General features: G+C 47.2%; 6 protein-coding genes across 8 annotated transcripts; 2 read left to right on the forward strand and 4 right to left on the reverse strand.

Moving 5' to 3' along the window:
• Positions 1-10,302: 10,302 nt before the first annotated feature.
• Positions 10,303-11,371, reverse strand: LOC120658190. Its single transcript, XM_039936431.1, has one exon. It carries the CDS (start codon positions 11,083-11,085, stop codon positions 10,510-10,512), a length of 576 nt encoding a protein of 191 aa, XP_039792365.1. The 5' UTR covers positions 11,086-11,371; the 3' UTR covers positions 10,303-10,509.
• A 3,456-nt stretch (positions 11,372-14,827) lies between these two features.
• On the reverse strand, positions 14,828-17,781 carry LOC120658191 (acyl carrier protein 2, chloroplastic-like). Its single transcript, XM_039936432.1, has 4 exons — positions 17,629-17,781; positions 16,145-16,243; positions 15,571-15,693; positions 14,828-15,135 (listed from the first exon to the last, which is right to left on the reverse strand). Exons 1-4 carry the CDS (start codon positions 17,674-17,676, stop codon positions 15,007-15,009), a joined length of 399 nt encoding a protein of 132 aa, XP_039792366.1. The 5' UTR covers positions 17,677-17,781; the 3' UTR covers positions 14,828-15,006.
• Positions 17,782-23,026: 5,245 nt separating this feature from the next.
• Positions 23,027-25,026, reverse strand: LOC120658195 (GDSL esterase/lipase EXL3-like). Of its 2 annotated transcripts, none has more exons than XM_039936436.1 (5): positions 24,530-25,026; positions 24,282-24,412; positions 23,935-24,168; positions 23,470-23,803; positions 23,027-23,350 (listed from the first exon to the last, which is right to left on the reverse strand). In XM_039936436.1, the coding sequence occupies exons 1-5, from the start codon at positions 24,807-24,809 to the stop codon at positions 23,157-23,159; spliced, it is 1,173 nt and encodes a 390-aa protein (XP_039792370.1). In that variant the 5' UTR covers positions 24,810-25,026; the 3' UTR covers positions 23,027-23,156. The 2 variants fall into 2 exon arrangements, with proteins under 2 accessions (XP_039792370.1, XP_039792371.1); XM_039936437.1 differs by having other exon boundaries at positions 23,470-23,725; positions 24,530-25,006.
• A 1,412-nt stretch (positions 25,027-26,438) lies between these two features.
• On the reverse strand, positions 26,439-29,170 carry LOC120658194 (mediator of RNA polymerase II transcription subunit 4-like). 2 transcript variants are annotated; one of them, XM_039936434.1, is made up of 2 exons: positions 27,884-29,170; positions 26,439-26,948 (listed from the first exon to the last, which is right to left on the reverse strand). In XM_039936434.1, exon 1 carries the CDS (start codon positions 29,096-29,098, stop codon positions 27,890-27,892), a length of 1,209 nt encoding a protein of 402 aa, XP_039792368.1. In that variant the 5' UTR covers positions 29,099-29,170; the 3' UTR covers positions 26,439-26,948; positions 27,884-27,889. The 2 variants fall into 2 exon arrangements, with proteins under 2 accessions (XP_039792368.1, XP_039792369.1); XM_039936435.1 differs by having other exon boundaries at positions 26,439-26,951.
• A 109-nt stretch (positions 29,171-29,279) lies between these two features.
• On the forward strand, positions 29,280-33,333 carry LOC120658193 (WD-40 repeat-containing protein MSI3-like). Its single transcript, XM_039936433.1, has 5 exons — positions 29,280-30,015; positions 30,714-30,857; positions 31,549-31,673; positions 32,382-32,477; positions 32,908-33,333. The coding sequence occupies exons 1-5, from the start codon at positions 29,380-29,382 to the stop codon at positions 33,116-33,118; spliced, it is 1,212 nt and encodes a 403-aa protein (XP_039792367.1). The 5' UTR covers positions 29,280-29,379; the 3' UTR covers positions 33,119-33,333.
• Positions 33,334-56,089: 22,756 nt separating this feature from the next.
• On the forward strand, positions 56,090-57,364 carry LOC120658196 (bZIP transcription factor TRAB1-like). The gene is made up of 2 exons (XM_039936438.1): positions 56,090-56,727; positions 56,814-57,364. The coding sequence occupies exons 1-2, from the start codon at positions 56,185-56,187 to the stop codon at positions 56,883-56,885; spliced, it is 615 nt and encodes a 204-aa protein (XP_039792372.1). The 5' UTR covers positions 56,090-56,184; the 3' UTR covers positions 56,886-57,364.
• Positions 57,365-69,949: the final 12,585 nt, after the last annotated feature.

Genomic DNA, 69,949 nt, shown 5'->3' on the forward strand with positions numbered 1-69,949 from the left:
AGTTGCTTGATTTGAAGTCCAAGAAAGAAACTCAATTCACCAATCATGGACATCTCAAATTCCCTAGACATCATTTCACCAAATTCCTCACAAAAGCTTGGGTTAGTTGAACCAAAGATAATATCATCAACATAAATTTGACAAACAAACAAATCTTTACCAATATCTTTAGTGAACAAAGTAGTATCAACCTTACCAATTTTGAAGCCCTTAGAAATAAGAAAATCCCTCAATCTTTCATACCAAGCTCGTGGAGCTTGCTTAAGACCATAAAGAGCTTTAGAGAGCTTGTATACATGATTTGGCTTCTTGGGATCTTCAAAACCGGGAGGTTGCTCAACAAAAACAAGTTCACTAATCTTGCCATTCAAGAAAGCACTTTTCACATCCATTTGAAAAAGTTTAATGTTGTGAGAGCAAGCATAAGCTAATAAAATTCTAATAGCTTCTAATCTAGCAACGGGAGCAAAAGTTTCACCGAAATCCAAACCTTCGACTTGAGTGAAGCCTTGAGCTACCAATCTTGCCTTGTTTCTCACAACCATTCCATCTTCATTTTGCTTGTTTCTAAAAACCCATTTTGTGCCAATAACATTATAATTCTTGGGCCTCTCTACTAAATCCCAAACTTGATTCCGGGTGAAATTATTTAATTCTTCATGCATAGCATTCACCCAATCCGGATCTCTCAATGCTTCATCTACACGGTTAGGTTCAAGAAAAGATACAAAAGAATAATGTTCACAAAATGAAGCAATGCGAGATCGAGTTTGGACACCCTTACTAATATCACCCATGATTTGATCCACCGGATGATCCTTTGCAAGAACATGATGAATTCTTTGAGGAACAATGGGTTCTTGAGTTGATGAAGAAGGTGCACTAGATGAACCAATTTGATCTTGTACTTGAGAATCATTATTATTTGAATCTTGTACAATTTGTTGTGCTTGATCATTTGAGATAGAAGTTGAAGGATTAACTCTAATAGAGATAGAAGGACCATCTTCATCTTCATCTTCTTCTCTTGGTCTAACATCACCAATTGACATATTTTTCATTGCATTTCTCAAACCATCACTTCTCACATCATCAAGATTTTCTTGTTCATTATGAGAACCATTGGTTTCATCAAACTCAACATCATATGCTTCTTCAACAATGCCATGAGTTTTGTTGTAGACCCGATAAGCCTTGCTATTAGATGAATATCCAAGAAGGAAACCCTCATCACATTTGCTTTGAAACTTTGATAACCGAGTTCTCTTTTTGAGAATATAGCATTTGCAACCAAACACTCTAAAATATGATATATTTGGCTTCCTTCCAATGAGCAACTCATATGGGGTCTTGTTATGAAATCTATGGCAATACAATCTATTAGAGGCATGACAAGCCGTGTTGATTGCTTCGGCCCAAAAGCTATCCGAAACATTATACTCGGAGAGCATTGATCTTGCCATATCAATCAAGGTTCTATTTTTCCTCTCAACAAGACCATTTTGTTCCGGAGTGTACTTGGTTGAGAATTCATACTTGATTCCTTTCTCATCACACCATTCCTCAACTCTTGTGTTTCTAAACTCACTTCCATTGTCACTCCCCACTTTCTTCACCTTGAGCTCAAATTCATTTTCGGCCCTTGTAAAGAATTTCTTGAATGTGTCATATGTATCTGCCTTGTCATGAAGAAAGAAAACCCATGTATATCTTGAGTAATCATCCACTACCACAAGACAATAGCAATTTCCACCAATACTTCTATATGTTGTAGGACCAAATAAATCCATATGCAATAATTCCAATGGTCTCTCGGTTGACATGACGCTCTTAGTGGGATGAGTATTTGCAACTTGCTTTCCGGCTTGACATGCACTACAAAGCTTATCTTTATCAAACTTCACATTCTTCAAGCCAACTACTAAATCATGCTTCAAAAGTCGGTTGAGTTGCTTCATGCCAACATGACCAAGCCTTCTATGTCATAACCAACCCAAAGATGATTGAGTGAATAAGTAAGTGGACAAATTTGCCTCTTTAGTAGCAAAATCCACAAGATATACATCCTCATGTCTAAATCCCGTAAAGATGTGATCTTTTCCATCCAAGCTAGTCACCACAACATCATCTTTAGTGAAACTACACTTATATCCAAAATCACAAAGTTGAGTGACCGCTAAGAGATTAAACTTGAGAGAATCAACCAACAAAATATTTGAAAGAGAATGATTGCTTGAGATAGGAATTGTACCAACTCCTTTGACTTTGCCCCGGCTATTGTCACCAAAGATGATGTCACTATAGCCACCCACATTCTCATCTAGAGAGGAAAACATCATTTGATCTCCGGTCATGTGTTGAGTGCATCCACTATCAAGCACTCAATGTCTTCCTCCGGACTTGTAATTCACCTACAAAGAGGAAGTAACTCTTTTAGGTACCCAAACTTTCTTGGGTCCTTGAATGTTAGTGACCACATTAGTGACCAAGACTTTTGGCACCCAAATGGCATTCTTTTTAGCACCATTTATAGGTATCCCAACAAATTTTGCACTAACATTGCCATTTGAATTTTTCATAAGTATGTAACTTGAATCAAAGGATATGACTTTCTTGTTGGTGCAATTCTTCTCAACATGGCCAACCTTCTTGCATTTTTCACAATATGGCTTGCCACTACTCTTCACAAAGGTAGTTTTGGTTTGCACAAAAGCCTTCTTCCCTTTCTTAGGAATATATCCAAACCCTTGCTTGTTCAAGGTGAACTTTTGGCTTGCCCAACAATGATTAAACTTTGCTCTACTATCATAGCATTTTCTCAAATCATTAGTCAAGCAAGTAACCTCTTTCTTTAACAAATCATTTTCCATAATGAGAGATTCATTGCAAGATGAGTTATCAATTTTGGTGCACAAAGAACTAGTAGAGCTAGAGCCACAAGATTTATCATTAATTAAATCACAACTAACACCAATGCTCAATGTTGCTTTTCTTTCATGACTAAGCAAGGTATTGTGAGCTTCCTCAAGCTTCTCATGAGTTTCTTTGAGATTCTCATGAGAAGTCTTTAGCTCCTCATAGGAATCTTGAAGAGAAGTAAACTTCAACTTCAAGTCCCTCAACTTAGCATTTTCCTTTGTCATGAATTCATCGGCATCATTAAGCATTTCAACAAGATCATCATATGAAAGTTCATCAAGTTCACCATCTTGTTGTACCTTTGCACCACCCTTTGCCATAAGACAATGTGGTGTAGAGAAGAGTGATGGAGCCTCCTTGATGGCGATCCCGGCAACTCCCTTGGATGGCTTGTCATCACCATCATCATCATCATCGGAGCTTGCATCGGAATCCCATTCAACAAAATATGCTTGGCCATTCTTTTTCTTCTTGATGAACTTCTTCTTCTTCTTTTCATCATTTTTCTTGTCCTTTTTCTTGTTTGGACAATTTACAATGATATGACCTACTTCACCACAATTGAAGCAAGTCTTGTCCACAAAAGGATTTTTTCTTGATGATTGACTTCTCTTGCCAAAGTTCTTCTTGCTCATCATTCTATTGAATCTCTTGACAAAGAGAGCCATCTCCTCATCCGATTCTTCTTCTTGGCACCCACTTTCTTCTTCATTTTTACTATCTTGAGCTTTGAATGCCACACTTTTCTTTTTTCACATCAATTTCTCCACCATGAGCTTCATCTTGAGATTTCTTGAACATGTCATGGGTGAGAATTTCTCCCAATATTTGTGTGGGAGTTGCGGTCTTCACATTTGACCTTACAAGTAAGGTCACAATTGTGTCATATCTTTCCAGAAGACATCTAAGAAACTTGTGGTTGAAATCCCCACCCGGTACCTCAAATCCAAGTCCCTTGAGGTCATTCACAATGTCATTTAGCCGGTTGAACATCTTGGCTATACTCTCATCCTTCTTCATGGTGAATTCACTAAAATTCCCTTTGAGCAAATATAACTTGGCCTCCTTCACAGTTGATGTGCCCTCATGAATTTCCATGAGCTTCTTCCATATGTCATTTGCATTTGTGAGGCTCTTGACTCTATTAAATTCATTCACATCAAGAGCACTAAAGAGCACATTAACCCCTTGATCATTTAGTGTCTCATTTTCCTCATCTAGGGGTGTCAAACTCTTTGGGTCCAAAATGACATATCCATCACTTACTACTCTCCATAGCTTTCTACTCATGGCTTTGAGATGAGCCGACATCCTAGTCTTCCAATAATCATAATTGTTCCCATCAAAGAACGGTGGCTTCCCAACATGAATCCCATGATCACTAGTCATTGTTCTACTCCAAGATGGTTAAATCCGCAATTAATGGAGTACTTAGCTCTGGTACCACTTGTAGGATCAAGAACACCGACTAGAGGGGGGTGAATAGGCGGTTTAAAATCTAAAGCCAACAGCACTAGAGAAATTTAATTAGTAACAAAGGAAAAGCCCTATGTCATGCTATTACTATCTCTAGATGGGTTTGCAACCTAGGATGACAAGAGACAAGTCAAGCTCTAGTAAAGTAAATTGCTCAAAGTAAAAGCAAGTATTAAAGAGCAAGAGAAGTAACCAAGCTTGACACAAGAAATTATCCCGTGGTGTCGATGACTTGCCGGTCACCCCTAATCCACGTTGAGGTGGATTCCAAGAATCAACCGCTCCTCTATCAAGAACCTCTTGATCTTGAGCCGGCTAGAATCAAGGAACCGCTCCACACCTCGATTCCACTAGAGTTACTCTTCACCACTCCGGTGAGGTGAGCACAAAACCTCTCACAACCGAAATCGGGGCTCCTCAACAATCTCCTTGGAGGAGCTCCACGAAATCCACTTCTCCAAGCCGTCTAGGGAGCGGCAACTCCCAAGAGTAACAAGTTGATGATGCTTGCTTGAAGTTTCCCTAATGCCACAAAGCTCAAACTCTTGATGCAATGCACTAGGAAGCTCTCACACTCTCAAGAATGTAATCTCTAAGCAAGTGTGTGTGAGAGAGGGATGTCTTAGCTCTAATGTGTCAAGAATGCTATCCAAATGGCCAAGAAGACCTCCCAATGGCCGGGCATTGGGTATATATAGACACCCCTCAAAAAACTAGCCGTTACACTCTTTTCTGCGAAGTGGCGGACCGTCCGCGTTTCAAAAACCGGACTGTCCGCCGTTATAAACCAGTGAGTCAGAGTGCAATAAATGCATGTCAGAACTAGCCGTTAAGCCCTAGCGGACCGTCCGCGCCCCAGTGGCGGACCGTCCGCAGTTAAGAGTTCCAACCCACCAGAGACTAACATCGTCTCTGGAACAATTTTGAGATTAGCCTGCGGACCGTCCGCTCATCAGGAGCGGACCGTCCGCAGTTTAACTTTTGAGCCCAAACCAGAGAAACATCCTCTCTGGTACAAACCTAAGATTAGCCGGTGGACCGTCCACGCCCCATGGGCGGACTGTCCGCCGTTCAACTTTGAAGCTCACACCAGACAGACACCCTTTCTGGTACACATTTGAAAAATAGTGGCAGACCGTCCGCCCACCTGGGCCGGACCGTCCGCGAGCCCACCAGAGACTCTGCAAGCTCTCTGGAACGGTCGCGGACTGTCCGCCCCACTGATGCGGACTGTCCGCCGTTACTCAGTCAGCTTTCAAACTTAGTCTTTTTCAAATCTTTTCAATACACCGTTAGCCCTCATGCATGCAACTAGTCATTTTGAGCAAAATGGCACTAAAGACCCGTCAAGCATGAGTACACAACCCCTCTTGATAGTACGGCTATCTATCCAACAAATCCGGTCACTTTTCATCCACTAAACGCCTTGTGACCGGTAAAATACAAAAGCCCTATTTTATACCTTTGCCTTGAGCCCGAGCTTTGCTCATCATCTCCAAAACTCCATACGTTCACAACCAAATCTCTTTCATCCGTGGATCAACCTATACTCATTGTCTCAACTGAAATCGTTAATCCACAAACTGTTGTCATTAATTACCAAAACTCGAATTAGGGGCCTAGATGCTTTCACGAGGTTTAACCGGGGCATAAGTCACCACGACCTTATCCCTTCTCCTTGGTCACCCGTTGCTCTCAGCTCTCCTGATGGCTATCAGACTAACTAGTGAGGTTTATGCTAAGCCGTTGCCACATACAACGGTCGAGTGGTTTGCACGATAGTTGAATTAGACAAGATGACACATCAACTCGGTCCTTAATTGTGACGAGATGGATATCTCCCAACCTTCTTGCTCTACGACAACGGTACGAGCCTCCAATACGACAATTCACACAGAAATGCCATTCGTCCATCTCATCTTAACATTCTATGCTTCTATAACCCAACTTCCCTTTTCTCAATACTCACGCATTTTCCCTTTTATAAAGCATGTTGTAACCATTTTTGAGTGTAATAAAATGAGTACCGGGTCCTAAGCGGCGCTCTAGCAGCGATCAACATCCAAATAGAATAAATCACATTTAGACATTAATCTATGTGGTCAAGGAATGGTTATAACAAATCAAGGGGTGGCTATCCAACCATGTTTCAGTAGTAAAAACATATGCAATTTATAAAATATTCCAATAGATTGTGTTTATAAAACTGGGTCAAAATATGCAATCAAAGGATGAGATTGAACTTGCCGTCTTCAAAGCCTTCCGGGAGGTCCTGATCGATGTACTGTTCTTCGGGTTTGGGGTTGCGGTACTGATCCTCGCACACCTGCTCGCGATACTGCTTGTCTACGGGTTCTTCCTCGATCACTCCGTGATCTACGGCGCACACAACAAACACACAATAAAGAAAAAGAAATAAAAGTTTTACCGTCGAGCTCGAATCGGAAGAAATTAAGATATGGAGATGGGAGTAATATTTTTGGGTGGTTTTCTAATGGCATGGCTGGAATTATGTTAGAAATGGCGTGGTAAAGTTTCGGGGCAAACAGAGGATTTTTGGTGCATGAAATGATAGGCCGAAGAGGGGTTTATGGGCTAAATAAGGATCCAGGGGCCTATTTGTAACTATTTCTGGGAGTGACAGGACTTGAATAGAATTTTGGAGAATGTTCGTTCTATTCTTGAAATTAGGTAGGGACCTACTCATAAATATTTTATATAGTGGAGGGGTTTATTCATTAAAAGAAATAAGAGAGGGTTTCTTTGTAATTATTTTTGGGATGGCAAGGACTTGATTGGAATTTTAGAAAATATTTGTGTTACTCCGGAAAGGGGCAAGGGTTTATCTGGAATTACTTTCATATGGTGGAGGGGTTACTTCATGAAAAGGAATAACAGGAAGGCCTATTTTGCAAAAGGGTTAGAAAGGGGGGCTCTTAAATGAAAAGGAGAGAAGGGAGGGGGTTTTGGGCAAAACCGCCCTCTTCTCCTACCTCTCGACTGACAGGACAGAGGAGGGGCAAGGCGCCGGCAGCGGCCTTGGGGCCGGCGGCGTGGGGCTTCGAGCGCGGCCAAGGGGCGGGACAAAAGCACGAGGGCAGCGAGGGTATCCTATTCCCGTGCTCACCCGGGGCTGGGGCGGCGCGTAGGGGTGGCGCGACGGCGGCTAGCAGGGGCGGGCAGCTATGGCCGTGGTGGCAGTGCTGGAGGGTCGGGGGAGGGGGCTAGCGGCGGCGGTGGAGGTTGTGGTGGTGGGGAGCGGTGCGGAGGAGCCCTTTTATAGGCGGAACGAGGCGTGGAGGAGGGGGCGCGGCGGTGGTCGGTGGCCGACAAGCTCTGCCGAGCTTTAATGGCAGCGGGGCCGGCTCGGCCACTTGACGGGCGTCCCCTAGTGCGGCACTGTGGCGCGGAGGTGATGGCGAGAGGACGGGCAGGCAGAGGGCGGCGCAAGTGGGTGGGGGCGGCGGCCAATGGCGGGGTGCCGCGTGTGGCCGGCCCTACTCGCGGCTCGTCCTTGCCGCTGCTGTTCGGGCGAGCGCGAGCGACGAGGTGGGCAAGGGGGCACGACGCGCGCAGGGGGATGGGACGGGGCGAGCCGAGGGCGGTACGGCTGCGAGCGGGGAAGGCGGCGTCCAGGGGAGCTCGGCGCGCAGAGAACGCTGGCGTGCGGCGCGTGCGTGCGCGATGCGAGCTCCGCCGGGGCTCGTCGTGTGCGAGCGTCGAGGTGAGCAGGAGGGGCCGTGGCGCGTAGCGGCGGTGAAGCGACGACGCAGGCAGAGGGGGCCGCTGGTGGGGGCGACGGCCGGCGCCGAGCTGCTCTGCTCGTGCCGCGCGTGGGAGGAAGGAGGAGAAGGAAGAAAGGCAAGGAGGGAGAAAAAGAAAAGAGAAAAGGAAAAAAAGGAAAAGGGAAAGGGAAAAAGAAAAATAGAGAGAGAGAGAGAAAGAGATAGAGCTATCGGCGGGATTCGCGGCGGCGGTCGACGCACGCGTATGGCGGCTTCAGTCGGAAGCAACTCGCATGCGGAACGAGGAAAAGTGGAACACAAGGACGGGGATTGAATTCGGGTGTCGGATCTGCGGATCATCGGAAAAAGGTTTCGGAGAATTAGGAGCTCGGACGAAAAAAGATTTTGAAATGATTTGAGCTCAACGACAAAAAAGATTTTGAAAATGATTTTTGGCGAGTGATTTGTTTCGGTAAATTTTTGGGATGTTACACTCAAGTTAGTGTAGCCTGCAGGCGATATGGGCGAAGTAGAAGTAGATCTTGTCTTAGCAACGAAGCCCCCCCGGAGTCGAAGTATATGATGGAAACAAAGCCAGTGCCATTGTCAATGATGGAGTCCCTTAGCAACTTTTCTCGAGTCAACTAGTTTTCTTTAAGCTGGCAAATAGGCTTTAAATATCTTTGTTCTACCAAGGCTAACTGTTCTTTGGACAAGTGGTCCTGTATTTCTCGAGTCAACTAGTTTTCTTTGAGCTGGGAAATAGGCTTTAAATATCTTTGTTCTACCCAGGCTAATTGTCCTTTGGACAAGTGTTCCTGTTTAAGAGCAACATCTTAGTGCACAGATAATGTAAATGCAAAGAGTAAAAAAACTGCAAGTAATTGTATCTTTTGGTTGATTTTGGCTTGTGGAAAAGCCGACTGAATTTGTCTGATTTCGGCTGATTCCGTAGTGTTATATGAGAGATAATAAGCCAGAATAAGCCGAAAGCAGACAAGCCGAACAGGGTAGTCTGCATAAGTGTCTTCAAAAGAAATGGAGGGCTATTAATTTTTGAGTAAAGTACACCAGCGATCCGTAAACATGTTCGGGTTTGTCATCTAGATCCCTAGACTCCTAAAATACATTTTCAGATCCCTAAACTTGTTCCGAATTCCTAATCTCTCAAAATGTATTTTTAGGTCCATAAACTTGTCCCACGGTATCATGCAGGTCCTAGAACTCTCAAGATGCTGTTTTTAATTTAATTTAAAAGTTGTTTTACTACTTTAAGTTAATAAAACTCTTTTGCTACTTTAAATTTAATAAAATTGGTATTTTGATTTTTATTGAGAAGGGGAACAAATTATTTTAATAAATTTATACATGCAAAATATAAATAGTTAGTAGGAAATATTTAGAATCAGCACTGATATCTCCATGTGAAATGAGAAAATTATAATATGCACCATTGATATTAAAATCTAGATTAACTCATGATGCATGATTAATAAGAAGCTAATTCAGAATTAAAATGGTTTTAGTGGTAAGATTTCTAAATCAATTGGCTAAAAAATAGTTTAATAAATAATCTATTTTGAATATAATTAATTAATGTTAATTTTAGAAAAAAAAATCACCTTGAGAGTCTAGGGATCGAAGTGACACATTGAGATAAGTTTTGGGACCTGAAGATGCATCTTGAGAGTTTAGGGACCTGAATGACACCTCTAGATAAGTTTAGGGATCTAAAAATTTATTTTGAGAGTTTAGGGACCTAGATGACACTTCTCTTATTTTTTATAATACTATCTAAAATTTTAAGCCAATTATATTGGTAAAAGAATGAGATATCTAAATATTAGAATGCATCTTAAAAAGAAATGGAGGGGCTACTAGAGAAAAACCTAGGGCCTGTTCGGCTGGTATGATGAATAGTGCTCGGCTAGTAGAATGATTAGTATTATGTGAGAGGGAATAAGCCGTAATATGCCAGCGAGCACTGTTCAATATGTCAGCCGAACATGCCCCTATTTGGTGTGTCTAGACCGGCCCATCACATTTTAGCCTTCAAGGAGTGTTCCATACGGCCCGCAAAGTTTCATGGGCCATTGGAGCAGGCCATCGCATTTGACCGAAATCCTTCCTCGAAAAAAGAAAAAATTATGACCGACATCTTTGTGATTTGATACAAGCTTGATAAAGATGGAAGTCTTGTGCATTTCAGCATTTTCTGCAGTCCGCTGAGGAAACCCAGTGAGCTAATTCCGAATAAACTGACGTCAAGAAGGTAACTGCAGCTCAAATGAAAAACAAATCCTGACAAAATGTTCTTGGAAACGGTGAATCGGTGATAGAAACATAAGTTTGCAAGTTCGCGACACAAAATGCACGCAATGCATTCTGGTCAAAAGCATGGTGCCGTTCTAGCGTTGCTTCGCCGGGATCCGGAGAAGGAATCGACCCTGAGGTGGTGCCGGAACGCCGAGATGAACTCCTCCGCCCGCTTGTTCACCTCGTCTGCGTTGCCGGCCGCCTCCTCATCCGCCGCCACCTCCTCTGTCACCACCGTCTCCCCCGTCTCTACCGGCCCGTCCGTGGCCACCAGCGCCATGCAGCGGCCGTCCGCAACGTCGGCCTCGGCCGCCGTCCGCTTCCTGCTCCTCCTCCTCTTCACCCTCTTCGGGCCGTCTCCCGGCTGAGCCGCCGACGCCTCCTGGACGCCGCCCGCCGGCGCCGACGCTCTGCCTCGCCTCGGCTGTACGGATGCCACGACGATGGACGCGATGACGACGTTGAGGAGCAGGAACAGCGCGGGGGGCGGCAACGAGAGCGGCGCGGGCCACCACCACGGCGCGGCGAGCGCGGCCGCCGGCGCCACGAGCCTCTTCACGCCCGACACGAGCAGCGCCGCCGCTGCCGCCGCCAGCGCGGCCTCCACGAGCTCCTCCTCCCTCGGCCTCGCCTTCTTCCCCTCCGCCATCCGACGCCCCGTCTCTCTCTCGCCAATTCAAGCCTCCGGCTCTCACTCAGCTCTGCTCCCTCTCCTTTCTAGCGGTTTCTTTATCCTCTTCTAGCTCCCTCCTGGGATGGCTCCTGCTCGGCTTTGCTGTGGATCTAGGCAGAGCTAGCCATATGTATAGCTGCTTTTCTACTGCGCTTGCAACTGGTTCTTCTTGTTCGGGCGCGAAAAGGTCCCAGGCTAATCGATCCATGGGCGCAGGGGGGTGTCGCGCCTGCGCCTGCCGAGCCGACATCCATGCAGCCCGTGGTCGTGGTGATGGCTGTCGGGGAATTCGCTCCGACCATGCATGGCAGAATATTTTCGTTCCTTCAGACGACGCCACGGCAATGGACGGCTCCAGCATCCACCAGTACTGCAGTGCCGGACCACTCGTCGTGGCTGTAACTTTTAATGTTGTACGGCTACCCATGCGTAAAGCTAGCTAGGAAAGCACGCCTGAGGCTCGTGCGTTTTCGTTTGTCCCGTGCGCGTGCTTCACCACCTGCAGCCAGAATGATGGCCTTTCCCTCGGTTTGCTGGCGCGCAATGAGCAAACTAATCATGCCCTCAAAAAGCAGAGTATGAGCCTACGGAAAAACTCGGGTTACGAGAAGTATAGTAAGGGCAGTCCCAACCCTCTACATAGGATAGTTTCTATATCATTAATTATAGTGTCATCTAGGATATTTTGATGATGTGACGCTATATTAAACAAGAGAGAATGAAAATGTGAAAAAACTAGGTCTCATGCAAGAAATGGTGTCTAGGTGACATCCAATGCACTAGAGACCACCAATTTTACATTGGAGGATAGTGTTGTCTATATGTGATAGGTGTTGAAGGAAAGATGATTGGTTGTTTGAGAGAGAAGATTTAGTGGCTAATGAATTGTGTGAACATAGATAGAAACTATACATTGGGGACAATAGTTTTTATGGTAGTGTCTATATGATATGGCATGGTATAGAAACCACTTCATGGTTTCTGGGTTGGGATTGCCCTAAGAGGCGGGGAGCCGGCGTAGAATCCTACGTGGAGAGAGAAAGTAGGAGCGAGCGACTCACGAAACGGCGACTCTGAGTGAGCGGATACACATTTGAGCAGTTTTTATTGGTGGCCACTTGTTGCTAGACATTAAAAATCAGTGGGGCCCGCCACCACCTCGCCCACCTTGTACCCGGCAGTCGGCGCACTTATTAGCCCTGCTTTGAATGCCCCGCCAACGACCTTTCAGTCCTGTTTGGTTTAATAGCACAAACTACTATAGATAACTTTGACTATTAATTAAGAATATTAAATAAATGTAGTTTACGAAACTAGCTCCACAACCCCTGCGCTATTTCGCGAGACGAATTTAATGAGGTCTTTGACCGCATGATTAGAGAATGGTTACTGTATCGTTACTGTAGCCAATCATAGTGGGACTTGACTCATTAGATTCTTTTTTTCTCGAATAAATTTCGTCTCAAAAAGTTACACTCATTATGAAAAAGTTTTGCAAATAAATTTCATTTAGTACTCCATATATATATAATTCTTTTTGTAGCGCAAATTGCGCTAGTGAACCAAACGGGGCTTTGGTATTCGGTTTGGTGCAGCTAGACCTGGGCATCCTCCGAGCCGGGTCGGGTTCGGGTCGGGCCAAAAAAAGCCCGGTGTTTTTTCTAGCGGCCCGTGCCCGACCCGACCTGGTGGCCGGGCCGTAAAATTGAGCCCGCACCCGACCCAACAGCCAGTCGGGTCGGGTCGGGTTCGGGTCGGGTCGGGCCGGGCCTATGTAAAATGTCGGTTCCTTCGGGTTTTTCGGGTTTCGGGTCAAAATTTTTAGCCCGTGCCCGGCCCGTCAGTCATACCGGGTCAAAAATTTTGACCCGAGCCCGCCCATCAAACTCTTCGGGTCGGGTCGGGTCGGGTCGGGCTATTTTCGGGCGAGTTGGGTCGGGTCCGTCGGGTCGGGCAGCCCATGCCCAGGTCTAGGTGCAGCTTCCGCCAGTGGCGAAGCTAGAGCTCAGACAACTTTGGTGCACTACTAGTATTTTACTTTAAGCACAGGCGAATTCTAGCATGGATAGTAGAACAAGGCCGTGTTTAGTTCCACGCGCAAAATTTTTTGCGTTGGAATCTTGTTAATTTGAAGTACTAAATGAAGTTTATTTATAAAAAATTTTATACAGATTGGTTGTAAATCGCGAGACGAATCTAATGATGCTAATTAATTCATTATTAATCAATAATTAGTGGATGGTTACGGTAGCATCACTGTTGTAAATCATGGGTTAAGTAGACTCATTAGATTCGTCTCGCGATTTACAGCCCATCCATGCAAAAAATTTTATAAATAGACTTCATTTAGTACTCCATGCATATATCGAAACATTCGATGTGATACTTTTTGCGGAGTTTATGAGGTGTGATCTAAACAGAGCCCAATTCGTTTGTAGCCTGGTGCCAGTGCACCGGGCACCATAAACATAGCTTCGCCTCTGGCTTCGACCAGCTCAGTCTCTTGTACTGTAGCATCGCATCGCATCGCATCGCAGGAGCCGGTGCCGGAGTAGCCACAATTTCCGGCTCCACTAGCTTTACCTCCTTTCCCCGATTAGACCCCGTTTGGTGCGGCTGTGCCCGGCTCCACTAGCGTGCAAGAGTTGGGGAGCAAGAGGAGCCACAAAGCGGCAGCCGGCTGGACGTGGGAAATTTCTATCTCCATCGGCTTGTCCTCTTTTCTAATTTATTTTGGGCTGGAAAGAGAAAAGGAGTTTCTAACTACAGAGTGCATGTGTCAGGAGGAGCTGAAGCCTGAAGCTTGTGAAACCACGGCCCCGTTTGGGAGGGCTTCACCGACGGCTTCACGAGCGGCTTCAGGTGAAGCCCTCCCAAACGTTTGTTTCAGGACCGGCTTCACGTGTGAAGCCGGTTCTGAAGCCGTCGGCGGCTTACACAGGCAAGGTGAAGCCATGAAATCGTGGCTTCACGTGGCTTACACATCAATCTAACAAGTGAAGCTGTTTTGCCAAATATTTTTTAAAACGGCTCCAACTCCACCAGAAAAACCGCTCCATCTGAGAAGCCAGAGCCGGAGCTGTTTTTGGAAGAGCCGAAGCCCTACCAAACGGAGCCCACACCAAACCGGCTCTCACAAGAGAGAGAAAAACAGCTTTGGTGAACAGTAGCACCAAAGTAGCAAGCCTCACAGAAGCCCCCAGAGCTGCACCAAACAGGCTCTTAATGTTTTACCTTACGAACTTCAAAGTGATGTCCTAAATACAAAAAGAGTATATGAACTTAAACCGGGCAGAGCTGCACCAAACGGACTCTTAATGTTTTACCTTACGTAACTTCAAAGTGATGTCCTTAAATACAAATAGAGCATATGAATTTCAACTCTACCAATACATTAGTTTTAAGGATCGAGCCTAGTTCGCACCATCGACTGAAATGTTTCAGACGTTCACCTTGCACCTCGCTCGGATCAAACCACTAGACGGTTAGCACCAAAACAATGAAGAGCAAGAAACACAAGCATACTTGTTAATGCAACAAGGCACGATCCATCAGGCATGAGCTTCCAGTTATCAGAGCATTCGGTCTAGACGCTTGGTATCTTAACCACAAAATTGTTAAGCTGAATGGCCACGTCTCTAGCAGGACTAAATGGAACTCCCAAAGGAAGATCCCAGTACCCAGGACCCTTACCGCGACCCTCCAATCGCTTCAAATATATAGTCGCAACAAAACTTTCCTTGAACAAGCACAAAAGCTTCAATGTAATAATATTGCAGGATCCACAATGACAGTAATAACAAAGAAATGGCTCTCCAGGGTAAAATCTAGCAGGGAAGGAGCATGGGACAAGAGATGCCTTGGTTCAGGGCCAGGATAAGTAATATAGATCCGAGTTTAGGACGATTTTGCAGCAACAAGGTCATCAATGAGATTAGCAGCATCTTCCACGGTTGCAATTGACTGCGCGCTTGACTCCTCCACACTGATCCCAAAAGCCTCCTCAAGGCCCATAACAATCTCAACCTGAAAAATAGGCCCATAGCAAGCTTAGAGACATTTCTTTGGTAAAGGTGCTGAGCTGAAGAAAATGCAACATAAGGCAGCAATCCCAGTTTATACTTAAAAATACAAGTGACAATAGTAAGTTTGCATAAGCTTCGGTCCAGAAGTATTGGTATAAAACTGTTTCAGAGGAATAACAGTGACAGCATGACACATCTACAAACAAGATAGATCTACTCCAAGCAGAATAGAGAATTTGATGACTGAGTAGAGACATGGAGTAATAATGCCAAAGGTTATTCCACAGAATGTATTAGCAATTTACAATTGGTATAAGTATAAACCCAAACAACAGCCAATTGTTACTCTACTACCCAACAATCATACCAAAAATTATACAGAGATAATTTTCGGATGTTACAAACTTAAAAAGTGTGATATATATAGTTCACTTACAGTGTCCAATGAATCAGCACCAAGATCTTGGAACTTGGAGGAGCCACAAACTTCAGTGCCTTCAGCAAGTGCAAGCTGCTTCTTGACAATATCACAAACCTGGTCCACTGTCTCCTTTTTAGCCTGGTCAAGTGCATATTTTACAGCACCCCAATAGAAAAGATCATTAGCAACAAGATTATGATACTGATAGTTTCAAAAGAAGATAGCATCTGTATAATCTACCAGCTCAAATCACAAGCCACACAATGGTTACAGAACATTTTGCAGCTATATCATAAGGTAACACATGTCAAACATGAATCCAGGGATGCCAAATGCAAAAATAATAACATGAATCCAGGGATGCCAAATGCAATAATAATAATAATGATGATAAATTATTTCCTAACACAATTGAAGTACATAATTGAAGCACTGTTGTGCACAGTGCACAAATCTCATCTAGAAGCCAAACAAAGCTGTAGTAGACTAGTAGTTTGTTGAATCGAGAGTTCGAGACAATTTACATATGACAGAATAGTGCATAGCTGCAGCATCATGCAAATCCAGAGAACAATACTTAGTAACTTACCGGACAGCAGACTGCAAATCTTTGTGGCACTGGCTGCAGACGGAAGGTTACATTATCCTTCCTTAAACCAGAGAAAGAGACGGACTTAATGTTAATTGCCTGTAAAACATAAAAGGTAACATAGTAAGATATGTGAAATAGGTCAGACTGCATAAACCAAACTAAAATCTAAGCTACTAAGTACTGTATCAAGCTTATTCCTTCACCAAATTGTCCACTTGAATATGCACAATTGATCCAACCTTATTGTAGAACCTTTGACAGGTATTATTTAACTCTAAGAGAAAGGCTCAAAGACTTATACCAACATTGCACACTTATATATCATAATATCAAAAAGAAAGGGAACAAGTATACACCAAACTCAGAAGATTGTGATTGCAGTATGGCCTACTAACAGAATAAAATGGATCTTTCTGTGTTTCTCTTCACATATCATCCAGAATGCTCATTTTCTTTTCATCCCAACAAAATAGCACAAAATTACATAAGAAAAAGGTTGACCAGACCACATTAACTTTCCGGTCCATTTATAGTTTTTGAAAAGAAAATAGCAAAATAGCACTTTTTGTTGAATACTTGAATATTGAGGCACTGCAGGACAAGGAGTATTTATATTTTTGGGACAAAACACAAGAACATATGTGATTCTGTATTTGAATGTGCTACATGACATGATGCAATAATCAGGATATGGTGAGCATGAGTTCTAGTCTTCTAGTAGATAGCACAAGCCTCATCATCTGAAACCCAGACTAGTATACTACCACGTCTCATGTATTGTCTGACCCCATCCACCTAAAATATGCAAAAAGCTAGGCTACTCTTGTGACATACCGGAACCAAGTAAGTAGACATCAGTTCATGCGAAAGGATCATGCCTTCAATCATGAATGAGCCAAGAATTCTCATCTAGCACGATTTCTATTATTAATTCTTTTAGGGCGTAAGCATGAAGGTGACAGTACATGATTAGCAGGGGAGAAAATGAAAAGGGCTTGCTAGATCCATCACCAATATACCCTATAATCATTGTGCTATGTGAGACTATTTTAGAGTTGACCCCAAGTCCACTCAAAATAGAAAACCCCAATATCTCATGGTACCGGTCCAGAACTTCTGACTCCACGCCAGGCCCCATTCGGATACAAGTTCATTAACACCACGGACACCGTGTCACTAATCTCGTAGGACAACAGTATGTAAACTTATGTACTATGAGCGCAGATCTACGGATATCAACTGAACCATCCACCGAATTGATCAGCGGTAAATGGCTCTCGAATCCGCACCAAAGAGGCACCCAACGCACGAACGACCACACCCCGCAGATCAACACCACAGAAGCACGCAACCACTAACAGGGAAACAGCGCCCCAGGCGAACACCGAAATCCCTGCGCCGCCAGAGCTAAACCCCCGACTCGTACACTGGTTAACTTATCCCACAGATCAGACGATGCGAGAGGCGATCCGGCGCCATACCTTGACGGGCATCGCGAGGGAGAGGGCGGATCCGGCGAGGGAAGCCATGGGGGTCCGAGCTGGAGAGGAGGCGGCGGCGGCGGCGAGGGTGCAGGCAGCGCGCGTCGGGGCTCTCGGGAGAAATGGGTGGGCAGGCGACGGGTGGGTGGGGGAGGGAGGGTGGCGGGGCGTAGTTTATTATACTGCGTGGTGGGGTTCGCCAGCGGAGGGAAGCTGGGCGCATCGGGCTTATCGATCGAGGAACGGGGCGGAGCGCACGAGGCCCGGCCCGTGACGCGGCGGAGGCGCAGCACGTGCGCGGCACGGCCCAGCGGGTGGTTAGGTTGGGTCTTGCTAGCTCCGCCGCCTGCCTCGTGCGGCCCGTGCGTGTGAGCCTTCTTTTTTTCTTTCCCCTTATTTCTAACGTGCACTTGCGAGCAAGCCAAAGTTGACTGGAGCTCTCGTCTACTGATTGAGAATGCCGTGTACAGTATCACAGTAACGAGGAAACCAGGGTTGGTAAAAAAAATCCATCTAGAAGACCCTCCCTGCCTCGCTTGGTTTTTTTTAATGACATCCCTTGGTCTCTTACCTGAATTGCAACATTGCACTATTCTTTCTTCTCCGAGGAAACAGCATTGCGTGTTATCCTTTACGATATGAAATTTCGCATTGTTAGTCCACAAGACAGAACTAAAACTTGTAGGGATCACATTCTTTTAGTCCGAAGATGAGGCCGCCGGTAGAGGATGGCCTGAACGTTCAGCATCAGGGAATGCGTTTCTGATATAACATGTACCATACCCCAAGTGCGTGGTACCAGACACTCATGCCATAGCTTTAACTGAAAAGCATCCAGCAATGGTGATTCTCCCGGTCAGCGCCTGCACATATCACATCAACTACACGATTCCTGATTACAAATCCCATGCCACAATTGCTTGATTCCTTTCAAAAAGCTCCATCTATCATGTGCATATTATGTCCTATTCTCTTTTAGTATAATATTGGCATGGGCCGTGCAACTTAGGCAGCGTTTGGTTGAAGAGCGAAATAGAATGAATAGGTTCCATTATGATTTCAATGAATAAAAAAAACTTAATCTGCGGAGGAGACTGCCCAACAACATTAGACTAAAAAGAAGACATTCTCATGCAAGTCAAGAAAACCCCCGAACTCATATCCCGTCTGTACATAGTGGTATGTTACCTGTGAGAAAAACTGGACTAAGAAAAAGACTTTCTCATGTAGGTCAAGAAAACCCTCGAACTCCTATCCCGTCCGTACATAGTGGTATGTTACCTGTGAGAAAAATTGAACTCGAACTATATCAACGAAGTATATACTTTGGACATGGGACACACGATGAGATTTTTTTTTCCAACGAGCAGATAAACTGTGCCACCTCCGGCCAAAAAGTGCCAAGTGCACGGCTCGACCAACTAGTTTAGGGTTCCCCGGCGATTTTGAGGAATAGAATGGCTCCATTCATGTATTTGATTGGAGGGACGGATCATCCATCAGTGAGTCCTTTACCTGCCTGTCCTCCCCTTCACGTACTCAATTTCAGCTGATCTCTCTCGGTCAGGGATAAAAAGTCACTAGTATTTGGCGCGCGCATGCGCGCGGTGAACAAGAGTTTTGGCTTTTCAAGGCAATTATAATAGAAGTGAGTAAAGAGATAGTAGTAGGTATATCACTATCATAGATCGAAGTTACAACAACTAAACAGTGGTTGTTCCGTATAGAATTGCGGCATTGTATGTGACAGTCCAGATCGTGCATTCTGAAATAGGTTGAGCACGGCGTGTCGAGGGAAGGTGCTGACTCGACCCTGCGGTATGTAAGGTTTGTTCTTCGTACCTTCCAAGCATTGTTCGGTTGCTTGGTCTATCTGGTTCTAGAGCTCGCACCCAGGAAGTGGACAACATTGGCAACAATTGAGGTAAGAGCACTCTCCATATCCACATGACACCTACAAATGGAACCAAAAGATAAAAGAACTGTTGACGCCTTTCAGGATCAACACACGAACGCATTCGAACGTACGGCGCGAAGAGGCAGCTCACTGCAGCGCCTCCTGCGTAGACCGGTCAGACCGGTCTCTTGGAGCGGTCAGACCTGTTACCGCCGGCAGAACGGTGACGAAGCCTACGAACGTTAGTCCGGGAAGACCTGTCGGGGCAGACGCACGTAGGGTTGTTCTAGGGTCGGCAGGCCACCTAAAACGCCCTCAATCGACGTAGAGACGATGGAGGAACAACAAATAGTAGATTGGAAAAGCTAGGGCAAGAGAAAAGCAAAAAGATAAAAGTTGTATTGATTTGATCGATTGGATCCCCTAATCGGCTGTGACCCTTTATATTTATAGGGTGGTGTGGACTTATCCCGCAAGAAATACTATTACAGATCTAAATCTACAAAGAGTTCTAGTTGTACTCGGATTCCAGGTAGACCGGTCTGACCGGTCAGACCGACCCACCGGTCAGACCGGTCGGTGTTGCCAGACGGCTACATGGTCCAGACCGGTCAGACCGCTCTCAAGCACCGGTCAGACTGGTCTGTTCGACCAGTGCCAATTTTGATAGTCAACAAAAACATATACATTTAAAGATAAAAAAGGGAGGACGCAAAGAAGAAGACCCTGGCACCCGATGAAGTATGGATGTATGAAGAAAGGAAAACGGAGGGGGGGGGGACGGAGAAGCAAATCACTATCGGTAGGTGCAACAAAGACCTACAAACCATACCTGATCGCAACGAGCCAGCGTAGGGCAATGCCACCGTAGTGGTAAAAGGCTGCGCGGCACGTAGAAATGTGCCTACGCGTCGGCAAAACAACCTGGCATAGTAACAGCGCGAAGCAGCTGCTTCCGTGAGAAACATATAGGCAAAGGCGACGAAGGAGATCAATGGTCCTGTTTGGAGAACTGTCCTAGGATTATTTTTTGGGCTATTCTTTAACCCATAAAAATAACCCTCCACTAAAATAACTCTTGAGCTGTTTGGATCCAAGAGTTATTTAGTATTTAATGCACATTTCCAATTATTGGAGCCCCATTATCTCTCTTGCTGCAGTGGACCCCACTCAAAATAACCCAAATATCACTTTTTGGGGAGGATAGCTTTTGAGGGTGGGTTATTTTCAAACAACCACAAAAATAACTCACTTGTTTGGCTCTCTATAGGATTATATTTGGACTATTTGAGAGAGGAATAAAAATAACCCATGGAAGCAAACATGGCCAAAGACAAAGACGAATTACCTAGAATGAAAAGAACAGTGAAATAGTGAATCAGATGGAAGTAGAATTTATCCTCGCGAGTAACCGCAACAGCGAGGAAGCAAAGAGCAGCGCCAACGCAGCAACAGCAGGCCACACGACCTTTGGTAAACGGCGCACGCGTCGGCAGCAGGCTAAGCCACAAAACTAGGCAGGCACCTGCGTGTCCGGCGACAAACGCACGAGCCGAGCGATGCAAATCAGCAACCGCAGGGTCCAAAACGCCGCTAGGCACCCGATGAGCATCGCAAGGTCCAGGATTTTGGGGCGACGTGGCCTGGCTGGCCCCGCGCCTCCCCCGCCCCGTTTGTTACTTTAGATGTATGACCGCAGTCCATTTCTTGAAAAAGATGAAATAAAAAGGTAGAAGATAGGTCCTAGGACAGTGGCAGCTCCCTAGCACTATGGGTGTAAATTGATGATTCTTAGGTGTACCTCCAACTATTTTTAATTTAAATATTTATACTGCTTATTCAAAGTGAGATCCTATTTTGAAAAAAAAACAGTATAAATATTTAAATTAAAGAGAGTTGAAGGTGCAGCTAAGAGTTACTAATTTGTGGGGGTACAAATGGGTGACTCTTAGGTGCACCTCCAACCATCTTTAGTTCAAAATTTATACTAATTTTTCAAATGAGATGTGGTTTTGAAGATTTAATATAAAATTTTGAACTATAGAGGGTCGGAGAGGTTTCTAATGGATACCAGTTGGCACCCCTACCAATTTGCACTCCCTTGCTGGCATTTATTTTTTTAAAATAAAAGGGCAGCCCGCTGGCTCTTTGGCCCATGGCCCGCTCGCTCGCCGGCCTTCTTCCTTTGTCAACCTCGGCCTGTGTTGATCGGGCAATGATCGGCCTGTCCGTCGTGAGCAATGATCGGGGCCGGGGCCCCTCTGCTCATCAGGCTTTAGGGCCGCCAACGCACCTGAACATTCTGCAATTCAACGTGTAGGTGTTGGAGTGAGCACTGAACAGTTCAATGTGTTCCTAGAAAATCCAGTCACTACTTGCTGACAACGTCCAACTGAGACAGGGCCTCTACCGTTTATAGCACAAATCCGCTCACGAACTGTTGGAAGATGTGGCTGCATATTGAGTAGCTGTTTATTCAGAACAAACTAATAGACACGATGTGTCATCAACAATTACAAAAGATTCAAAATACCAGATAAAAAGTTCCATAACTTTCGTGCATAAAGTAAATACTTGACATATTTCTTTGAACTATCTATCGCCCTATTTAGGACATTTCTTTCTGGAACTGAAATTTCAATTTATATCCTCAGCGGTAACAGTTTACATTAGCTCAAGAAACTTCAAACCCATGTTTCTTGCAACTGTTCCTTTTGTTTGAGAACGTGCATACAATTGTTTCCTAGGGACTGTTGTTCAAGCTATCGTAAGTTCCTTCTCCATTCCCATCCGCTGCCCTGACAGAATGAATGGTCAATTTTGGTCAGAGGATCCCTGTATGCATCGCCTGAGGACATGGCGAATGGGACCAAAGGTCCTAGCTTGACAATGGCTAAGATGTCCCTGGATTGACAAGTGAGCATGTGGAGAAATCAAGATTTCCCCTGCACCGGGCATGTATGTTCTTGCCAATAATAAGCTGCACAACAGTGGTGTCATCTTCCCTGCACCAGGCCTGTATTGACACCATCACTTGTAGCCTTATAGGATTTAGGAATAAAGTTCCCAACTGCCACCTCCCCTAGATGCTTGATAGGCGAACTATTCACTGAAAATGTGCACAGATATGCAAGGAGCACTGTATCTGAATGAATGCACCATCTAATGGTGGCAGCATTGTTCGGTTGGCTTGTCAGCCAACCAGCCAGCATTGTTTTTCTCTAACATCAAATCGGTACCAGCCACCAGCCAGCCAGCAATACTTTTCTCTCACAGCAAATCAGCATTAGCCACCAGCTCCAGCTAGCCAAACAATAAGCAGCTTGGCCCTCTTTCAGAATTTTGCAGTCCAATACTGTCCTGGATTTGCAGCGCTCTACACTTGATTTTTTTTTGGCGCATTCGGTTTAAGAAATTTTGTGTTTACTGTCCTAACTGTGTTATACAGTGCTGTAAGAGAGTAAAACCAAATGTGTTGCCCACCGGCACCAACCACTCACATCCGTTGAATTTCTCTTTTTTGTTCATTTATTTATTTAGATGAAGAAGTAGAACAACTGCCTGCTTTCGCTGTCTCTGCGAGCAACGCCATCGACACAGGCTTGCCAGCCATGAAACAATGCACGAACGATCACAGCAGCTTCTCTACATATCTTGGGAACAGATAGTCCACAATGATCTCGTAAGCCCTCTCGGTAGGATGGAAGCTGTCCCAGAACACGTACTTCCGGTCGTCGGGGCACGTCGCCGCCGTCAGCTGGTTGCACAGGAGCGACACCTCCAAGTCCCCGGTGCCGCAGCATCCTCTCGTCGAGACGTCAAACCCTGCGACGCGAGCGAGCAACGAGCGATCAGATTGACCGGAGGCCAGAGCACGAGCCCCTCAGCCAGTACACGCGACGGCAGCCGCGGCCAAGCGAGGCGAGAAGAAGCTTTTGCGGCACCGTATTTGCAGGGGTCCGCGATCATGTCGCGCAGGACGTCGTAGATGTCCACGTAGCCGATCCTCTGGCACCGGAGCTCCCCCTGGAGCCGCGCGACCGCCGCCTGCAGCCGGGAGTTGAACAGCCGCGCCGCGCGGTTGCGCGCCGGGTCGCAGTCCCTGGCGAGGCCGCCGGCGAGGGTCCGCTGCGACGGCACGCACCCGATCGGCGGGAGCCCCAGGATCGCGATCCGCCTGGCACCTTGCTGGTACAGTTGCTGCAGCAGCAACAGGCGACGCCAATCATGATCAGACACTGTACCCTTGGTTGTTTGTTTCAGTAGCCTGAATGAAACCTTCAGTGTTTACAGAATTTACAGGTGGCAGCAGATTCGAGAAATGCAAACGGATGGACGAATTCAGTTAAATTGCTCGAACGATTTAGTTGGGATGATGTCGTGAGAAGGAATTGAAATAAATGTTTTACCTTCATGAAATCGCAGGCCTGCTGAACAAGGAAATTGACGTACGCCGAGATGTCGTACTGCAGAGGCCTGACCGGGGCGAGGTAGTAGTTGTTGGCGATGTCGTCTGTGCCGGCGCAGACCAAGAACAGGCTCTTGGAAACGATGCCCGCGGCGGCCTCTTCTCCGACAATCCCTGCCAGCTTCTCCTTGTACTCGGCAAACATGTTGAGCTCCTCCTGCATCGGCAGGACGGCCTGAAACGGCATTTGCAAACTTCAACGTCTTTTGTTCTCGACACCAGGGAAGGGAGTGTGCGCGCATGATGTGACGTTAAGGGTGAACGATGAGCCTTGCCATGGCTGTTTACCACTAGAGTGGAGGTGAGAGGGTCGTAGCCGGTGCCCGCTGAAGCGAAGCTGACGCCGGTGAGGAGGTCGTCGTCGGTGAGGTCAGCGCCGAGGTACGCCGGAACCAGGTCCTTGAGGCCGAGACGGGACGCTGCACAGACGTGCAGTCATCATCGCCAAGATTGTTTGAAGCAAGTTGCAGGAATGAATTTTCATCGCCTGCTCGTTAGCCGCGCGCCTGAGTTGGAGCTGATAGCAAGCAACGAACCTAGCAAGTCGGTGGGGATCCGGCCGTTGGAGAAGCGGCCGGTGGGGACGCCGCCGTTGAGGTCCTTGCCGTACGGGCGGAAGTCGGACCTGGCGAGCGTGAGGACGGCGTTGTTGTTGCCCGTGTCGACGAAGGAGTCGCCGAACACCAGGAGGGCCGGCACCCGCGGGCTCCCGCCGCCGACCGCCGTCCCGTTGCCCGCCGCCGCCGCCACGGCCTGCCATGGCGACACGACGGCGAGGGCGAGCAGCGACAGCGCGGCACTACCGACACGGCCCATGAGCTGTATCCAACCACTGCGGCTTGTTGCCTTCGATCGCTTCCACTCCCGCCACCGTGGCAGGCTGATTGGAATAACAAGCTAGAACAAGTGGGCGTCGGCGGCAGGGCAGGAGAGATCAGTCGCTCGATGAACTCCAGCCACTGATCGGTCTCCTGGGCTACTGACCATCTTTGTTTCGACCTGGAATAGCTAGCTAGCTAGGGTGTCCTTTAAATGACATTTGGACACGATGAGGCCTGCCCATTTGCAGGGCAAACGAAACCACATTCAGAATTTCAGATCACCACCACACGCATCACAACCAGACTTAGGAAAATGCAGCATTCTTATGTGCATCGTCCTGAAGATTCAGTTAATGATGCCGAAACAATCGTTTTTAACATGGCTGAAGGCAATCAGATAAGCAGCAGCAGCAACAGGGGAACTACTGTAGGAAGGTGGAATCAAGGTTTTCATTATCGGAATTAAAAATTTATCGGAGGTTATAGATAAATACGATAAACAAGATATCGGAAATATCAGACCAAATTAAAAAAATCAAATTGTTTCAAAATTTTTTGTAGAATTTAATTTGAAACTATTTGTAAACTATTAAACATTACTTGTTCATAGATAAAAATAAGAATAGAATATTATAAGTGTGAGATCATCGCGCGGATGAATTTGAACCGTCTGTGTAAAAGCAAGATAAATAGGAGAAATTTGACCGATATCTAATTTTATCGAATCCTAGGGATGGATGAGAAATATCACAAATTTCGGCCGATATCGATAAAGTAAACCCTGGGTGGAACGCACAAGACATCCGAAGGCTGGATTGGGCCTCGGTAACCCAGAAGCTATGTCAGATTGGCTTGATAGACCTGTAAATTTCACACAATCTGGGACATTTTCTTTTCCAAGAAAAAAAGAACAATCCGGGATATGCAAATATGCCCAATAATGGAAGGGTGAGCATATGCGACGTTGGCACCTATCAGCTCGCTCCAATCCAATTTGCCGAACAATACAAACACACAGCAAAACCAATCATGTTGAGGTCACGTGACAGATGTGCATTTTTTTTACTCTATTTGTCCATATCATTCTTGCAAAGAAGCACCACAATCCAGCACCCAAAATAGAAATGGAACACGATTTAAATCGATAGGTGAATCCATCTTGAGCAGAAGCCAGCCATGTGCTAATGTAGAATTGATAGTAAGCTACAGATAGCTAAGTGACTCAACCATGAACCCAACATGGTTAGGGTTTCACAGATCTTTATCCTAAGACAAATACTGCGCATGCTGACTCAAAGCTTACAGGCGAGTTTTGTGGTGTTACAATGCACAAAAATGGCCTGCACATGAGGTCGCCGTGTAATGTCAGGACAATAGATTAGTAAGTCCTTTCAAGACTGGATCACGGACCTGAACATGTACACTCCGAAAGAAATACATAGATGACCTCTTTATAAGTCTAACACATCATTTCAGCATCCAAAAACAAATCTTTATATGTTTAACACATCTAGATCCACTAGTAAGACTGTTATCATTAGTGACTTTTTACATTTTATACAATTTTTGTTTTCCTTTTTTCCTAGTGGCTCGTGATGGGGTTTTATCTCTTGCTTACCCCAACTTGTTTAGCACTGAACAGCTTTGTTACTGAATAAATACAGTATCCGTACATTTAATGACATCAATAATCTACGATAAATTAAACCAACTGAAGACAATATAACCTTATCCCAGTATACCAAGACTGAGAACTAGGTAACTGTGCCAACTGAGTTTCATGGGATAAAACTCATCTCACATCCTATGAAACTCACCTCATTCTCTCTCCTTGCATGTCAGCAAAATTGATGATGTGGCATATAATTTAATGCCATGAAACTCTCCAGGTAATCCTCATTGAGACTGGCGTAATGGCATGCACACTGCACCCAAGCTTAACTAAAATAAAGTTCCAGAATGATATTTCCCTGGTGGAGATGGTGAAACTAGGTCGCATTTAACAGCTACATTCCTAAGATTAGACAAGAAAACCGAGGCAACAAACTATGTGTCGAAGAATGAATCACAGGTTGATTATTCAACGATCTCTAGAATAGTCTCTTAAAATGCTTCCCCAGGTATGATGCACATCCTGCTAAGGCAAGTTAAAGGTAGGTATTAGTGGTGGAATCATTTTAGTGAGCATGCAGCTTTCCCAGGTAACTACAAGGTAATAGAGTCTATGCCTACTTTACAATGTGAAAGATAAGCATATCTAGAAAAGATCTGAAGTGATGTCTGTAAAACAAAGGCCACATGATGACTCTAGGATAAAGATAAACAACAGTAACATGCATCGCAAATGTGAAGTTATGAGTTCAGAACACTCTGTAACTCACTTGATATTTCACTTAGTCATGCAAAGGTTGTTCCCATCTATCACTACTTGGTAAGAATACAAACAATTCAAAACTAATGGTACAATCTACTGTGTTACAGGAACATAATGTGAAATAAGGCAAACAATTGATATTAAGCATATTATTAGTAAAGCAAGGATATAATACAGTGGCTTATGACATTTTGGAAAAAGCACCATTACATTTATATGAGAATCAGGTAATCAGCTCCAATTCTCCAAAGTTCACAAACAGTCAGGACGACATGAGCAGACAAATTGCAAGCATGGAAGATCCTACTTGAAAAGCCCAAGCATATGATAGCAGGCAATAACAACTGAAACCATACAAAGTGTAGCACAGCAAGCACAAACTCATCATTTTCAGCATCCATAGAAGAAGCCATCAGGATCGAATTTCATCATTCAGACATATGAATACAAATGCCAAGGCAACATAACTCCATGAGGAGATTAGCATTTATAAGAACAATTACCCACGATCTGGCAACTAAGCCAGTACAGATTTCAACCATCTACGGAAATCTACCCAATATACTAGATTTAGTGCTGAAACAATCAGACAGACGGCCGCCAACAACATCAGCTAAAGATTATGATATGTATCTTTGCTATTGCATGATCACAACGGCTTTAAAACACATGAATGATGAAATGGTGGAGCTTACCGAGCACTAATCCTCATCATCTTCTTCTGAGCTCCCAACGTCACTACTGTACTCATCACTGCTACTGCTCTCAAAATCAAGCTGAACAGGCTTCACTTGTATTGGCTCTGGGCCCATTGGTGCCACTGACCGCACCGAGACAGGTGCCTGCGGCACAGGGGCCTGTGGCTCTTCACCCTTGACACCAGGTAGTATGTCATCCAGTGGCAGCGTGATTGGGTCACCAGGCTTCCATCCTGGTGGTGGCTTTAGCTCCTTCGGGAACATGGGCGGCAACGTGTTTGGTATCCTCAGTGCCCCTTCCTGTGGTGGCGGCTCATACAGCGGCATGGCCTCCACCTCCACTGTGATCCCCTCCTTCGTTTCCAATGGCTTCTTGGGCAACCCTATATCCATATCAGCAGACTGATACAGCTTCGAGGACCGCATCTCTTGTTCCTGTGGTGCAGGTGGCAACGCCCCACGGAGAGGCAGCCCAGCGCCGTGCTCTGGTGGAGCGAAGGTCGTGGAACTTATGCGGTGAGCATAGCTCAGTATGTCGTCCAGCTTGAGCCTGGAGTGGAGGGACGCGCCGAAGTCGCCGTCCGACACCGGCTTGGGGTCAGCGGCGGCGCCACGCGGGCGCTTGGGGTCGCGGCGGTAGTCGGCGTAGTCGTCGACGAGGCGGTCAAGCACGTGGTGGGCTTCGTGCAGCTTCTTCGCGAAGGCTAGCAGCGCAGCGTCCTTGGTACGCGCCTCGCGGGCAAGCCGCGCTCGGGCGTCCTGCAGGTCCAGAGTCTCTTGCAGCTCGGCAACGGCCTCGAAGAGCTGCGTCTGGAGGGTGGTGAGGAGCGACAGTGCGTCCTTGGTGGAGGAGATCGGGGTCGGGAGCGGCGGCGGTGGCGACGACGACGCCGAGGGAAGGAAGGTGGGGAGCGACCCCCGGTACGCCGAGATCCACGCGGCCCGGTTGGGCGATAGCTCGAAGAGGTTGGAGGCGAGCGACGATATAAGCTGGAGCAGCGACTGCGCGCGGGGGAGCGGCGGCAGGAGCGGGAGCAGCGACGGCGAGGTGGTTAGGGTTGGGGCCGCGCCGGCGCCGGCGGTTGCGCTAGCGGGAAGGTTGCCTTGTGGAGGCGAGGAAGTGGGGTTCAAGGGGGACGGGTTGGGCGGGAGAGACGGCGACGAGGCGGTGAGCCCCAGCCTCGCCGGGGAAGGCAGGTGCGACTGCATCATCTCTGCGGCGGCGGCGGAGGGCGCAGCAGCCGGACGCGAGGTCGACAAGCTCCGTGCTTTAGAACGCCAGCTATCCACTTCGTGGGCTAACGACCTGTAACATATACGGGCCGGGAAGTTATTTTTGGGCTTTGTGGCTGGAGGCCCAACAATGTTCGCCTTTAAAAGCCCTTGCCTGCCTAGCCTCCCCACCCCGTCGCTTCGCGTCCCCATTCCTTTGGCGGGAGACAGGCAGCACGCCGCCTCCACTTCCCGCGCGAAGCCGCAAACCGAAGAAAGCCATGGACGGCGGATCCTCCTCGCCGGCGAGCCCCCCGTCGATGGCAGCCCCGTCCGCAGCGGAGATGGAGGAGTACAAGAACTGGAAGAAGAACGCAGCGGTACTCTACGACCTCGTCATCTCCCACCCGCTCGAGTGGCCGTCGCTCACCGTGCAGTGGCTCCCCTCCAAGTCCTCCACCCGCAGCCACCGGCTCATTGTGGGCACTCACACCTCCGACGAGGCCCCCAACAACCTCATGGTCTTGGACGCGGTGCTCCCGCTCCCGCCCCGCCTCGCAGCGGCCGCCGCTGCCTCAGGCGGCGCCTTCCCGGCCCCGTCCGTGTCTGTCTCCCGCGTGGCGCCGCACCGGGGCGAGGTCAACCGCGCGCGCTGCATGCCGCAGCAGCCCTTTACGGTGGCCTCCAAAACGTGCCTGGATGAGGTCCACGTGTACCATCTCGGGGACGGCGAAGGCAGCGAGAAAAGCGGCGCCGATGTTGTGCTTCGGGGGCATGACGCGGAGGGTTATGGTTTGGCATGGAGCCCGATGAAGGAGGGGTGGTTGCTTAGCGGCTCGTATGATAAGAAGATCTGCCTGTGGGATCTTGCCTCTGGGAATGGAGCTCCTGCTCTGGATGCACATCAGGTGTTTGAGGTAATGCCCCGTGTGACGCTCCTGTCTGTTGTATATGTTATTCAGATATTTGCAATCATTTTAAGAAAAATACCCAATGGTTCCATATTTTTTATGTATATGTTATTCTGCGAACCAATTTATTTTGTTTGCACTTTGTGCTGTCCAGCAATTTAAATTAACCGTCTGCGACGTTTAATTTAGCATGTTCAAAATTGGGGCAAATATTAGAAATCTACCAATTATTTTATTCCTCCATTTCACAAGTGGTTCACTGCAATGCACTTTGTATTAGGATATTGTCATTAGTATTAGATAGGCCATGGCATATTTGTGCTTTCATTCTCTATCTCACCTATCTGATAAGTACTTCTGTCAGATCACATTCATTCAAAGCATTTTATGCTGTGTTCGTTTGGCTTGTCAGCCAACCAGCCAGCAGTACTGTTCTCTCATACTAAATTAGCACCAGCCACCAGCTACCAGCCAGACAACAGTACTGTTCTCTCATAACAAATCAGCACCAGGCACCAGCCACAGCCAAGCGAACACAGCGTAGAAATCTCAGGAATTGTGTCAGCATTATTTGGTATGTCCAACTCAAACATAAGAAGCCATAAGCCGTCCCTTCAACCCTTCAACTAAATGTTAACCATCTTATTCTTGCCAGTGTTATCTTGTTTCTATTCAGAGTGTCTGATGGATATTTGCTTTTGCAGGCTCACGAGGATCTCATTGAAGATGTTGCTTGGCACCTGAAAGATGAAAATATATTCGGATCTGTTGGGGATGACTGCAAGTTGATGATGTGGGACCTGCGTACAAACAAACCAGAACAATCTATTGCTGCACACCAAAAGGAGGTAGGCTTGCTTCAACCAAGGATTATCAAACTGTATGTTGAGGCCTTGATGATCAGATAATTGCATTTGCACAATACCTTTATAAGTTCGTTAACTAAAAGCTCATCACCTTTTGCTTTTGTACATTGGAGTGGTATATGAAACAAACTCCAAAAATCTGTAAGATAATGCTCAATCCATATGCATGAGATAGTTTTCACCTTTTTTCAGTTTATAGTGGGACATTATGCATTTTGTCTTCCTGCATCCGGTGCCATATTTTGCCTGAGATAATTTCAATTTTTTGTGTTTTGAGCTGGTGAGCAATAGGAAATTGGGCACATGATTCATATATATATATATATATGGCCCTCCTTTGTGATTAGGCAATGGTGATGCATTGGTGGTCATGCTGACCTTTCAGTTTGCTTTTGTATTTTACTTCTATAAAAAATAAAAATATCATATGCTCACTATTTCAGTCCTGTCATGTCCTACTTAGGGGTGGTAATGGGCCATGGCCCTAATGCTCTCTTCACAAACCTACTTGGCCCTTAATTTTTTTTAGCTCAAAATTGAATAAGATTAGAGCCCGATCCTTTTAGAGCCAGGCCCTTTGATTATCTAGACAAAAAATTAAGGCCCTTTACCACCCCTAGTCCTACTTCATGGATTGATTTATGTTCATAATGTGCACAATTCACTTTTGTAGGTCAACTCTTTGTCATTCAATCCATTTAATGAATGGATCTTGGCTACAGCATCTGGAGATGCGACTGTTAAACTATTTGATATGCGAAAATTATCAAGAAGCTTGCACACTTTCGACAGCCATGAGTATGAAATTTTTTGTCTGTGCCCAATGTGCTTCAGTCTTTATTTCTTCTGTATGCAATTTAATAGCTGCATATATGTAATCCTTTTACTTTACGCTATGGTTTGATATTATATTTGATATGCACTGGGAACCTATATGTTGGAAAATAACCAGTATCTTAATGGGCCAGGGGAAGATTTCAGTTGCAAAAGAGGTCGGTGAGATGGTGCTTTATGGCACTATTTGTTGTAACTTGTAACATGTGACTGGTCCATAACAAAGATGGTACTCAAGAATTGGTCCAGTGATCCTATTTTAGATAACCTGCCCTAATCTTACACAAAGGGTTGTTTGGAGGAGGGCAATCTTTGGTACCCTGCTACATAAATAGTTAGGGCCTGTGGCAACTCTGAATATTTGTTGGTTACTGCACGAAATTTTATTTGAAGTGATATTTATCCTTCTACAAGAGATAATTAGCTAAAGTAACCTCCACCATAGGCTTAAGAAATCCGTGAATGTTTTAAGACCACCGCAGCACATATCCTTCTGTAAGTGACAAACCTATTAACTTGGTATACGTTGGAGCACTTAAGCACTCTGTATTTGTCAGCCTATCCTTTGTTATTAATCAGTCTATCTGTTCCTTCAACCTAACTGATTTGTGTAGTTTATTTTTCTTTTTCGTTAGTGTCTGAAATTTTCTGTTGCACAATTTGCACATGCAGGGGGGAGGTGTTTCAGGTTGAATGGAATCCAAATTTGGCTACTGTATTAGCTTCCTCTGCCGCAGACAAAAGAGTGATGATATGGGATATCAACAGGTACGTTGAGTCAAACCAACTCTTGACTTTCTATTGTATTTGCAGTAGATGTCTATTTTTTAGACATACCAATGCCATGCTTTAAAGAGAAGGTACCTTCTATGAGATTACCCAATTCAACAGCTACGATGGGGGCTCTTCATGCAAATAATTAACGGGTCTACAATTACTAACTGTACAAAGGCTAAATCTAGTTGCTATAGGCATTACCTTGGAGAGCTTTTTAGGTACAAAAGCTGACGTGGTTTACTAAATTTTCGCATTCAACAAGTCAAATCCTTGGGGTTTTTTGTGCTTTTTACGTTCCATCGGCATGACAGATTCCATTACTGTTGAAGCAAAGCCTCGGTTCTTATTGGTGACAATTTCTTTTGACCATGGGCCCTTTCCTTTTTTTTTTTCTGGTTCGTACTTGTCTTCTGTCTGTCAGGATTGGAGATGAGCAGTCAGAGGAGGACGCCGATGACGGACCCCCGGAGCTGCTGTTCGTCCATGGAGGCCACACGGCGAAGATATCAGAGCTGTCGTGGAACCCCAACGAGAAATGGGTCGTTGCCAGCGTCGGTGAAGATAACATCCTGCAGATCTGGGAGATGGCGGAGAGCATCTACTGTGATGACTACTCTCTGCAGGACAACTGACTCATGCCTCGCCACATGAGATGAGTTTGTTGCCTGTTCCGTGGCACCAAGCATCCTCGGAGGGATTGTGTCTGCAGTTAACCTTGTGGTAGGATCCAAGAGACATTCATTCCTGTGTTGCTATCGTCCCGGATGGATGGATACCTTTGAGCAACGATGAGTCGATGACTCCATAAAATTCGTGTGATCTCAGTTTACCTGGTGTGGTTCTCATCTGATCGATCCCCTTGTGGCCTTGTGCTTGTGTCGGTCCAAAATCTTGACAAGCCAGTATCTGAACCGGATCCGTGGTGGTGCTGGCAGCAGCACACGATCTGCACCCGACCCTGGTTCAGCTGCTGCGACCATGCCGCGCGTCTCCGTTCCGCATCGCAATCATTCGCTGCGCCTTGCTGGCTGTCGCGTCCCAGCTCGAAAGGCGGAAAGGAGAGGGTGGGAAAGGCCAACTCCGAGATGCGCCCCGTCCCGTCGCGCCGAGCGGCTGGAGTGAGGGCTGTCACCATCAGCGTTCACCGGTCATGCTCATGCAACTTGGCTCTGGGGAAAAATTCTGGACGAATCTATTGGAAATATGCGTTTAAAGATACTAAATTTCAATTTGAGATAATAAAGTAAAAACAATAGTACTGCTATCTCAATCATAATTATAAACTGATTGAGCAAAACGAAGCGACACATACTCATGTTAAATTCGATTACTCTTACTGATCAACGCTCCATCCTCGTGAAGAGACGATGCAGTGCAGATTGTAGCAGCGCAGAACGTAGTCGAACAGACTCGAGCGGTCACGCAGTTGCGCTGCCCAGAAACCTTATTGCGTTCTCTCGTGCAGGCTTCACGACGGCAAGGGTTCGGAGATACCGCTCACCCTTCTCCTCAGTGCACGCCAAGAGAAGGGCCGGCGAGATCTAGCAGCTCGACGACACAGCACAGCAGGAAGTGAAAATGGTAGGGAAAATTGAGTTTCCGATCCACTCATATAGGCGCGGCTGCCTTCAAAGAGCTGTTATCACTTTGATTACGCCCATAAACGACATTAAAACACATTCACGATGATCATGACAATTTACTAAGAATTATAGCATTAACCGGGCATTAAAACACATTCAGTGCACAACGGTTCATATGTGAGAGACACGTCTCGGCTGAGGAGGTCTCGAGCCGCTCGAGGGTAGGTCGCTACCCTCGAGCGAGGCGGAGATTAAGCGCACTGCTGGAGGCCTTGGCTCGAGCCGCTCGAGGGTAAGTCGCTACCCTCGAGCGAGGCGGAAATCGCTCCGCGGGTTTGAGAAGGCCTCGGTTGCTCCGTACCGCGTGTGTGCTTTGGAATTCTCTTAAATGATCCATAAATAGACCAAATTCCAACAGAATCCGTCCAGCAGGCAACGAGGCCTTGCCATTGGAGGGCCAGCAGGCGCTCCGGTGCGACTGTAGCATGGCGGCCTTTCGGCCGTTCATTTGGCGAAAGGCCGAAAGCAACAGCCTCGGCTGGGCCGGCAGGACGACACGCACCACGGCAACAGGCAGCCATCCATGCCCTCGCCGCCGTAGGCGGGGATGCCCAGGCCCCAGTTGGGAAAGGGTGCAAAAGGCATCAGCAGCGCGCATGCAGACGCCGCCGCCGTGCTCGTGCAGGCCGCCGCGGACGAACCGGTCCGCCCGGCGCCTCACCCCAGCCCTTCTCTGCTGCCCTCATCGGAGCCGCCCGAGGAGGACGGTACGAGTACGAACCGGCCGCTTCGCTTGCTCACCAAGGCCCATGCGCCGAGCTGCAGCTGCTGATGAGCTGCGCTCAGCCGGCCCAGCTAGGCCAGACCCCAGGTGTAGTCACGCTCGTGGTCACGGACTAAGGATGGATTCGGATGGATGAATATCCGAATTATTCGTATTTATATTCGTTTAAAATATAAATATAGATATCCGTATTCGTATTTAATTTTAATATGGATGTCATATGGATGCATTCGAATCCGACTTTGAGAACTTTTCTTTATCCAATTTCATATTCTTTATCCGAATCCGATCCGATCCGATCCGCATTCATATTCGTATCCGAATTAAAATATAATAAAAAAATGATATTTAGATCCGATTTCTAAGATATCCGATCGAATCTAAGGTCAGCCGCCAGTCACGGTCGCCGCCCGTGTGCGTGTCAGCGCGCCACGCCCGCGCTGCTGTTGGGAACCGCGAAGGCTACCCCGTCCCTAGGGCCGGGCCTAGCCGGCTAGCGACCCGTGGGCCTCGGCAGTCGGCGCCCAGGCGCACAGCGCAGCGCGTACGTGCTCCACTAGCAGCAGGCTGGCTGGCGGGTTTACAATTTCGTTTTTTTTCCGAATCCCGGTAATTGGCGGTAACGGAATTCCGTTCCGAAATTTCGGTGGATTTCGGTAAATTCTATTCGAATTTTTTTGAATTTTGTATTTCAAAACCGAAATTTTTCGAAAAATATAGAAATTTTTTTTTCCGATAACTAGTAAAAACGAAATTTTTCGCCGAAATTTCAAACCTGCCTGGCTGGCAGGCAGCGGCGGCATCTGCGTGCTGCATGCCCCCCGTCGCGTCAATCAGTCGGTGGGCGGGTATCTGCCGCTCATTAGTAGGCGGCAACGGGACGCCCAAATCGAGGGAGGCAGCGCCGGCAAGGCGAGGTCGTGCCACGACAACTCCGGACACCGGGCACGAACAAACAACGCGGCACTGTAGTTGCAGTTGGGATCCTGAGGTTCCAGCCCAATGTGAGTAAGACCGTCCACAATGGAAGGAGCAAATGAAGGAGCAAATACACTGTTTGACACTGTAGATACACTGTTTGACACTGTAGACAGAGAGGGCGTGGGAAACGAGGAGGGAGCAAATTTGCTCTTGCTCCCTCCGCTGTGATCAGCCTAAGGATGAATCGGGATGGATGAACATCCAAATTATTTGTATTTGTTTAAAATAAAAATAAAAATATTCGTATTTATATTCGATTTTAATATGGATGTCATATGGATGCATCCGAATCAAACTTTAAGAACTTTTCTTTATCCAATTCCATATTCGTATTCGAGGAATATCCGATCACATCTATACGTCCATATCCGCAAAGAAAAAATGACTAGTGAGACAATCTTAAAGTTATCTTTATACCTAATTATTTAATGATATACACTATTTAAATTATTTAGAAACCTAGATAACTAATAATATATTTATTAAAATTAGTAATGATATAAAAATTAACTTTAACTATTTAATATATTTATTTCATGATTAAAATTATTTTATACGAGTCAAATCAATTATTTATTTAATGATAAATTTTTTTATATATCTTATTTATTAAGTTTTTAAATATTAATTTATTTTGCCTTAAAATTAGTATTATATATTTAATATAAAAACTATACATAGATAATTATATTATTTTTTATTAGCTATCTTCTAATCATTTAATCTCTACTTGTATAATAATTTTGATCTACTATAAAATTATCGACAAAATAAATTGATACTCGTGCGTTTTTTTTGAAACGGAACCGACAGGAGAGCTGCCTGTTGTATTAATAAAAAAGAAAACCAAGAGGCTTCAAAACTGTACAGAGATTAGCACAAAGCCAGCAAAAAAAGCAGGGTGCTAAAAACTCGTGATAGCTCTATGTTTCAAATCGAGAAGTTATCCGGATTTGAATCCGGATTCAAACTATTCGTTTTGTATTCGTATCCGATGAGATCCGCATTCGCATTCGTATCTGGATTAAAATATAGTAAAATATGACATTCGGATTCGATTTCATCCGTATCTAATCCGAATTCATCCTTAAAGTGAGACGGGAATTGCACGTTTTCAGGCCTACAGGAACGCCTCTCCACCTGTCCCTCTCCTACCTATACTTACGTGGATAGGATTGTGAAGTTCCTGTGTCTTGTAGCACTTGGCATGTAGGAGTAGCAGATTGTATGATGATACTCGTACCTGTTGAACGAACGCACCTGTTGATGCTTCTTTTCTGATGGGAAGCGAGAGGCGCTGTGTTTAGTTGCAAAAATGGTGCGAAAAGTGTTTGCGAAAATTACTGTAGCACTTTTTGTTTATATGTGGTAAATATTATCCTACCATAGACTAACTAGGCTCAAAAGATTCGTCTCGTAATGTACATCAAAACTATGCAATTAGTTTTTTTATTTACCTACATTTAATACTTCATACATGAATCATTTGCTATATTTAATGTTTCGATGTGATTTCGATGTGATGGAAAGTTTGGAGGAGTTGGGGGAACTAAACACAACCATGAGTGTTTGGCCATTACTGTCCTGTAAGGCTGGAACCCACAACCCAGGGCAGGACAGGAAAACTCTGGTCCTGTTTAGTTCCCACCCCATAAACTCTGTAAACGCAAAAAAACTATCACATCGAATATTTTGACATATGCATAGAGTACTAAATAAAGTCTATTTACAAAAATTTTTACATAGATGGGCTGTAAATCGCGAGACGAATCTAATGAGCCTACTTAATCCATGATTTGCAATAGTAATGCTACAGTAACCATCTGCTAATTATTAATTAATCATGAATTAATTAGCATTATTAGATTCGTCTCGCGATTTACAACCCATCTGTGTAAAAAAATTTATAAATAGATTTCATTTAGTACTTCAAATTAGTAAGATTCCAACGAAAAAAATTTTGTGCTCGAAAGCCTCTGTTGTGTGCCCGTGGCCTCGTACGGCCGCACCCTCGGACTGGTCGACTGGGCGAGCGAGAGTGACCGTCACTAGTGAGGCTGTTGTCTGCTGCTGCTGACTACCTGCTCTGTGGTGCAGTCACCACTCACGAGTCACCAATGCGCTTGGTCTCCCCACCGGGACGCAGGCTTGCCTCGTTCCCGTTCGTTCCCCAACCAGGCCGGTTCGTTCGGCTGATTGTGACGGACAACTGATATTAATTTATTGTTAGAGAAATGTATTGCTCATTGACTGCTGGCTGATAAACAAGCTGAACATACTCCCTCCGTCCAGCAAAAACTGTTCTTTAACCTTTAAATTTTATCTAATTTTAGAGTAAAATACACTGGAGTCCTTAAACTAGTCGACCTGTTTTGTTTAGGTCAATGAACTTCGAAAATGTATTTTTAAGTCCACGATATATTAAGTGTGTCACTTAAGGTCCAAAACACCTCTAACCAACATTGACTGTCTACATGGACCGTCACGTCGGATCTAACGTGGCCACAAGTCGCCACGCATGCCTACACCCCCTGCGCCTCTTTCTCTGCAGCAGCCGCCAGCTCTCCCTTGCCTGCAGCGCCGCTGGCTCAGGGCGGAGCCTGCAGCGCCGCCGGCCCCTGCACACCACGCGCGAGGCCACCCCGTGCGTGCCCCTGGCCGGCCGCGGGGCGCTGGTCGGCCGCCGCTGGCCGCCCGGCCGCACGTCGTTGCCCGCCGGCGCAACCACCGTCAGACCGCCGTTCCTCACCCGCCCGGCCGAGGCAGCTCGCGTCGCCCCTGCCTTGCCTGCGCGGGCCCTGTGCGCACGCCACTGGGCCGCCGCCGCCGCGCAGTCACTTGGCCGCCGCTCCTGGAGCCCCTGTGCGCGCTCTCGTGGCCGCCCGCGCGGTCGCCGTCTGCTCGGCCGCGGGCTCGCCCGCGCTGCCACCCCCGACTCACCTGCGCACGGCCGCCGTCCAGCCTGCACGCCATCTTCACATCGCCGTCAATGCCGCGACCGAGAATTTGAGGACCCCGGCCGCCGCGCTCCTGCAATAGAAGGGGAGGAGCAGGACCTGCCGCCGTCGTCCCTGGGAGGAGCCCTGTACGCACCACCTGGAGGTGTTGCCGCCCTCACCACGCCGCCTGCAGCACCGTTCGCCGCTGCTGGCGCCTTGACCTGCCGCCAGCGAGCGGCGAGGCGGCAAGAGAGGCGAGCGGGGACAGGGATGGCGTGCGCATGGCCCGTGTGGGGGTGCGGCGAGCCTCCCTGGCCGAGCGCAGGACGGGTAGCGGCGGCGAGGAGGCGGCCCGACGGAGGACAATGGCGGCGGGCAGAGCTTCAACGCCGGAAGCTCTGCGTGGGTGGCGCACGGAGCAGGGCCTGGCCGACTAGCGGCGCGAGCCAGGAGGCGCGCGAGGAGGAGGCCTGGGAGCGGTGGTCGGGGCACAGCGTGGAGGAGCAAGAGCGGCGCGAGGCGGTGCGGGCCTGCAGCAGGGGAGCGGCGTGCGTAAGGAGCAGGGGAGGCACGCGCGAAACTAGGCGGCGGCCAGGCGGGCCGGCACCGGACCGGCGCGCGCCGCACGTCGCGTGGGGAGAGAGGAGGGGAGGGGGAGCTGGGGTTCGCCGAAGGGGAGCTGGGAAGGACGCTGGCGCAGCAGCAAGCAGCTCAGCAGGGCGGCGAGGCACGCGTGGCGACTTGTGGCCACGTTGGATCCGACATGGCGGTCCACGTAGGCAGTCAACGCTGGTCAGAGGTGTTTTGGACCTCAAGTGACACACTTGAATAGATCGTGGACCTAAAAATGCATTTTCGAAGTTCATGAACCTAAACAGAACAGGTCGACTAGTTTAAGGACCCCCAGTGCATTTTACTCTTAAAACAATATCAAATACCAAGAAATAATTACATCAAGAAGGGCATGGAGCCAATCAAATGCTTAAGTAGATGTTACTATTCTGGTTCCAATACATTTGCATTTATTGCGATCTAGGGAACCAAATAAACAGTATGGTTTTCAATCACAACTACTATAGTTAATAAGGGATAACATGTTCATTTTTCACTACTAGTAGTAAGTCTGAAATTTTCTAAACGAACAATCTTTATGAGACGTAGTGTCTATACCACCACATAAATAAGACACTATGTTTAGAAACTACATTCATCAATGCAAAGTTTTTTCATACAGATCAATAGTTAATACTTACTCAATTACTCTCTCCTACCAACCAATCATATTTGTTGTTTACTTATCACGAAGACACTACTCTCTCCCAATGCAAAATTTGGTAATCTCTAGTGTATAGATTCTTGTGTAGAAATTGAGTCTTGCATGAGATTCAGTTTTTTTATCTCTTTACTCTCTCTTATTTAATATAGTGCCATATAAGCTAAACATTTTATGTGACAGTGTAATCAGTGCTATGGAACTCATCCTAAATGAAGGGTTGGAGATGGCCTCATAGCAATCAACAGCTCCCGACGGATCAATTATTACAGGATTCCAATGGAAGAAATGCCTGAGCCTGTCAGTATGGTTGCAGGCTACTATAAAAAAAAAAGTATGGTTGCAGGCTGTCTGGAACCTTACCTTAGTCGTGGGACTGGGGCCGTTTGGTTTCCTCGAATGCTAGGAAATCAACACTTTAACAACTAATTACGGTGTCAAATTAAATCAGTTTACATAACCAACTCCAGAATCTCTGTGCTAGGAACCCTGAAGAATCTAATGAGGGATTTGACCGCATAATTAGAGGATGATTACTGTAGCATCACTGTAGCCAATCATCGATTAATTACCATCATTAGATTCATCGTAAAAAATTACACCCATCTCTGAAATTTTTTGCAAATAAACTCCATTAGTATTCTATGCATTCAAGATTTTTTTATCGGTTTGCGTGTTCTAAGTAAATGCTAGAGGAAATAAACAAGGCCCGGGAGTCCCGGCCGGAGGCAGTTGTAGTATATTCTACAGGTCCATGCACACGATACCTCCATGACACTGACGCCGAAGAACAGCTGCAACTATATTGGGTGATTTCTATTTTTCTATTGAGGTTTTTTGAATTCGTCAGGATTGCGGATCCCGATTACAAGTCATAGCTCCGGCTGATCCCGGTTACAAGTCATAGCTCCACCTCTGAACCAGACAAGGAAGTGTGGCAAGAGGTCTATGACAATAAAAGTGTGGTAAAGAAAAGCGAAGCTAGATTCATATCAAAATTAAACATAGGCCATGTTTGGATACTCTAACTGAGTTAGAGGTTAGAGTTAGTTTCTAACTCATAACTAACTCTAACAAAAAAAGTGTTTGAATGCAAGGGTTAGACTGACAATAAATGTATTTTTTTCCAATCATTTGGCTTCTTTAAATCCTCTTTCTAGTCGGATCTAGTGTGGCCACATCTTGTGTGACCTCCTCCCGCTCACAAATGACCAAACAAATCATCTCCACAAATGAAGCAAAGAAAACATGATAAAAAATAATTTTTCCATACAAATGAGATGTCTCACTCAAACATACCAGTCCTCAATGAAGGTAAAAAAATTACACTCCGGAAAACAAAGCATGAACTAACTCATCACAGAAGGCATTCATGTTTGTATCTTCAACAAGAGGTTCATCTTCTGGCCATCCGGATGCAGAAGAACTAGGCATTGAGTTATAATTTTCATCCGCATCACAGGCATCAAATTTCCTATCCGCAATTCCGCTCTCTCAAATGAAATTATGAAGAGCCATACAAGCAACACTAATTCTAGCTTGCTTATCCACTGAAAAGCTTGGCATGTTCAACAAAATCCTAAATTTCATCTTCAACACTCCAAAAGATCGCTCTATCACATCCCTAAATTTGGCATGTGCATGGTTGAAGGTTTCTTTCATACCTCGTGGCGGCGTGCCGTTATGCCATTGCTCGACATGGTACCTTATACATCTATATGGTGAAAGGTAGCCTGCCCGGTTTGGATACCCCGCATCAACCACATAATACTTCCCTACATATTGAGAAAGGCAAGCAGCCAGACACACAATGAGATTTAGATAAACAAGTGTTATTGGATAAAAAATTGTTGCAAGATAGTTCAAGTAGCAAACCTGGTGGTCGATGTGGAAATTTGTGATGATAAGTAGTCATGGCATCTTTGAATACTCTCATGTCATGTGTTGAACCAGGCCATCCCGACAACATAAATGTAAATCTTATGTCGAAATCACAAACAGCAAGCACATTCTGACTAGTTTCATTGTACCTGTTCAAGTATGGAACCCTCTTACTCTTAGGCACCACAAGCTTCACATGTGTCCCATCTATAACTCCTATGCAGTCGTTGAAGTGTGGCTAGAATGCTGGATTTTTTAAGTTTAATTGGGTGCACCTTTGAAAATGTTGAGTCCTTGGGTACAATTATGTCATGTGCTAACCTAAGGAGGCATGTCAAAACTCTGCTAAATGTCCTGCTAGCTGTCTCCATAGACCTCCTAAAACGGTTGTTAGCCTGTCTAAGTAATTGTAGTGATCGCCGGAGCTCGCTAACTCCTCCACATCAACCTCCAATTCATTATCAGCATTGTCGAAGGGAGCGTCAGAGATGGATACTTGCCCATGGCTGGCATTCCTCGGTGCAGGGAGTCACCGTCCGTGCAGGCCGCCTGCCCCAGACGCTGACGCCCGGGTGCCGCGGCAGCCAAGTTTGCCCGATGACGAAGGCCGCCGCCGTTTCCTCATCCGCGACCGTTTGCCTCCGAGGAGGAGCCGCCAAAGAGGTTTTGCCGGGCGGAGGATGCCGTCGGAGTCGTACATCCGTCTTCTACTCTGCAGGACTGGGCATTCAGGAGGAACTGAACCGATCCACAAAAGTTCAGTTCCTAAAAGATAGGAACCGATCAGTTCTTTTCATAGACAAGAACCGGGCGAGTTCAATTTCGGTTAGTTTGGTTTGGTTTCGGTATTAACCGAAATAACCGAGCTGTGTGGAGGAACATGGACCATTAGCCATAGCCCTGATCATGGATGCGCCGCCACACCGTCAATCTGGGGCCATACGTTGCTGCCGACGGCCCCGCCACGCAGCCACGCGCCGTGGCCCTTGGATGCGGCGCCGCTGAAAGCATCTAGGCCCCTAATTCGAGTTTTGGTAATTAATGACAATGGTTTGTGGATTAACGATTTCGTTTGAGATAATAAGTATAGGTTGATCCACAGATGAAAGAGATTTGGTTGTGAAAGTATGAAGTTTTGCAGATGATGATCAAAGCTTGGGCTCAAGGCAATGGTATAAAATAGGGCTTTTGCATTTTACCGGTCACAAGGCGTTTAGTGGATGAAAAGTGACCGGATTTGTTGGATAGATAGCCGTACTATCAAGAGGGGTTGTGTACTCATGCTTGACGGGTCTTTAGTGCCATTTTGCTCAAAATATTTGGTTGCATGCATGAGGGCTGACGACGTTTTGAAAAGATTTGAAAAAGAACAAGTTTGAGAGCCGACTGCACAAGCGCGGACAGTCCGCCCCATGGGGCGCGGATGGTCCGTAATCGTTCCAGAGAGCATGTTCGGCTCTGGTGGTTTTTAGAGGTGTATGGCGGACAGTCCGGCCCAGGTGGGCGGACGGTCCGCAGCTCTAACTCAAATTGTACCAGAGAGGGTGTTTTCTCTGGTTGGGCTTATGATCTGTGCGGCGGACGGTCCGCCCCTGGGGCGCGGACGGTCCGCCGACTATTTGACAAATTGTACCAGAGACATTGTTGTCTCTGGTGGGTCTTCAAGGTTGAACTGCGGACGGTCCGCTGCTGAGGCGCGGACGGTCCGCAGGCTAATTTCAAAGTTGTACCAGAGACGATGTTTCGTCTCTGGTGGTGTGAAACACTCACTGCGGACGGTCCGCACCTGGGTCGCGGACGGTCCGCCATGGCTTAACGGCTAGTTCTGACACGCATTAAATGCACTCTGACTCCCTGGTTTATAACGGCGGACAGTCCGGTTTTTGAAATGCAGACGGTCCGCGATTTCGCAGAAAAGAGTGTAACGGCTAGTTTTTGGAGGGATGTCTATATACACCCATTGCCCGGCCTTTGGGTGCTTCTCTTGGCCATTTGGACTGCATACTTGACATCTTAGAGCTAAGGCATCCCTCTCTCACACACACTTGCTTAGAAATTGCATTCTTGAGGGTGTGAGAGCTTCCTAGTGCATTGCATCAAGAGTTTGAGCTTTGTGGCACTAGGGAAACTTCAAGCAAGCATCATCGACTTGTTACTCTTGGGAGTTGCCGCTCCCTAGACGGCTTGGAGAAGAGGATTTCGTGGAGCTCCTCCAAGGAGATTGTTGAGGAGCCCCGATTTCGGTTGTGAGAGGTCTTGTGCTCACCTCACCGGAGTGGTGAAGAGCAACTCTAGTGGAATCGAGGTGTGGAGCGGTTCTTTGATTCAAGCCGGCTCAAGATCAAGAGGTTCTTGATAGAGGAGCGGTTGATTCTTGGAATCCACCTCAACGTGGATTAGGGGTGACCGGCAAGTCATCGACACCACGGGATAAATTCTTGTGTAAAGCTTGGTTACTTCTCTTGCTCACTTTAATTCTTGTTTTTACTTTGAGCAATTTACTTTACTAGAGCTTGTTTTGTATCTTGTCACCCTAGGTTGCAAACCCTTCTAGAGATAGTAATAGCTTGACATAGGGCTTTCCTTTGTTACTAATTAAATTTCTCTAGTGTTGTTGGCTTTAGATTTTAAACCGCCTATTCACCCCCCTCTAGTCGGTGTTCTTGATCCTACAAGTGGTACCAGAGCTAAGTACTCCATTAATTACAGATTTAACCATCTTGGAGTAGAACAATGACTAGTGATCATGGAATTCATGTTGGAAAGCCACCGTTCTTTGATGGGAACAATTATGATTATTGGAAGACTAGGATGTCGGCTCATCTCAAAGCTATGAGTAGAAAGCTATGGAGAGTAGTAAGTGATGGATATGTTATTTTGGACCCAAAGAGTTTGACACCCCTAGATGAGGAAAATTAGACACTAAATGATCAAGGGGTTAATGTGCTCTTTAGTGCTCTTGATGTGAATGAATTTAATAGAGTCAAGAGCCTCACAAATGCAAATGACATATGGAAGAAGCTCATGGAAATTCATGAGGGCACATCAACTGTGAAGGAGGCCAAGTTATATTTGCTTAAAGAGAATTTTAGTGAATTTACCATGAGGAAGGATGAGAGTATAGCCGAGATGTTCAACCGGCTAAATGACATTGTGAATGACCTCAAGGGACTTAGATTTGAGGTACCGGATGGGGATTTCAACCACAAGTTTCTTAGATGTCTTCCGGAAAGATATGACACAATTGTGACCTTACTTGTAAGGTCAAATGTGAAGACCGCAACTCCCACACAAATATTGGGAGAAATTCTCACCCATGACATGTTCAAGAAATCTCAAGATGAAGCTCATGGTGAAGAAATTAATATGAAAAAAAGTGTGGCATTCAAAGCTCAAGATAGCAAAAATGAAGAAGAAAGTGGATGCCAAGAAGAAGAATCGGATGAGGAGATGGCTCTCTTTGTCAAAAGATTCAATAGAATGATGAGCAAGAAGAACTTTGGCAAGAGAGGTCAATCATCAAGAAAAAATCCTTTTGTGGACAAGACTTGCTTCAATTGTGGTGAAGTAGGTCATATCATTGTCAATTGTCCAAATAAGAAAAAGGACAAGAAAAATGATGAAAAGAAGAAGAAGAAGTTCATCAAGAAGAAGAAGAATGGCCAAGCTTATTTTGTTGAATGGGATTCCGATGCAAACTCCGATGATGATGATGATGATGATGATGATGACAAGCCATCCAAGGGAGTTGCCGGGATCGCCATCAAGGAGACTCCATCACTCTTTTCTACACCACATTGTCTTATGGCAAAGGGTGGTGCAAAGGTACAACAAGATGGTGAACTTGATGAACTTTCATATGATGATTTTGTTGAAATGATTAATGATGCCGATGAATTCATGACAAAGGAAAAGGCTAAGTTGAAGGACTTGAAGTTGAAGTTTACTTCTCTTCAATATTCCTATGAGGAGCTAAAGACTTCTCATGAGAATCTCAAAGAAACTCATGAGAAGCTTGAGGAAGCTCACAATACCTTGCTTAATCATGAAAGAAAAGCAACATTGAGCATTGGTGTTAGTTGTGATTTAATTGATGATAAATCTTGTGGCTCTAGCTCTACTAGTTCTTATTGCACCAAAATTGATAACTCATCTTGTAATGAATCTCTCATTATGGAAAATGATTTGTTAAAGAAAGAGATTACTTGCTTGACTAATTATTTGAGAAAGTGCTATGATAGTAGAGCCAAGTTTAATCATTGTTGGGCAAGCCAAAAGTTCACCTTGAACAAGCAAGGGTTTGGATACATTCCTAAGAAAGGGAAGAAGGCTTTTGTGCAAACCAAAACTACTTTTGTGAAGAGTAGTGGTAAGCCATATTGTGAAAAATGCAAGAAAGTTGGTCATGTTGAGAAGAATTGCACCAACAAGAAAGTCGTATCCTTTGATTCAAGTTACATTCTTATGAAAAATTCAAATGGCAATGTTAGTGCAAAATTTGTTGGGATACCTATAAATGGTGCTAAAAAGAATGCCATTTGGGTGCCAAAAGTCTTGGTCACTAACGTGGTCACTAACATTCAAGGACCCAAGAAAGTTTGGGTACCTAAAAGAGTTACTTCCTCTTTGTAGGTGAATTACAAGTCCGGAGGAAGACATTGGGTGCTTGATAGTGGATGCACTCAACACATGACCAGAGATCCAATGATGTTCTCCGCTCTAGATGAGAATATGGGTGGCTATAGTGACATCATCTTTGGTGACAATAGCCGGGGCAAAGTCAAAGGAGTTGGTACGATTCCTATCTCAAGCGATTATTCTCTTTCAAAAGTATTGTTGGTTGATTCTCTAAAGTTTAATCTCTTAGCGGTCACTCAACTTTGTGATTGTGGATATAAGTGTAGCTTCATTAAAGATGATGTTGTAGTGACTAGTTTGGATGGAAAAGATCACATCTTTACGGGATTTAGACATGAGGATGTATATCTTGTGGATTTTGCTACTAAAGAGGCAAACTTGTCCACTTGCTTATTCACTCAATCATCCTTGGGTTGGTTATGGCATAGAAGGCTTGGTCATGTTGGCATAAAGCAACTCAACTGACTTTTGAAGCATGATTTAGTAGTTGGGTTGAAGAATGTGAAGTTTGAAAAAGATAAGCTATGTAGTGCATGTCAAGCCGGAAAGCAAGTTGCAAATACTCATCCCACTAAGAGTGTCATGTCAACCGAGAGACCATTAGAATTATTGCATATAGATTTATTTGGTCCTACAACATATAGAAGTATTGGTGGAAATTGCTATTATCTTGTGGTAGTAGATGATTACTCAAGATATACATGGGTTTTCTTTCTTCTTGACAAGGCCGATACATATGACACATTCAAGAAATTCTTTACAAGGGCCGAAAATGAATTTGAGCTCAAGGTGAAGAAAGTGAGGAGTGACAATGGAAGTGAGTTTAGAAACACAAGAGTTGAGGAATGGTGTGATGTGAAAGGAATCAAGCATGAATTCTCAACCAAGTACACTCCGGAACGTGAACAGTACCCCCGTGAACAGTAGTGCCCCTCCCTGTTCCTCCTCCTCGTGCAACTGCCCTAGTTCTTTCTCGCGGATCTAGCAATCCGGAGTGCGAAGCTTCTTTCTGTACGTGTGGACTTCGTGGAGGTGCTACGCTTGCTGCAAAAGGACGAGCCGTTCCTGGGGTGGTTCACGCAACTGCACTACACCGACGCGCTACAGAAGTTCTGCAACCGCGCGTCTAGTGGTAATCCCGTGATATATAACTGCAGTAATCCTAGTTTATGCGGTAGAAATTTTTGTTTTTGCTACCCCATATTCCTACAGTGGTATCAGAGCCAGTGCTGTCTCATTATAGATTCGGATATGTGCATATGGAGATATGCGTAGTTTAAGATCGATCTATAACCTAGTTTCGTAAACTTGCTGCGAAAGTTGTGCAACGACATATTCCTACCGGTCGGTTTTCCGCCATCGGAGTTAAGTGATGCACATAAACCCGGTCGTTGCAGTTAGAGACCAATGTGATTGGTCGAATCGAAACTCAGGGCATAAGCCAGATGCTTGAGATGCATAGGGCAGTAGATTGGATCTACTGCGAATTTCGTTTTTTTGTAAAAGTGTGTTTTACAGTAAAACAATCATAACTTTTGCATACGAACTTAGATTGAGACAAAATTTATATCGATTTGTATCTACAGAAAAAGTTAGACTTGGTTCAGAACTGACTTGCTGTTTTCGCGAAATTTAGATTTGCCAAATTTGGCCTGGAAGATAGATTTTTCGGCGTTTTAAGTTCGGACGTCGGAATCGCATAACTCTGTTTTGCAGGTTTTGTGATTGGTATGGCCCCTATGTGTATGTGATGCATGTGTGTAATTATTTCATGACCTGCGTGTCGTGACTATAACAATTCGGCCGGAGCTATATGAATTGTTGCATTTGATGTAATGGCCTGCGTGCCAACTTGTGATGATCCAAGTCGTGAATGTAATTTTAATTACTAGCTATTAGGTGTAATAGCAAGTTCTAGTTCTTGGAGTTTTCATCACATGTAGGATGGTGCACAAGTTCCATGAAGATGGAGATCTACATGGCGAACAAGTTTTATGGAGATGGAGATCACCATGAGAACAAGGGTCATACTGATTCACAATTATGTGCTTGCCGTTCTTAACGTTTTACAACTACGAGCGTCATAGTAGAAGTAGAACGATCCCTCATTAATTTCGAGCAATCACGCCCTACCAACTAAACCTTGCACTGTCCCATGTCTTGTACAATTGGTGGTGGGTCTATGAAATTAGGGCTTCACTGATTTTTTCCTTGACTAGACAGGCTGTATTGGATATATGCCTGCATAAAGGGTTGGTGAGCTTGACAAGGTTATCTTAACGGTTAAGGACCTTGGGTCATAAAAGTTGGGAGCGAGACATGGAGATGTCACCCAACAATAAGAGTCATATGAGATATGATTAGCAAAGAGTTGCTTAGCGATCTATCTATTCTTCTAGCGGTGATGCTAAAGCTCACTAGTCGACTTGATAGTTGTGGGTCTTGAATCGCTAAGAATCAATAGAGGGATATTGATTTTAGTGGGAGTAAATTCTATTAAATTGTTTAATGTCATTTACTCCATCATGAATACTTTTGTCTTAGTATTTTGCATTTATTTGTTGTAGATCAATGGCCCAAAACCAACCTTTTGCTTTACGTTCCGTACTTGAGAGCAACAAATTGAATGAGACAAACTACGCGGATTGGATCCACAACCTGAGAATTGTTCTCAGGGCAGCTAACAAAGAAGATGTTCTAGATAACCCACTGCCAGAGGAGCCTGCTACAGATGCCCCTGCTGCTGAGAGTAATGCTTACAGGAGAGCGGTTGATAAAGACCGTGAAGTGAGCTGTCTCATGCTAGCTTGCATGGAACCTGAGCTGCAGATGCAGTTTGAGAATAACCATGCGGCGCACGATATGATCGTGGCGCTACGAGACATATTCCATACTCAGGCCAGGACTGAAAGGTTCAATGTGTCCAAGGCCTTTGCTGAAACTAAGCTAGCAGAAGGAGCACCAGTAGGGCCGCATGTAATCAAGATGGTTGGTTACACACAGAGGTTGGAGAAGCTGGGCTTCCCACTTGGCCAAGAGTTGGCCACTGACTTCATTCTTGCCTCTTTGCCTCCGAGCTATGTAAACTTCGTCTCGAACTACCACATGCACGGGGCTGAGAAGGGCTTGAATGAGCTGTGCGGCATGCTCAAAACGGTAGAGAGTGACATCAAGAAAAATACAGGTGGCGGCCATGTGATGGCTGTCCAGAATAAGCATACTTTCAAGAAGAAAGGTTCTTCTTGGAAGAAGAAGAAGGGCAAGGCTAAGGTTGCGAACCCCAAGCCAAACCCTACACCCAAGGCTAAACCTGGACCAGCTGCAGACAAGGAGTGCTTTCATTGTCACCAGCCAGGACACTGGAAAAGGAACTGCAAGCTGTATCTAGCCTCGTTGAAGAATCGTTCTTCCACTTCAGGTACACTTGTTGTTCATATTACACAAATATTTCTCGCTGACTCTTATATTAATTCTTGGGTATTTGATACCGGATCGGTTGCTCATATAAGCAATTCGATGCAGGGAATGACAAAGAGTAGAAGCATTTAAAGAGGAGAAGTTGACTTCCGCATCGGCAATAATGCAAGAGTTGCTGCTTTAGCCGTCGGGACGATGCAACTTCACCAACCGTCAGGATTTGTCTTGGAGCTTAATAATTGTTATTTTGTTCTTAGTTTGAGTCGAAACATTGTGTCTCCTTCATGTTTGACGAAGGATGGTTATTCTTTTGCGAGTGAAAACAATAGTTGTGTGATCTCTAAGAATAATATGTTTGTGGCTTTGGCGTCCATTAAGAATGGGCTATTTATTTTAAATCTTGATGATTCTCCTATCTGTAATATAAGTGCTAAAAGGCCTCGGCTAAATGATTTGAATCCTACCTACATGTGGCATTGTCGTCTCGGTCATATAAGCGATAAACGCATGACGAAGCTCCATGAGGATGGACATCTAAGTTCGTTTGATTTTGAATCATACGAGACATGCGAAGCTTGTTTGCTGGGCAAGATGACCAAGACGCCGTTCACAGTTTTTTCAGAGAGAGCATCGGATTTGCTGGAACTCATACATACTGATGTGTGTGGACCAATGAGCTCGACTGCTAGAAGAGGATTCCAATACTTCATTACTTTTACTGATGACTTAAGTAGATATGGCTATGTCTACTTGATGAGGCATAAGTCTGAAACTTTTGAAAAGTTCAAGGAATTTCATAATGGAGTTGAAAATCAGCGTGGCAAGAGGATTAAAGCCTTGCGATCTGATTGTGGGGGCGAATATCTAATTCACGAATTTAGCGATCATTTGAAGAGTTGCGGAATTGTTCCACAACTTACGCCGCCTGGAACACCTCAAAGGAATAGGGTTTCCGAGCGACGTAATCGAACTCTGTGGGACATGGTTCGATCAATGATGAGCCAATCGGAATTACCATTGTCATTTTGGGGTTACGCTCTAGAAACAACAGCTTTCACACTGAACAGGGTGCCGTCAAAATCCGTAGACAAGACACCATATGAAATATGGACTGGCAAATATCCCAGTTTGTCTTTTCTAAAAATTTGGGGTTGTGAAGCATTTGTCAAATGACTCCAGTCTGACAAGCTTGCACCCAAATTGGATAAGTACATATTCGTGGGATACCCAAAGGAGACCTTAGGGTATTACTTCTACAATCGATCCGAGGGCAAAGTGTTTGTCGCTCGGAACGAAGTTTTTCTAGAGAAAGAGTTTCTCAAAGGAGAGAAAAGTGGAAGAACGGTGCATCTCGAAGAAATTCGAGATGAGTCAATAGGACAAGACTCTACAAGTGACGTTAATGTAGCTGAACAAGTTGAGATGCCTATGGCAACAGAAGCACCTCCGCAACCACGAAGGTCAGCAAGGCTCCGCACAGCGCAGGAATTATTATTGTTGAACAATGATGAGCCTGCGACATATGCAGAGGCGGTGGCAGACCCTGACTCTGAGAGATGGCAAGATGCCATGAAATTCAAAATAGAATTCATGAAAGAAAATCAAGTTTGGAACTTGATAGACCCGCCTGATGGTGTCAGAACCATAGAGTGCAAATGGATCTATAAGAAGAAGAAAGATATGGATGGAAATGTTCACATCTATAAAGCTCGACTTGTCGCAAAAGGTTTTCGACAAGTTCAAGGAGTTGACTACGACGAGACTTTCTCGCCCGTAGCGATGCTTAAATCTGTTCGGATTATTCTAGCTATTGTTGCATATATTGATTATGAAATATGGCAGATGGATGTCAAAACAGCTTTCCTTAATGGAAATTTGACCGAGGATGTGTATATGATGCAGCCCTAGGGTTTTGTCGATCCGACCAATGCTGGAAAGATTTGCAAGCTTCAAAAATCCATTTATGGATTAAAGCAAGCATCTCGGAGTTGGAATATTCGTTTTGATGAAGTAGTCAAAGGGTTTGGCTTCATTAAAAACGAAGAAGAAGCTTGTGTTTACAAGAAGAAAAGTGGGAGCTATGTTGCATTTCTAATCCTATATGTAGATGACATACTGCTGATTGAAAATAATATTCCTATACTTGAGTCCGTAAAGACTTTACTGAAAAATAGTTTTTCGATGAAGGATTTAGGAGAAGCAGCATACATACTGGGCATCAAGATCTATAGAGATAGATCAAAGAGGCTTATAGGATTAAGCCAAAATACTTACATTGACAAAGTGTTGAAGCGGTTCAACATGGAAGAGGCAAAGAAAGGGTTCTTGCCTATGTCACATGGTATACATCTTAGCAAGACTCAGTGTCCTATGACGACTGATGAGCGAGAGCGCATGAACAAAGTTCCATATGCCTCGGCAATTGGATCTATCATGTATGTAATGATAAGTACACACCCAGATGTTTCTGGACAGTTGTGAAAAACATCCTCAAGTACTTGAGAAGAACAAAGGATGTGTTTCTAGTCTATGGAGGTGAAGAGGAGCTCGTTGTAACCGGTTACACTGATGCTAGCTTCCAAACCGACAAAGATGATTCAAAGTCTCAGTCCGGTTTCGTGTTCAAAGTAAATGGTGGTGCTGTTAGCTGGAAAAGTTCCAAGCAGGAGACAGTGGCCGATTCTACAACAGAAGCCGAGTACATCGCAGCTTCAGAAGCTGCGAAGGAAAGTGTTTGGATAAGAAAGTTCCTTATTGTACTTGGTGTGTTCCCTAATGCCTCTAGCCCGCTAGATCTCTACTGTGACAACAGTGGAGCTATTGTGCAAGCCAAGGAGCCAAGGAATCACCAGAAGAGCAAACACGTTATGCGGCGATTTCATCTCATTCGAGAGTTCATCGATCGTGGTGAGATCAAGATATGCAAAATACACACAGACCTGAATATTTCAGATCCGTTGACAAAACCCCTTCCACAGCCCAAGCATGAGAGGCACATAAGAGCAATGGGTATTAGATACATTCTAGATTGACTCTAGTGCAAGTGGGAGACTGTTGGAAATATTCCCTAGAGACAATCATATTTCCTTGTATTCATGATTAATAAAGTGTTCCTTGAATATCCATGGATGACAACTTGTATTTATTAATGCTTATGTGAAGTATTTGTGAAACTCTTTACTTGCATGGATATTCTAAAGTGTTCCTAGTCGGAGTTCATGTGAGGACACACATGAATATTATACTAGCACATGTATTAGTTGATTGACTACGTTTCACAAGTCATGGACATGGGGATGTCAAACTAATAATGTGGGCTCATGTGAGACATGAGATTGAACTGACCCAACACGAGATGATGACTTCTCATTACACAATATGTACGCTGTGTCCTAAGACCTGAGATCGTTGTATGTATTCAAGATGTGACCCGACTTACTTAGGAGCCATCACCGTAACTGGGTAGTTATAAAGGTGGCTTTCGGGTCTGTCAAGAAGCATGCTGTGAGACATGGTCGGTAAAGATGGGATGGCCGAGTGATTCAGATCAAGAAATGCATGGCCATGCTAGGGTTAAGAGTTAACCAAGGATTCTGAATCACTGAATCGAGAAAGAGTGGTCGGCTTCAAGCTAGACCGAATATCGTGTGGCAAAAGGAACAACATGTATATGATATTGTGGCAGCTCGTCTGATATGATCTTTGTGTGCGTATAGGAGTTGACATGTCTTGCTAGAGGCCACTGTCTACTATTGGGCCGAGTAAGAGTACTCGGGCCATGTTTATTCGCATGTGAGCCCCATAGGGTCACACACTTAAGGGAAAGAAGCCTGATAAGGATGAGATCCGAATTAGACTGGGCTTAGGTGCACTAATGGGCCTTTTAGGCCCAAAAGAGGGCGCCCAAGGTGGGGCCCAAGGCAGTCCACCTAAGGGGCTATATAAACAGAAGGGGGGCGCCTAAAAACCCTAACAGTAGCGCCCCTCCCTGTTTCTCCTCCTTGTGCAACGGCCCTAGTTCGTTCTCGCGGATCTAGCAATCCGGAGTGCGAAGCTTCTTCCCGTACGTGTGGACTTCGTGGAGGTGCTGCGCTTGCTGCACAAGGACGAGCCGTTCGTGAGGTGGTTCATACAACTGCACTGCCGGCTTCCATTTGCACTACACCGACGCGCTACAGAAGTTCCGCAACCGCGCGTCTAGTGGTAATCCCGTGATCTATAACTGTAGTAATCCTGGTTTATGCGGTAGAAAATTTTTGTTTTTGATACCCCATATTCCTACAGTTAGGGCACGCAGTGTGGAGATTGGAGGGGGCAGGGGCGGCGCCGTGGCGGGGTGGGAGCGGGAGAGTGGGCGGGGCTGCTCGCCGACGGCTACGAGCCCCACGCGTTGGTGCCGGCGAAGGAGTCCTGCAAAGCCCGGTCATTAGCATCCAAGCTATCTTCATCCGTCATGGCGGCGAGTGGCTTCAGAAGCAGGTGCGCGACGGCCACGGACACGATCTCCTCAAAGCAGCCTCATGCGGTGTGCGGCGGCCGCAGACGCTGCCCCAGAGCTCCTTGGGGGCATCAAGGGAGGAGGAGTGGCAGCGTCGAGGGTCGGGGTGGAGGGCGGCCTCCTGCGATGTGTGGCGGCCGTGGACGCGGCCTCGGAGCTCCTTGGGGTGACATGCGGGGAGGAGTGGCGGAGTCGATGGTCGGGGTGGAGGGCGTCCTCCTGCAATGCACGACGGCCGCGAACGTGGCCCCGGAGCTCCTTGGGGTGGCGGACTCGGGGGCGGCGGACGGCGGCGATGGGAGGCGAGGGCGAGGAGCGGTAGCGCCCCCTGGATCAGGGTGGAGGGCGGCGGACTGGGGATGTCGGCCGCAGAAGGATCCAAGGAGTGGAGAGAGTGGGGAAAAAGGTGGGCCCTTCTGAATTAACCGCAATAAGCATCCCTTGGAGGGGATAATTTCTTGGGGTGGGTTAGATGCAAATAACCCTAATATAATCCACCTGTTTGGATACTTTAGGGTTAGATGAGCTCCAAATAGCTCAAACTAACTCTAACTCATGGATCCAAACATGACAATAGTATACGACGTGGAGTATGAGCCAAGGGTTCTAAGCAGTAGTTGCAAGAAGCAACCAAGACAGTGAGCTAAACGCCGTAACACAATCACGGCGCGACTAGTAGAGTGTGTGGTGTATACCGAATGCCTACGATGAACTAAACAATCTAGCTGATGGGTAAAATTATGGTGGGATTTGGAGATGACAGACCGTATGAGAAAGAACTATTAAAACAGCATTAAATTTGGCGAACAAGTTACTAGTACTTCTAAATGCAACTTGATGATGTGGCTGCTTCAACTTCAAATGCTGGGGATGATATAACCAAACTGCTTAATATGAAACAGAAATATGGTACTATAGTATACAACATTGTGACGTAAGACGGGCTGAACAGATTGAGGGCCTCTTCAAAATTGGGTGGAATTACCTGTGCAAATAGGTGATCTTTAAATGTAGCTTCAACCCTTCTTAGTTTGAATATTTATACTATTTCTTCGAAATAGATTTGATTTTGAAGAAATAGTAAAAATATTTAAATTCAAAAGGGTTGGAGGAACGTTGCACCAAGAAAACCGAAAGCTGCTGATGCAGGTGGTATTTATGGATTCACCACGCACTTTGGTCGGTGGCTGCGTGTAACAAGCAATATGCGAACCAAACTGTAAAAAATAAACGTATGTCATCCAACGGCGTGGTCAAAGATAAGATGGTAACTAATCCCCTCCACGACAACTGTCATTAGCAACTGTTCCTCGGTGTAGTACGAGTACCTGCAAACAGAAACTGTCATTAGCAACTGGGCCCCACGGACTCGTGCAGGCTTGCAGGTGAGCTGACGTTGTTTTCTGATGGATGAGTAGAAAAAGACGGCACTGGCCAATCGCAGCGGAAACCCCGAGCGGGCCAATCGGAGACACCATTTGACCAGTGCCGGGTCTCCTTCACCAGTAAACAGTGATCTCTCGGGCATTAGCTGCCTCACCCACACTCGCACAGTGGCAGTGAGCTGAGCTGGGCTCGGCCCCCCTTTGGAGGCCGCGGCTGCTACTAAAGCCAGCCAGCCACCCACCCCGGTGGCCCTGTGGGGCGCCGGTGCGTGCCCAAAACAAGCAAGCGTAGAGGCGCCAACGCGCGAGGAGCGGTGGGATGGCGGCGGCCATGGACTTGGAGGACGACGAGGACTTCTGGGGGAACACCGCCAGCAGCCCCAGCGCGTCGCCGCCGGGGTCGCTCGCCGCGGCCGCGGTCTCCCCCTGCGGCGCCTTCATCTCCACGCAGCTCAGCCTCAACTCCCGCCTCCACCTCCTCTCCACAGCGGGCGGCTCCTCCGCCCTGGGCGCCGGCATCTACGCCGCGGACGACGGCCGCCACCACATGGACCTCGGCGGCGGCTTCCGCAATGCCGCCGCGTCCCCGGCGCCCTTCTTCTCTGCCTACAACCCCGCCGCCGGCGCCGGCACCGCGCGCAGCGTGCTCGAGGACGAGATGTGCCTCGGCCCCGACGCGGCGGCGGCCACCTGGGCCGGCGCCGGGGTCGGGGGCTCCGACCGCCGCAAGAAGCGCATGATCAAGAACCGCGAGTCCGCGGCGCGCTCCCGCGCGCGCAAGCAGGCCTACGTCCGCGAGCTGGAGCAGGAGGTGAAGCTCCTGCAGCAGGAGAACGAGAGCCTCCGCGTCAAGTACGAGCAGGTAACCGATCGGAAACCCCACTGTCGCGCGCACCTAGCCATCCATCGATGCTTGCTCAAAGCTCGCGCCTTTTCTCGATTCCGCAGCTGAGGGTGTCCGTGGAGGTGGCGGTGCCGGTGAAGAAGACTCTGCAGAGGATGCCGTCCGCGCCATTTTGAGGACGACGGCGAGGAGATCGAAGGAAGGATGGATCGAAGCAGGCGGTTGCCCTTCTCCTTTTGAGGCGATCCAGTGATCGATATTGGTTACAAGTAATCGACTAATTAAGTGAGTGCTTCACTTCATATGCCGCAGCCAGTAGTGCTCTGCTGCTTCTCTACCTAGCTCGCCGTGCTTGTACAAGCAACATCAAAGTCATGTTCAATCTCGCCTAGGGCGTGTACTAGCTGCTAGCTTTTGCCTTGATCCATCTGTACAGTGGCAGCTGCCTAGCTAGAACAGGGGATGCCTGCCACGGCGGCGTCCTGGTGGCTGCCATATATACTTATGTGTATATGTGTGTAGCTTGTCGCGTGGGATTAGGCAGAAGCAGAAAGATGATGGGCCTGCTTGTACAAATGTAGTAACTATTGCTTCCTGGCACAATGTCATTTCGGAGCGCAAGAAAGAAAGAACAATCCAGGAAACTTAGCTGGTCTCTTCTTTGTTTTCCTCTTCTATGAATCTATGATAGATGGCGATTGTGTGCGACGTCGTAAGCGACTGAGAGTGCCGTTCCCGATCACCTATATGTTGTTGTTAATCCCGTGCATGCCATGTTCCACGATGTAAATAGGCATAGCTGCATACTCATGTTTACTTTCCATGTTTAGCTAGTCGCTTGATGCATGAACGTTTGGTGTAAGACCAGAGCCGTGCTGCGTTCACGGTGCGGCCCAGCGGCATTCTCGCCACGCCACGCATGAACCGTTCCCGCGCCAAAGGCGGGCACGACGCAGCGTGAGCGGGCGTGGCGGGGAAACCAGATCGCGAGCTGTTGCAAGCACCAACGGAATAAAGGATGGAGTGCCAGGCGCGGTCGAATTGGCTGCGGCTAAACTTCTTTGTGTCCACGAGTTCACGTGTGTGTGCGACGTCGTAAGCGACTGAGAGTGCCGTTCCCGATCGCCGTCGGCGCAGCCATTCCGGCAGCCGGCGCCAACAACTGGCATCAGAGCCCGGTGCATGTTCTACAGCGGCTCGGTGAGCCCACCTCGCGAGCCCTCGCGGAAGAAGCGCGTGATCTCACGCAGAAGACCGGCGGCGGCGACCTCGGAGGAGATGACCGGCGAAGACTCATCGCAGAGCCCCATCGGGGTCGGCTCGTCAAGCACCATGGCGAGCGGCGTGCGTGAGAGCTCTCTCATGTGGCCGATGCTGACACGATCAAATTACTTGGAGTGGGTAATGTTGATGCAGTGCAATTTTGAAGCAATGGAGATTTGGGAAACCATCGAGCCAGGCGGTGCCGGTGTCAAGCGCTCCCAAGATCGCCAGGCCATGGGGGCGCTCCTGCGTTCTGTGCCTAGGGAGATGTGGGCAACGCTGGGGGCCAAGAAGACGGTGAAGGAGGCGTGGGGGGCCGTGAAGAGCATGAGGCAAGGCGCAGATCGGGTCAAGGAGGCCCACACAGCGCCTGCTGCAGGAGTTCGAGAACTTTGCCTGCAAGGATGGCGAGCTAGTGGATGACTTCGCGATGCAGATCAGCACGCTCGCGGCGGAGCTTCGGGTGCTCGATGAAACCATGCCCGAGAACAAGGTCACGAGGAAGCTGCTGAGATCACTCCCAAGGCACTTCAGCCAGATTGGTGTTTCGATCGAGATATTGCTGGATGTCAACACCATGACGATCGAAGATCTGGTGGGGCGTCTGAAAGCCGCTGAGGATCGGCTCGATGTCGACTCCATCACGGAGCGAGCCGGTCGGCTTCTGCTATCCGAAGAAGAGTGGCTGTCAAAGTATCACCATCGCCTGACAACTGAGGGGTCGTCATCTGGCTTTGGCGAGAAGAAGAATGGAGGATCGAGGAAGCAGAAAGGAGGCGCTCGCGGTGACAAGAAGGAGCCGGTCGTCAAGCTCACGTCCGAGGGGACTCCGAGGCGGAAAGGGCGCTGCAGGAACTGTGGCATCTATGGCCACTGAAAGGAAGACTGCAAGAGGCCGCCCCGGAGGGAGCGCAAGGAAGAGGCCCACGTCGCGCAGGCGGAGCAGGAGAATCCATCATTGCTCCTAGCGACGGTGGACACCGTGCGTGTTCACAGGGCGCCGTTCGACGTCGAGCCGGCGGGAACGCGAACGACACATCAGGTCGTCCACCTCAACGAGAAGGAGGTGTTCCCGGCGCACCGCGATGAAGACAAGGATGCATGGGTCCTCGACACGGGGGCCAGCAACCATATGAAGGGGCTGCACGAGGCACTCGCATCGCTGGACGCGTCTGTGAGCGGCACAGTGCGTTTCGGCGACGGCTCGCTCGTCGAGATCGAGGGCATCGATTCGGTGGTGCTCCAGACGAAGAAGGAGGGCTACAAGGTACTGACAGAAGTATATTACATTTCCAAGTTGAAGAGTAACATTGTGAGCCTAGGGCAATTGGAGGACGGGTGTTGCAAGGTGTACGACGTCGAGCACTCACTCTTGGCGCGCGCACCGCGTGTCAGGAACCGCCTCTATTTGCTGAAGATGCATCTGGCTGCTCCTATCTGTCTGATGGCAAAGACAGACGATCAAGCCTAGCTATGGCATGGCCATTACGGCCATCTCAACTTCCCGGCGCTGCGTGAGCTAGGGGTGAAGGGAATGGTGGACGGGATACCACTGCTGGACCGAGTGGAAGAGGTGTGTGATGGCTGTGCGTTGGGCAAGCATCAGCGACACCCATTCCCTCAGTTGGCGAACTATCGAGCTGAGAAGGGGCTTGATCTAGTCCATACAGATCCCTGCGGTCAGATCAGACCCAAAACACCAGGTGGTAAGAGCTATTTCTTGTTGATTGTTGATGATTTCAGTCGCTACATGTGGGTAGACCTCCTAGCAACGAAGGATGAGGCGTTCAAGTGTTTCAAGCGTGTGAAGGCACTTGCTGAGACTGAACGTGGTCTGAAACTCCGCGTGTTCCGTAGTGATCACGACGGGGAATTCAACTCCATCGAGTTCAAGGAGTACTGCGACGAGCACGGCATCAAGCACTTCACCACAGCGCCGTACACACCCCAACAAAATGGCGTCGTTTAGCGTCGAAACCGTACGGTGGTGGAGATGGCAAGATGTTTGCTGAAGAGCAAAGGAATGCCAGCTGAATTCTGGGGAGAAGCAGTGTCAACTGCTGTCTACCTGCTCAGCCGTGCTCCAACCAAGAGCCTGAAAGGACGAACACCCTATGAAGCATGGTACAACAAGAAGCCCAAGGTACATCATTTACGCACATTTGGTTCTGTTGTTTATGTCAAGAAAGTTGGGCCGGGGACTTCCAAGCTCTCTGACAGGTCCACCAAGATGGTGTTTATCGGCTATGAAACTGGCACAAAGGGTTACAGGGTCTATGATCCTATGACTAAGAAGCTCCACATATCCCGAGATGTAATCTTTGAGGAAGGACAGGCTTGGGATTGGAAGCAACAAACTCAAGCTGAACCAGTGAGTTCAGTGTTTGATGTGGAGTATTACACTATTGTCGGACAGGGAACAGTGACTGAATCAGCAGCTGAATTTGATGAAGCAGCAGTCTCTGATGGTTCGGTTCAGAATTCACCAGCCCAAGGTGAGTGGAATGCAGGCACTAGTTCTCTAGCTACACCCACAAGGAGCCCTACACATGGAATTGAATTTGCAACACCACAAACTGGAAGATCAAGTGATTCAGATGGGGTGCCATTAAGATACAAAACACTGAATAATTTGTATGACACAACTGATGAGATCCATGACTATGAGTTTATTGGTGTGTGTCTTTATGCAGCAGAAGAGCCACGAAGTGTGGAGGAAGCATTGTTGGAACAATGCTGGAAGGATGCCATGATGATTGAGATGAACTCAATTCAGTCAAATAGAACTTGGGAGCTGTCTGTGCTACCTGCAGGCCACAAAGCTATAGGGCTTAAATGGGTTTTCAAGGTGAAGAAAGATCCTGATGGTAACATCATTAAGCACAAGGCTAGGTTGGTTGCCAAAGGGTATGCACAGCATGAGGGGGTGGATTTTGAAGAAGTGTTTGCCCCAGTGGCAAGAATTGAGACTGTGAGACTGCTGATTGCTCTAGCTGCTCAGAAGGGTTGGCAAGTACATCACATGGATGTGAAGTCGGCTTTCTTGAATGGTGATCTGATGGAGGAGGTGTATGTCCAGCAACCTCCTGGATTTGTTGTTGAGGGAGGTAGTGGCAAGGTGATCAAACTGAACAAAGCATTGTATGGCTGCGTCATGCTCCTAGAGCATGGAATGCAAAGCTAGATAGTGAGCTGATCAAGCTTGGTTTTGAGAGGAATCCTCTGGAACATGCTGTTTATAGGAGGAAGCACAGTGATGGTTTTCTCCTAGTGGGTGTTTATGTAGATGATCTGATCATAATAGGACCAAGCAAGGCTAATATTGAAGCATTCAAGAAGGAGATGATGAAGAGTTTCAGCATGAGTGACCTTGGACTACTAAGCTACTATCTGGGCATCCAAGTAACACAGAAGGAGGGGGTGATCTCTCTGTGTCAGAGCTCAAATACTCTGAAAATCTTAGAGCAGACAAGTATGAAAGGTTGTAATCCCTTTCATGTGCCTATGGAGAACAGGTTGAAATTGAGCAAAAATGACAAGTCACCTCCAGTTGACAAGACAAAGTATAGAAGTGTCATTGGAAGCCTGAGATATCTGGTCAACACTAGACCAGACATTGCCTATTCGTTTGGGATAGTCAGCAGATACATGGAGGATCCAAAATCAAGTCACTGGGCAGCAGTGAAGCAAATTCTCAGGTACCTGTCGAGTACTGTTAATTATGGCTGCATCTATAGGAGGCAAAACACAACTGAAACAAGACTAATCGGCTACAGTGACAGTGATCTAGCTGGTGATGTTGATGACAGGAAGAGCACAAGCGGCTCAGTGTTTCTATTGGGTACAAGTCTGGTGACATGGGGATCACAGAAGCAAAGGGTGGTGGCTTTATCATCATGTGAAGCTGAGTATATAGCAAGTGCTAATGCAGCTTGTCAAGGCATTTGGCTCAGCAGGCTTCTGGGTGAACTGCTTGGCATCTCAACACTGAAGGTGAAGCTCCTGGTGGATAACAAGTCAGCAATTGCTTTGAGCAAGAATCTAGTTCACCATGAAAGTAGTAAACATATCGACACAAGGTACCATTTCATTCGTGATTGTGTTGATAAAGGGGAGGTCGACATTGATCATGTGAGTACAGCAGATCAGCTGGCAGACATCTTGACAAAGGCCTTAGGCGTGTCAGATTCGTGGAGCTGCGACAGCAACTGGGAGTGATCGAAGTGCAGCGGGATTAAGGGGGTGATATGTTGTTGTTAATCCCGTGCATGCCATGTTCCACGATGTAAATAGGCATAGCTGCATACTCATGTTTACTTTCCATGTTTAGCTAGTCGTATAGTTGTCCAACGGGCCGAGCCCGGCACGGGCCCGACCCGGCCCATCACGATTAGGCCCGGCACGATTAGCCCGGATAACTAATCGTGCCGGGCTGGGCCGGCCCACGTGCCGAGCCCTGTGCACGAGCATGGCACGGGGGTCTCTTTGGCGTGCCAGGCCGACCCGATATGCCAGGCGGGCTTCGTAGGCCGTGCCAGCCCGAGCCCGGCTAGGCATCTGCACCAGACCGTCACTCAACTCAGAATGATTTCAAGATTTCAAATCTAAGATTCAAATTCACAAATAGATCACAAAACAGAAGCACATTTCATGATAACAAATTTATTAAATTGAGCTGTTTTAGGTGCTGCCTCGTTAAAAACCTTTGTAGGTAAAACCCCACACCTCGTCAGGACAAAACCCTACAAAGGAAAACAGTAAAGCCAGCTCTAAATGTTCAAATGTTCATCACAAGTTCAAGTCCACAGTCCACAGTCCACACTACATAGTTATACCGATTCAACATCTAGATATAAGTTTTCAAATGATTCTTCAAGTTCTTCATCCTCTATGAGATGCTGAAGTCTTGCATCGGCTTGCTCCCAGTCCTTGATCAGAGCCAACATCTCCACGACCTCAGGGCCCAGACGCCGTCGTCGCTCCTCGATAATCCTGCCAGTCATACTAAATGCAGATTCTGATAATATTGTTGAAACAGGAACAGTCATTACATCTCTAGCTAGAATTGAAAGAACAGGATATGATAGCTTATGCTCATGCCACCAGTTCAAGATATTGAAATCATCATCATACTGGTTAATAGTATCACTGTCCAGGTAGGCAGACAGTTCAGAACCAAATGATAGAGAAACACCAGAAGTTGCAGCTTGCAACAGAGCACTAGCAGAGGTTCTTCTATGCAAGGAGGAAGTAGAACCAGAACCAAGACTAGTAACAGAACCAAGAGTAGTACCAGACAAACTAGAACCAGAAGAAGAAGACTCACCACCAAAGATTCTTCCCCAAGCAGTTTTTCTCTTACCTGTAGGGCCTGGTTGGGCAGCCCTTTGCAACCTTACACCACCAAACTTCTCATCATACTTAGCAAAAATAACAGACAACTCAACCCTTACCTCAGTCAAGTAGCATGAGTAATCATTACCATTAAGCTGAGATAGAAGTCTAAGAATATTGGTGAAACCTTTCAGCTTAGCCCTAGGGTCTAGTATAAATGCAAAGGAGTAGAGCATGGGTATGTCACACCAGTATTGCAAGAACTTATCTTTCATAGGAACCACAACTGATCTTAAGTCTCTATCATTTTCATAATTATTTAATGGCTAGCTATCTCAAGAACATGATGCAATATTAATGGAGATGTGGGGTAATAAACACCAGACATAACAATAGTGGAATCATAGAACTGTTCAAGGAATTCAAAAAAAATTCAGCAACATACCAGTGCTGGTCTGTCAGGAGTGGCTGACCATCAACTAAAGGATGCTGAGTAGTGATGAAAACAGAGAATGTGGCCTTATGGGGCAGGAGATGTTTTAACATAAGATAAGTAGAATTCCATATCACATCCATATCCAAGCCAAACTTGCGAGGTCTTTCACCAACAGCAATGCAATATGACTTGTATGCAGCAATGCGCTGGTTAGATGAGTTTAGAAATGATATAGCAGATCTAAATGCACCAAGTATTGGCTTAAACACTTCAAGACCAGCCTTAACAATAAGATTTATGATATGACAAGCACATCTTTGATGCAGGAACAAGCTACCAACATAACCAGACAAAACAGGATTAAGTTGATTAATAGCCCTAATGTTAGCAGCAGCATTGTCCAGTGAAACAGCAAAGATTTTATCAGTTAACCCATAATCAGCAATAACATAAGTAATACGCTCAGCAATATTCTCAGCATTGTCAGACACATCAATCAACCTGAGACCTAAGATCCTTTTCTCTAGTTGCCAATCAGCATTCACAAAATGAGCAACCACACTAAGGTAATCCTCCTTAGCATTGCCAGACCAGATATCAGAAGTAAGAGCAACAGAGGATACAGACTTCAAGCACTCAACAAGCTGAGCTCGACGTTCAGTGAAGTACTTGGCAAAATCTCTAGTGGTTGTTTGCCTAGACACCTTAGCAAATTTAGGATTATGAGCAGTACTAATGTACTCTTCAAAAGCATCAGACTCACCAATGCAAATAGGCAGGTCAAGACGAGCAATTAACCTACACAACTCAGTACGAGCTACTTCTGGTTTGTACTCCCAAAGGTGCACAGAGCCATCAGGATTAAACTTAAGTTGAGATTGAGTCATGGCATTACGAGATTTCAAAACAGGGCATATAGGAATGTGCCGCTTCAAGTGACCAGTACCATGGGTTGATTTACCAGTGAGGTTTTCCTTGCAATGCTTGCATCTAGCACCAGTTCAACGTTCCTTACCATCAATTACCTCATAGATCTCATCAAAGTCTTTCCAGACCTTGGAGGTGGACGCCCTCCTCTTCCTGGTCGAGCCAGACTCAGTGGCAGCGGTGGTGCTTGCGCTGCCAGTGCTAGATCCAGTGGAGGTCCCCTGAGGAAGGCCTTCTAGATCCAGGTCGATGGCAGCATTGCTGCCAAACAGCTTAGCGGCATCCGCAGACAGGTCATCCTCATCATCTCCGCGAAAGCCCATTGACCGCAACTCATTGTTGCAGGAGTCGTCGGCGGCCATCGCCGGTCTTCGGTCCCTCACAGCCTGCACAAGGAGGAACATCTGTGAGGGGGATTCGTGAGGAAGAAGGTGAAGAAAGGCGAGTTCTGACTTACCTTTGGCCGGAGCACCGAAGATCGAAGTTGCCGTCGACGCTCTCACCGGAGTTGCAGGCCACACATACTCGCAAAGAGGGGAGAGGAGGATTCGTGAGGAAGAAGTAGAAGAAAGGAGAGGGGAGGAGGGGAGGGCCTGAGGGGAGCAGCGGATCTGGCCGAGCAGAGTTGGAGGAGGTCCACTAGAGCGGCAGATCTGGCCGAGGAGAGGCAGAGGAGGTCGGAGAGCGGAGGATCTACGCCGGAGAGGTGGGGTGCAGGTCGGGGTGTAGCGGATCTAGCGAGAAGCGGGGGAGGCGGAGAGGCGGAGGAGATGAGGCGGCGGCCAGGCGGGCGGGGAATGGAGGGGCTAGGGTTACCGGCGATCCGCGCGACAGGAGGAGGTCGGAGAGCGGCAGATCTACGCCGGAGAGGTGTGGTGGAGGTCGGGGTGGAGCGGATCTGGCGAGGAGCGGGGGAGGCGGAGAGGCGGAGGAGACGAGGCGGCGGCTAGGCGGGCGGGAATTGAGGGGGCTAGGGTTACCGGCGATCCGCGCGACAGGAGGAGGTCGGAGAGCGGCGGATCTACGCCGGAGAGGTGGGGTGGAGGTCGGGGGCTCGGGGTGGAGCAGATCTGGCGAGGAGCGGGGGAGGCGGAGAAGCGGAGCGTGGAGACGCGGAGGAGACGAGGCGGAGGAGCCAGGTGGGCGGGAATGGAGGGGGGCTAGGGTTACCGGCGCCCGCCCGGCCGTCCCTCCCCCTTATATGTGGCCGGCCGGCTCGGGCTGGCGGGCTATGTGGGCTTCGTGGTCACGGGCCGGCCCACGTGCCGAGTCGGGCCGGCCGCTAACCGTGCCGGGCCGAGCCGGCCCACGTGCCGAGTCGGGCCGGCCGCTAACCGTGCCAGGTCGAGCCGGCCCACATGCCAGCGGCGCGGCACAGGCACGGCACGACGCCCGTGCCGGGCCGGGCCGGGCCCGTTTACCTTCGTGCCGGGCCAAGCCGTGTACCGTGCCCAATTCTCGTGCTTCGGGCCGGCCCATGGGCCTCGGGCCTGATGGAAAACTATAGCTAGTCGCTTGATGCATGAACGTTTGGTGTAAGGCCAGAGCCGTGCTGCGTTCATAGTGCGGCCCAGCGGCATTCTAGCCATGCCACGCATGAACCGTTCCCGTGCCAAAGGCGGGCACAACGCAGCGTGAGCGGGCGTGGCGGGGAAACCGGATCGCGAGCTGTTGCAAGCACCAACGGAATAAAGGATGGAGTGCCAGGCGCGGTCGAATTAGCTGCGGCTAAACTTGTCTGTGTCCACGAGTTCACGTGTGTGTGTGTGTGCGACGTCGTAAGCGGCTGAGAGTGCCGTTCCCGATCACCGTCGGTGCAGCCATTCCGGCAGCCGGCGCCAACAGCGATTGCTGTTCTTTTCCCCCCTCTTGTTATCTCGACGCACTTGTTTGTTCCCCATCGGTTTCAGAAAGTGAGACTCGGCTTTAGTTCAGAATAGTTTTTTGGCTACTGAATCTTTGCTGCGGGTGAGGTCGTTCTCTTCGTCTCTGGTTTTGAGGTTCAGAGACCCTAATCCTGAAAGAGCATGCGCAGTGTTTCCATGCTAGTCTCTGCTAAAACAGGGAGGACCACTGTTAGTTTGATGGCATACTAGGTTGCCAATAACTTGCAATCTGAAAAAGACGTTGCTGTTTTGTAGATGCCACCTTTAGTGCTGCTGGTCAACTTTGCCGAGGCTGCGAGGGAAAGTGTGTAATTTTGCGAGAGGCATTTCATTTTCGGCGAAATTAGGAGGAAATGGATCGTATTCTGCCCACCCTTTGCTTTCCTGAAAGATGGAAGAGATAAGGCTGTGAAACTGAATACCTGTTGCCAGTCGTGATCATTAGCATAACACGGAGCTTGCTTATGATCTTTTTTGTGTAATTTCCTTTTTTAGATAAGGTAGCTAGCATTGCTTGTCTACCCAGCCAGGAGACCTCCCACAGCACTGCTAATGGTTTGCAATCCAAATCAAAACCAAATCAAACTATTTTATTATTAGCACACTTTAGAAACCAAACCAACACAAATTACTTGCTCTTTTCTTTCAAAGCAAATCAAATCAATAGTTTCAACCTATTAGCTTAAATTCTCTCAAACTAATTTTAATATATTGCTTCTGACATGGGGGCCATATATAAATCTAGATATACCAGTCTACACAGAGTAGCTGATAATTATTACGAGACATCTCCAACAAATTACACTCAGGTTTGCTAAAATTTTAAGGTGTGAACACAAACTTTCAACACCAACATTTATATATATTTACAATTTTGCACAAAGCATCCATCTCAATCCATCTGAATTCGTATTTCAATCAAAGAAGTCTGAGCAACGAGAGTACTCTATCCTGACTGTGATGAGTGAATTGTCAACCGTGCGGTGTGATCGTGCGCTTGGTCTTTGGATTGCAGGTACACGGGCGTCGAGTGTCGACGGGGAGCTGCCGTGGAGGTGCTGTGGCCGATGGACCGTGCGGTGGACGGCGGTGAAGGGCAGCTGGGACCGGAGCTCGGACCGGGCGGCAGCTATGGCGTCCACTCCTGGATCGAGGGCGCAAGCGGCGACGGAAGGCGGGTTTCTTGGTTTGCGCCACAAAACCAAAGAGGCGGATGGCGGTTGAAGACGCCAACTCGTGGAGGTGACGGGCGTCAGTCTCGGGACTGATGGGGGCGACGGGCGTCGACGGTGTCTAGGGCCTCGCCGCGGGCGAGGAGGTGACGGGCGTCGGGCGGCATGTAGGGCCGTCAGAAGGCCGAGGCGGGAACGGCGTCTAGGGCCACGGCGTGGAGGCGGGAATCTTCCCGCGCGTGAGGTTTTGGCGATTTTCTCAAAACCGGCCACCTACCCGGGTTTCGCGGACCCTCCAAAACCGCGGACCGGATCTTCGTCGATGTGGCGGCATCGCAGCAAAGACTTCAAGTCGAAGAAAGAAGCTCCGCCGTCGATCGAGGTTGTACAGTAGGGTGCTGCTGACCCGACCGGTCTGACCGGTCTGGCCGCAGCAGCCGGGTACAAATACCCCCACCAGCCCGTGGCTAGTTGAGTCTCTTGAGTCTTTTGTTTTCTCCGGGTTTTTCCTTCTTTCTGCCCCTGTTCTGGGTTAGGGCCAAGGACTCCAACGCAAAGAGAGTTTAGATTATAGCTATTCTCTTCAATCTAGTGGGTGGATGATGGGCGGATGGCTCTAGCTATTGTATAGGTGAATTCCTCTGAGAATTAATGGATAAAAGTTGTTTGTGACTCACTTGTGTGTGCTGAGCATCTCGTCCTCCCTTCTCTCTTGCATTTTGGGTTCAATTCTCCTCTTTTGGTGTGTTTCTTGTTTGGACGAGACCAACCCTTGAATTCGTGGTTTGATGGACTCTTTGTGACGATTCTAATCCTTCTAGCCAAGTGCTAAACCTACTGGAATCGAGAGTTCTCACGAATTAGCGATTTTGTGTTCTTGAGAAAACCCCAATACTCTTTGATCTTTCCTCGATTTCTCTTGATCAGTGAATCTTTTGGGTGAGATCTTTTGGGGGTATGTTCACGGAGTAGTAACGAAGCTTTCCACCAAGTTTGGTTGGATTTGGACTTTGTTTGCTCGAGATTCGTGGTTTGAAGGTTTGTTTGCGGGTTTTCTGGACGAGACCGGTCAGACCGGTGGGACAGACCGGTCAGTCTGAATTTGAACTGCCCGACCGGTCTGACCGGTCCAGTACACCGGTCAGACCGGTCTATGTGTGCTGTGCTGCGATTTGTGAAGTTTCTCTCGCCTTTGCTTCCGCGCTGCGACCTAGGTCTTTTGCTTCGAGATAGCTTGTCTATAGTTATTCTCGCTGACCTAGGTTCGAGGGCTTGCGGTGATTTTGGGACATAGGCCGACGTTTCAGATTTCAGAAGAAATTTTGATCGGCTCCTATTCACCCCCCCCTCTGGTCGCCAGTTTCGGTCCCTCAATTGGTATCAGAGCTTGGTTGAGGTTTTCAATACCTTAATCGGTTCGAAAACCACTTGGCGACTATGGCGAGTCTTGGTAAGATCCCGGTGTTTTCCGGCGAGGACTATGCCTACTGGAAGGTTCGCATGAGAGCCTTCTTTGCAGAGCATGGGAGCCGAGGTCTGGGAAATTACCACGAACCAGCTTTACGAGGTGCTGGCTGTTCGGACCACGCCTCTTCAGGTGACCCAGCACGAGGCTAACGCCAAGGCCGTCAATGCCTTGTTCGCTGGCGTTTCTCATGCAGAGTTCTCACGCGCCAGGGTTTTCAGGAAGCCCACAAAATTTGGACGTGTCTTGAGAACTACCACGGGGGTAAACCTCAGGTGAAGGCCAGACTGTTCGAGACTCACCGGCGTGAGTACGAGAACTTCACACAGGAGCCGGGTGAGAGTATTGACCTGATGTTCAGTCGTTTTCAGTCGATTGTGAACAAGGTCAATGCGAATAGATCTGCTGGTGCCCTTGAGTACACAGAGCACGAGAAGGCTATCAAGTTGCTCTACGCACTTGACCGCTCTGTGTGGGATCTCAAGGTGAACACGATCATTGAGTCTGCAGGCTATGAGACTCTGACCGTGAACGAGCTTTCCAGCAAGCTCAAGGCCACGGAGGTGGATAACCAGACACGAGCCAAGCTCAATGGTGCCCCTCCTTCCAAGAGCGTCGCTCTTGTGACTAGCCCAGGTGGATCGAGCTCTAACGCTAACTCTGCTCTTGGCTTTTCTCTTGCCTCTTTGCCTTCTGTTTTAGATGAGCAGCTGGAGACGCTGGGCGACGACGACTTGTGCCTCCTCATCAGCAAGTT

The sequence above is a fragment of the Panicum virgatum genome, chromosome 2N (assembly GCF_016808335.1).
Source record: "Panicum virgatum strain AP13 chromosome 2N, P.virgatum_v5, whole genome shotgun sequence".
Lineage (NCBI taxonomy): Eukaryota > Viridiplantae > Streptophyta > Magnoliopsida > Poales > Poaceae > Panicum > Panicum virgatum.

Bases quoted from the DNA above. Each gene is read 5' to 3' on its own strand.
- LOC120658190 (XM_039936431.1), bottom strand. From the start codon at position 11,085: ATGGCGGAGGGGAAGAAGGCGAGGCCGAGGGAGGAGGAGCTCGTGGAG.
- LOC120658191 (XM_039936432.1), bottom strand. From the start codon at position 17,676: ATGGCTTCCCTCGCCGGATCCGCCCTCTCCCTCGCGATGCCCGTCAAG. The intron at 16,244-17,628 runs GTATGGCGCCGG...TATGTTTTACAG, and splicing joins CCCTCGCGATGCCCGTCAAG to GCAATTAACATTAAGTCCGT. The intron at 15,136-15,570 runs GTAAGTGAACTA...CCTATTTTTCAG, and splicing joins GTGCTGATTCATTGGACACT to GTTGAGATTGTTATGGGCCT.
- LOC120658195 (XM_039936436.1), bottom strand. From the start codon at position 24,809: ATGGGCCGTGTCGGTAGTGCCGCGCTGTCGCTGCTCGCCCTCGCCGTC. The intron at 23,804-23,934 runs GTAAAACATTTA...TAAACACTGAAG, and splicing joins AGGCCTGCGATTTCATGAAG to GTTTCATTCAGGCTACTGAA. The intron at 23,351-23,469 runs GTGCCGCAAAAG...CTCGCGTCGCAG, and splicing joins CGCGGACCCCTGCAAATACG to GGTTTGACGTCTCGACGAGA.
- LOC120658194 (XM_039936434.1), bottom strand. From the start codon at position 29,098: ATGATGCAGTCGCACCTGCCTTCCCCGGCGAGGCTGGGGCTCACCGCC.
- LOC120658193 (XM_039936433.1), top strand. From the start codon at position 29,380: ATGGACGGCGGATCCTCCTCGCCGGCGAGCCCCCCGTCGATGGCAGCC. The intron at 30,858-31,548 runs GTAGGCTTGCTT...TCACTTTTGTAG, and splicing joins TTGCTGCACACCAAAAGGAG to GTCAACTCTTTGTCATTCAA. The intron at 31,674-32,381 runs GTATGAAATTTT...TTGCACATGCAG, and splicing joins CACACTTTCGACAGCCATGA to GGGGGAGGTGTTTCAGGTTG.
- LOC120658196 (XM_039936438.1), top strand. From the start codon at position 56,185: ATGGCGGCGGCCATGGACTTGGAGGACGACGAGGACTTCTGGGGGAAC. The intron at 56,728-56,813 runs GTAACCGATCGG...TCGATTCCGCAG, and splicing joins TCCGCGTCAAGTACGAGCAG to CTGAGGGTGTCCGTGGAGGT.